The 72,089-nt window shown below is 38.6% G+C and overlaps 3 protein-coding genes across 6 annotated transcripts; 1 reads left to right on the forward strand and 2 right to left on the reverse strand.

Annotated features, from left to right (window-relative positions):
* The first annotated feature begins 20,280 nt into the window (after window positions 1-20,280).
* Window positions 20,281-32,421, forward strand: LOC104611919 (uncharacterized). 2 transcript variants are annotated; one of them, XM_088890739.1, is made up of 6 exons: window positions 20,281-21,367; window positions 21,446-21,903; window positions 24,662-24,702; window positions 24,864-24,981; window positions 25,680-25,760; window positions 32,163-32,421. In XM_088890739.1, the coding sequence occupies exons 2-6, from the start codon at window positions 21,718-21,720 to the stop codon at window positions 32,217-32,219; spliced, it is 483 nt and encodes a 160-aa protein (XP_088746865.1). In that variant the 5' UTR covers window positions 20,281-21,367; window positions 21,446-21,717; the 3' UTR covers window positions 32,220-32,421. The 2 variants fall into 2 exon arrangements, with proteins under 2 accessions (XP_088746865.1, XP_010277505.1); XM_010279203.3 differs by lacking the exon at window positions 20,281-21,367 and adding an exon at window positions 21,985-22,080.
* Window positions 32,422-33,060: 639 nt separating this feature from the next.
* LOC104611918 (kinesin-like protein KIN-4C) lies at window positions 33,061-55,381 on the reverse strand. Of its 3 annotated transcripts, XM_010279202.3 has the most exons (29): window positions 55,225-55,381; window positions 54,689-54,881; window positions 54,395-54,541; window positions 54,126-54,278; window positions 53,750-54,003; window positions 51,797-51,978; window positions 51,584-51,708; window positions 50,578-50,614; window positions 50,342-50,433; window positions 50,142-50,258; window positions 49,944-50,057; window positions 49,515-49,601; window positions 49,202-49,412; window positions 48,118-48,218; window positions 47,333-47,431; window positions 47,143-47,256; window positions 46,948-47,064; window positions 46,791-46,871; window positions 43,328-43,399; window positions 43,152-43,245; window positions 43,046-43,077; window positions 42,790-42,875; window positions 41,638-41,709; window positions 41,284-41,511; window positions 40,390-40,534; window positions 34,786-34,881; window positions 34,101-34,688; window positions 33,494-33,745; window positions 33,061-33,398 (listed from the first exon to the last, which is right to left on the reverse strand). In XM_010279202.3, the coding sequence occupies exons 2-29, from the start codon at window positions 54,848-54,850 to the stop codon at window positions 33,360-33,362; spliced, it is 3,897 nt and encodes a 1,298-aa protein (XP_010277504.1). In that variant the 5' UTR covers window positions 54,851-54,881; window positions 55,225-55,381; the 3' UTR covers window positions 33,061-33,359. The 3 variants fall into 3 exon arrangements, with proteins under 3 accessions (XP_010277504.1, XP_010277502.1, XP_088746857.1); XM_010279200.3 differs by having other exon boundaries at window positions 33,061-33,745; XM_088890731.1 differs by having other exon boundaries at window positions 33,061-33,745; window positions 55,151-55,307.
* A 13,429-nt stretch (window positions 55,382-68,810) lies between these two features.
* LOC104611969 (alpha-1,3-arabinosyltransferase XAT2-like) lies at window positions 68,811-69,609 on the reverse strand. Its single transcript, XM_010279276.1, has 2 exons — window positions 69,256-69,609; window positions 68,811-69,158 (listed from the first exon to the last, which is right to left on the reverse strand). Exons 1-2 carry the CDS (start codon window positions 69,607-69,609, stop codon window positions 68,811-68,813), a joined length of 702 nt encoding a protein of 233 aa, XP_010277578.1.
* Between the last annotated feature and the right edge of the window lie 2,480 nt (window positions 69,610-72,089).

Consider the following 72,089-nt stretch of genomic DNA (forward strand, 5'->3'; position numbering starts at 1 on the left):
ATGAGACTGATACATGGAATATGAACAACCTTTTTGAATTTAAATTGCAGTAGAGGGTTGGACATGGGTATGCAAATCTCACCTGTTTCACAATTAAACAAGACGGGGCCCACAATTTGCCACATAAGCAAATGATTGGGACCCACCCCAGAGAATTAACTAGGGTCAAAATACCAGCTTTCATCATGATGCAAGTGACCTTTTACGTGTACAATTGATGATTCTTCAACCCTTAGAAAGCTGCTGGGAGAACAATATGAAGGAAAAGCTGGCAAATTGTATCTTGGCATCACAACATCAAAGATTTCAAGCTCTTGGGTTTATTAACTATTTTTTAATCCAATTAAAAAAATATTATCTTAATCAAAAGGTGGGTCCCAATCACCACACATTAGCTGTCCCACCAAGACAACAAAATTGCACCCTCAAGATTCCGTGGTACAATTAACAGGGTTCATAATAGCACAGCTTATGGAAGAGCTAGGTGTCCCACCGTAAGAACTATTGTAATTGGATCAAGTTTTCTTGTAAAATAATTTAATCATAAAATGGGTTATTATATTGTTATTTGTGAGTGGGCAAGTTGAAAACAGGATTCAATCCCAGGCTGCCTTCAAATCTTTTATCAGAAGGTTCTGTTGGACCTTGTTCACCATTGCTTCTGCTGGCTAATTCCCACAAATTCAACATTTCAATTCTTTGGTTGGATGAAATTCGAATTTCATTTTTATTTTTAGTGCAATGGCATTTCCTCCTTAGAAATAAAATTTCATTTCAATTTATTTTAATTTCATTTCGATTCTTATCTGAACTAAACAAACTATAAAAACATTCTAATTTCCAATTCCAATTGCAAATCAAACGGATCCTAAAACACTTTGCTTGGATATCAAGTTTTCCGTTCTTTTCTCTTCTTCTCTGTTGTGCCAAAGCCCATCTTGGTCAAAATATGAGGTCGGCCGGAAAGTCTCGACAAGTCTCAACTCAACAAAGGCAGCTTAGGACCCAAGAAATGAACGTGTTTGACAAAATGCCAAAGTAGGAACCAAGATTAATTGAATCTTTTGACAAAATTAAACGTATAAATACCTGATTTATGCATTATTTGTAAAGCTGATTTCTCATCCCAGTTAGTCTCCAGCTGGGATCCAACCTCCCTACAAATCAAACTAGCTTAATGGGTCCTGTGAGCTGTTGCCCCAGGCTCCAGCTTTTTGACGAACAAAACAAGATGCCCTCTTTTGCAGACCAACCTCCCTACAAATCAAACTAGCTTTATTATTGGTTTCAACAGTTATATCATTCCCAGTGAAACAGTAATTCTATTCAACTGGCTCAAATTGGCCCAATGTGGGGATATATAGCTGATAGGGGCCTAAAAAGACAAGGCTGATAGTATACACTATTTGTTTATTCATATTGTATTACATCAAGAAAACAACTACTCAGCTCTACAATGATTTGAGGCCGACCAATTTTTTTTCATTTTTGTCTGATTCACCACTTGTCAAGGAGATTCTCGAGGTAAAAATAAGTGGTTGAATAAAAAATTGTAAATAGCTTTCACTAATTGGAGTTGAACATCTTGGATAGATCTAGATGTATTCAATGGGTAAAAGCAACTCCAAGCTAATCACTAATCAGCCATCTTTTCTGTACAGTGATTGATCTTCTCCCCAGTTTCTGTAATTCTGTATGGAGATTGGAGTCACTTTCCAAAATGAGAAGCATACCATGGTTTTCAAAACCGGACCGGACGGATGGTTAGACTGGAAAAATCGGGAATCAGTCATTTACCTATTCCGTTTTCCCTTAAAACTGCTTTTTTTCCTAAAACCATTGATTTTGGTCAATAAATCGTTGAATTGGCCGGTTATTCATTCAAACAGTTTTGACCGTTTTTTAATTTTTTAAATTTTTTTTTATTTTTTGTCAGAACGGATCGAACTGCCGGAGCGTTTAAACTGGTAACTGGACCCCTGACCGGTTCAGTCACCGGTTCAGTTTTAAAAACCATGAAACATACAATCACCGGCTATTTGATGTCCAAGCACCAATGAACGTATATAGCATTAAAATTAATTGTAAATGCATATTTAATTTTATGGGAAAAATACTCTACAGTTTACTAGCAAAAAAACACTAAGGCTGTGTTTAGTTCAAGGAAAAAGTAGGAAAAGATAGGAAAACCTTTACAAACTTTTTATAGGTTTTCTTACTTTTCCCTTCTTTTCCTATTTTTTCCTTCAAACCAAACATAGTTTAATTGATGTTTCTGAAAATTTGGGGTCTTTTTGCATGGCCCATTGTATTAAGTCATTCTAGGTATCAAGATTATCACAGGTGTCAACATTTCAACCGCTAGCTATCAAATCCGAGGAGCAGCACCACCATTAAATTAGCCACAGGATGGGCTCCCTACAGGCACATCAAATATCTCCGATGAGAGATGTTCCTAATGCACGGTTAAATGTAAATGTGAGGAATGCATGGGCACGCTCTGTGGGGAGCCCATGCAAATTCCAATTTGTCCAAGAGGCAAGATTGTTAGGTAGCCGCAGTTGTTTGTTGAATTCCATCTTTCAAAGTGTCGGCATGTGTAGACCCAATAGTGTTGAGCCACCTTGTCGTCAGTGGTAATTCCCTTGCCTCCGGCCAACCTGCAGGCAGAGAGAGAATCCCAAATAAAATAAGAAAACAAAGGAGGATCTGAGTTGGTGTAAGAACACAGATTTCTTTGTGATGTGGACATCAATGAGATCTTTTCTTTCGTTGTGCCAAACATGGGTTATAAGAAAGAAAAGATCAAATCAAACACCACTTCCCTTACCCATTTCCAGTCATCTAGAAAGATAAAGGAGGAAAATGTGCCAGAATTTCCATTTCTCAAATTCAAATAAGATATGCTAGTGCTAGTATTATTATAATATTAATTTACAGAGTTAACACGGTTTTCTAAAGTTAGTTTAATATCAGAACTAACTAAGTAACTAACAGACTTTTTCTTCTTTGGAGTTTGGACATTAAAATAACGAAATATCACTGCATTAACTGCACGCGCGTTCAGATATAATATAATATTTGATGGGATGACAGATTCACTATATATGTTGAGTATGAGATGACTACCCAGCTCAAAGCCTCTAACGTAACTGCCTAACGTAGAATTCAACGGCTACCACCTTTACAAGGAAGGGTATCTTTTATGTGGCAACTGCTTCTTGCCATATGTCAGCTTAACAATTCTGCTTCATGACCAGTTGTCATCTGACTCAGCCCCACTGGTTCAAACTTCAAACTTATTTCTCCTTAATTGGCAAAGAAATTTCAATGTTGTCAGATTTGGACCCCGGTCATGGTTTTACCAGTTTAACTACTGCCGGTCAGTTCAATCATCAACAAATGAGGTGGAAAACTCATTGGTCTGGTTATCGGTTCACCGGTTCAACCACCTGATCTGGTCCAAGTCTAGCTGAAATCGACATTGGATAATGACTTCTATCTGCACTGCAAAATTCCCAATAGAATAAAGAAGAAATGAACGTCAAAACAAAAACATTAAACAATGAACAAGATTATTCTTGTTGTTGTAGGCTTGTTCCGATTGCAAGTTCTCCTTCTTCCAGTAGAAAACGAAAGCATTATTTTGTTGTTCACGTTTGAAGGACGACTACCTACTTCCTTTAATGATCAAACAATGCATCCATACATATCTTTGGTTGATAAACAAACAGTTTTCTAGACGCAAGAGTACAATTTTTTTTCGCGTAACACCAAAAACAATCTTATTTTACCCCTCAATGGACCCACCTAGGATTGCCAATGTCATGCTATGTTGCCTCCGGCGTCCAGCAAGGGATTGCTATCTATACGCAACCCTTGCAAGTATACTTGTTGAGTTGGGCTTCGGGTTTGGTTTTACATTATTTTGGGCTCGGGCTTTGGTATGGGCGCATTTAAATTTTCACAAAAATTAAGTCCGAACTCGGCCCATGAATAGGACTACTTGCAAAGGGATAAACGAATGCAGAGTCAGGACCCTCTTGGCTCTCATAATCATGTAACCACTACCATAAGGTTTTCCCTCTCAAACCAAGCTCAAGACAGATCAAACAAAGAGAGACCAGAAGAGTAATTTTTGAGTTGGAGGAAAGGGATTCTAAAATCTAGAGTGAAACGTTTATCACCACTAGGGGTATTAATGGACACCGGTTTTGAATTGGACCCCTCCAAACCAAAAATAATTTAGATGAATTGAACAGACCAACAAAACATTGAATTGGACCAGTCCAAACTTAATGGTCCAAAATATTTATTAGATTGGATTGGACCTGGTCCATACATAATGAATTTATATTGGATTGGGTTGGATTGAGACAATATCTAATCCCTTTATAGAAAATGAGAGATTCACCTAGTATCATACTCGGACCATATAGTGTACTGTTTTTTGAAAGCAATTCTTAACAATTGTTCAATATACTATTTGGCTCAATTTTAATTTCCATAGCCCAAAGCTCAAAATGAAAATTGAAGAATTTCAACTACATCAAGCTCATAGGGATTCAGGCCCATTCAAAATTTAACAAATTTCCAACCAACGTGACCCAACCAAGTTGCACTCATATTAAAATGCTGATTTTGGAGAAAATATGTCAAATTTTGAATCATTCACAAGCCAAGCCAAAGCGGCAAAACCAATGTATCACCACCAAAGAGGGGGAAATAATTCAATCTGTATGTCTACGAAGTCTGATATATGTGGAGATCAGGGGTTGATGAGGATACCATGAAGTACATATATAACAGTGGATTTAATAGGCATGAGCAAATGGGTACGTTCTACTTGGAACTGATCCTACCTAACCTATTACCGAGTAGGGTCTTGTTTCAAATTCTTGGAACTAACTCCCACCCAGATGGTCCCAAGGTCTAGGGGTTTACCCTACCTAAAACGATCCAAAGAACCGGTCTTGGAATCAAATTTACCTTAAAATAAATCCTAAAACACTTTGAGGACAAGGATGTACAGATTTGAACCCAAGCACTCATGATTACAAAGGCCATGGTTTCGCTTGACCATTGATGGAGGGTGATTTGGCCCGACCTCATAGCACGGGTACACGTGGGCATGACCTTGCTCAAGCGATGACTCAGCATGACAGCACAGCAAGCACAACCGCAACTCGGTGGGAAGGGCTCACCGAGCTGAGTCTGGCAACTCGACGGGTTAGGCTACTCGCCAAGAGTCACCTGGCTTGCACCTCCTTCCCAAGGCTGAGGCACTCCGAGCCACCTCCGAGCTCGGGGCCCCCTGAAATTTTTTAATGCCCGAGCTCCTCCCAGTGGATTTTAGGCCACTCCCAAACAGGAACACCATGATCCGCCTCTAGATACCCTTGAGGTAGAGACACCTCGGGCCAGACAGCTCGGTGTAGTTTGCCACAGGCATCTCGCCACTTGCAGGGTAGCTCGGTACAGGGTAGCTCGCAGAAGAGCAGTTCGACACATCACAGGAATGCCTCCTGCCCGACCACCATACCCGACAAACCTGGAGACTGCACCCACGCCTCTCGTCAGACAGTGTCGTGCCCGCCACCTTTAGAAGGTGTCTTACACCTGACAGGTACGTACCCTGCAAGGACGGCCCCGCACGTGCCACCTCAACCCTGGCTGTAACAGCTGCGGCAGGACGAGAGTGGCAGTTATACCTGCCCTGTCAATCCCAAAGGACAGAGGTAACTTCCTGATACTCGCGCTATCTGCACTCTTAGCTTTTTTCCTCTCTTTGCATCTTTCACAGAACTCTAACTTAAGTGTCGGAGCATTCCCGCCGGGTAAGCCCCCGGAGATTCTTCATCTTCTCCATCTCAGGTACCTTTCAGGAGCCACACAAGTGCTAGCTAGGAGTGACCGGATTGCGCACCATCATTTGGCGCCGTCTGTGGGAAACGCTACAAAAAGCTTTCTCATCCTCTAAAAGGCAAAAGTCTTTCCAGCAGAGAACCTTGCAGAGGAAGAGGAATTTTGAAGAAGAGTGAAAGGTTCACGAGCAAGATAAATTGCAGAAAGGTTTACAATCAAGCAATTGACTCTTCGCATCTTCTCCATGCCAAGGGTTTCTGCTCGTTTCAAAAGAGAGTGAAGGAGCTAAGAGGGAGCCGCACGGTTGAGTGAAAGAGCCAAAGGTTTCTGCTCATTTCAAAAGAGAGGGTTTCTACTCATTTCAAAATCTCCGCTCAGGATGTTGAGGAGAATATCTGCACGTTTGTGAAGAAGGGTTTAGATTCAGATTCAGAGTTTGAGGAGAACATCAATGGTTTTGGGGAGAACATATGGAATTTCCCCAAAACCATCAATGGTTGGGGAGAACATCAATGGTTGAGGAGAAACAGTATTGTATTATTATTAGTAGTACTAGGCTACCAGCATGCTCCATGCCGAATGCAGATGCAGTACAATCCACTCCCAACTCCCAAGTCCCACCAGAAGGAAGCCACTAGTAAGAGGCAAATAAATAGAGTGGCCGAAGCTATGAACTGATCATAGACGGGAGTTCCTAGCCTTGGCCAATGGCGAAGCATTCACAAACAACTAGGTGGCACCCGGAACCACTCAAGCAACAACTTGCCAAATTGATGGTGTCCAACCTGGTAGCCTGGCCTAGGCGCCGACTTAGCACATGTGCCGACCTGGCGACCTGCGAGACGTGTTCGTCGACAAATTCGGCATGCATACCCCACGGTCCTTGGAGGTTGGCCTTCATTCCGGAAGATGGTCAACATGCATGGCAGTTACCTCCGAGGATCTTGGACCAGTTAGACACGACCTCCCGGAGATCTCGGGGGCGGTACATGAGCAAGGCATATATAAAGGCACCAACCCCAATGACAGAGGCGAGAAAGCAAGCAAGTAAGCAAGTTTTAGCTCTCAGACTTTGTGATCTTTAGCTCACAGTCTACTACGAGAGTACTGACTTAAGCATCAGAACGACCTCGTCGGGTTAGCCACCCCGGGTCCTCTGACATTTGGTTCCTTGCAGGTCCCTAAAGAGCAACGAATCTCATTAATCCAGCTCACCGCCAGGCTGCTCGGCACCTGGTCAGCCCAGCACCTCACAGGCAGCTCGGCACCTGGTCAGCTCAGCACCTCACAGGCAGCTTGGCACCTGGTCAGCCCGGCGCCTCACACGCAGTTCGGCCTGGTCAGCTCGGCATCCAGGTCCTCATCCAGTAAAAGTTCTCCACTTTGGCCTTTGAGTCATCGACCACTAGGAAGCAAACCAAATGACGAGGTACTTAGCCAAAAGATTGATACATGACCAAAAATCGATCCATCATTTGGCGCCATCTGTGGGAACGCTTCTAAAAGCCTTCCTCTAAGCTTTCACAGTTCCTTCTTTTCCAAAAACTCAGTATTCATGGCTTCTTCAAGCAATGTTAGACGTAGCATGGAGATGGACATCGCCAGGGAACAACTCCAGGTCCCCGTGGTCTGCATTGGGCAGTTCACCATTCCCCTTTCAGTGGACGGAGTCCCTAGCGGTGCAGTCCATGCGGGCCATGCAAGCCCAGATGTAGTAGTTTCAACAGTTCCAGCTCTACCAGCAGTAGGTGTTGCACCAAATCTCTCAATATCATTATCAGTAGCAGTTCTCTCAGCTACCTCAGCCTCAGCCTCAGCTCCCTCCTCGACACCCGACGTCGCGACAAGCTAGGTCTCGCCGCCAGGATGAACGCCCTTCTCGCCAAAAAGAGGCTTCTCAGGAACCCCCTAAGAGCCAAGCCTCCTCTCGCGGCAGAAAGGAAAGACCAGCCACTCCGGTCTCGCCGCGGGCAATCAGGTCGGGAGGACTCCAGCTCGCTAGGTCTACGTCACCTCAGCAATCAAAGTTCGAAGCCCCACTTCTGGAGAACCGGTTCGAGATCCTAGCTGCAGACTCTAAGCAGAACCCCTTTGTCCGTAGCCATCACCAGCAGCCCGAGTTGCTTCCTGTGCATACTATTCCTGACAGTACGGAGGTGAGCAGCACCAATGCGGAGCCTGCCAAAAGGCAAAGACGCCGCCGCCGAGCTCGCCGAACTACTACCCACAACTTGCCCGAACTTGGAGGTAGGGAAGAGGTAAGCTCGGGTGAAGTAAAAGCTCCCCTCCTTTTTGTTCCATCCCCCCTCTCTCCCGAGCTCCTGGTTGTTCCAATGCCTAAGGACTTCAAGCTCCCCCCTCTCGATAAGTATGACGGGTCGTTCGACCCAAATGATCATGTAGACGCTTTCTAGTCACAGATGCACCTGGCCAGGGCCAGTGAGTCTTACATGTGTGTGGCCTTCTCCACCACTTTCAGAGGAACGGCCCGCACGTGGTATTGGAACCTAGCACCCGGATCTATAAGAAGTTGGGCACAATTCGTGCAAGCCTTCACGTCCCACTTCGTCACTAGCAAGCGGTGCCCGCGGACTGAGGAAAGTCTTCTCAGCATAGTCCAAAGAGAGGGAGAGTCCATCTGGGGCTATATCAAGCGATTCAATGATGCATGCATGCAGATACCACCCTGGACCCCGCAGTGCGCCTTGCAGCAGTCAAGAAGGGCGTGACGCACAAGGAATTCAAGTGGCACATGGTTGTCAACCAACCGGCGACCATAACAGAATTCCTCAAGCTCACAGATAGGTTCATAGCCACGGAGGAAGAGATCAATCAGAAGGGCAAGAGCGCGCCCGAGAAGAGAAAGAGAGAAGGAGAGCTTTCCATCCAAGGAGACAGCCGAAAGAAGAAGGACGTAGCTCGGGGGGCAATGTCGGGTCAGCCGTTTCGACCCCCTGTAGCGGACCGAACTGATTACACCCCACTGAACGCGAAGCGGGCCGAAACCCTAACGGAAATCAAGGACGCCCCATACGTGAAGTGGCCACCCCGCCTGAGGGGAAATCCCAATGAAAGAAATAAAAATTTGTATTGTAGTTTTCACAGAGATCACGGTCATAGTACCGAGAACTGTAAGAATCTCCGCGACGAGATAAAGGAACTCACTCGTCGCGGATATCTAAGAAATTTTATAACAACAATAATAATAATAAAGCAGGTCGGCAAGGGGAGCACGGTAAGGATGCTCCCGAGTCCAGTAGCAGGCCGGTAGAGCAATCACAGAGGCAACCTCCGGAAGAGAGGCCAGTTCGGGGCACAATCCACATGATAGTTGGAGGCTCGAACGTTGCAGGTTGTACCTCGACGACAGCTCGGACATCAGTTCGTGAGGCTACCAGAGAAGAGCAGAATCCTCCTAAGCGGCCGAAGACAGAGGAACCGATCTTCTTTACAGAGGACGATGCGCGCGGGGTTCACTACCCCCATGATGACACGCTCGTCATAAAAGTAAGGATCAATGATTTTAAGGTCAGGCGCGTCCTCGTTGGCTCGGGTAGCTCGGCGGATATCCGCTTCAAAGCCGTGTTCGACCAGCTTCAGTTGCAAGGAAATGACTTGAGGCCCGCTAATACTCCATTGGTGGGCTTTAGCGGAGAAGAAGTCAGGCCCCTCGGGAAAATAACAGTACCTGTGGAAGTTGGCACATGGCCCAGCGTAGTCAGACTTAACCATGACTTCTTGGTGGTCGCGACCCCCTCCCCGTACAACGCCATAATAGGCCGGCCGATCACGCATGTCCTACGGGCGGTGGTCTCCACTTATCATTTGGCAATGAAGTTCCCTACAGACTTCGGAGTAGGGGTAGCGCGGGGTGACCAGCTTGAGTCTCGCAAGTGCTATGTCGCCGCCCTCAAGGGAAAGGCCAAGGTGGCCGACAACCTCGAACTGGAGCGACCTACGGAGCAAGACAAAGAACGATTTGCACCCACGGAAGAGATAGTTGTTATTCCAACTTCAGCAAAAGACCCAGCTCAGACACTTCAGATCGGTGGTTCAATCCAAGAACCCCTACGATCCGATCTAGTAAGTTTCCTACTTCAAAACTTAGATGTTTTAGCATGGTCCACGGCAGAGATGCCTGACATCGACCCTAGTCTTATAACTCACAAGCTCAATATTGATTCTGTAGTTAGGCCCATTAGACAAAAGAAACGCAACCTAGCCCCGGAGCGATGGAAAGCAGTCGTCGAGGAGGTCGCGAAGCTCTTCGCAGCCGACTTCATAAGAGAAGTCCATTACCCGAGCTAGGTACCCAACCCCGTTCTGGTAAAGAAGGCTAACGGCAAGTGGCACATGTGTGTTGACTACACCGACCTAAACCGAGCCTGCCCAAAAAACTGCTTCCCCCTCCCCAGAATCGACCGCTTAGTGGATGCGACCTCGGGGCACGAGTTGTTGAGTTTCTTAGACGCCTATTCGGGCTATAACCAGATCAGGATGGACTCGGCCGACGAAGAAAAGACTGCCTTCATCACAGAGTTCGGTCTATAATGTTACAAGGTTATGCCCTTCGGGTTGAAAAATGCTAGGGCAACCTTTCAAAGGCTTGTAAATAAATTATTTGAGCCATTAATTGGCAGAAAAATAGAGTATTATGTAGACAACATGGTCGTCAAAACTCAATTCTCACATGAATTAATACAAGACTTGCATTCTGTCTTTGAAATTTTGCGACAATTTAACATGAAGTTGAATCCAAACAAGTGTGTCTTCGATGTCACCTCGGGAAAATTCCTAGGATACATCGTTAATCAGCACGGCATTGAGGCCAACCCTGATAAGATTAAGGCCATCTTAGATATGATACCACCCCGGAAGTTGAAGGAGGTTCAGAGGTTGAACGGCCGCATAGCCGCCCTGAGCCGCTTTATGTCTAAGTCGACGGACCGCTGTCTGCCTTTCTTCAAGGCAATTAAAAGCAAAGGGTTCGAATGGACCCAAGACTGCCAGCTCACGTTTGACGAGCTCAAGAAATACCTCGCTAGTGTGCCAATCTTAACCCGACCCGAAGAGGGCGATATTTTAGAGTTGTACCTCTCGGTAAGTGACGAAGTGGTCAGCTCGGTACTGGTAAAGGAAATAGATTGGGTCCAACGACCCATCTATTATGTTAGTAAAGTATTGTAGGGAGCAGAGATGAGATATCCAGACATAGAGAAGCTAGCCTATGCACTGGTCTTCGCAGCTCGGAATCTCCATCCGTACTTCCAGGTTCATACTATTATCGTCATCACCGACAAACCTCTGAGGCAAGTCTTACTTAAGCCCGAGGTCTCTGGTCGACTGACGAAGTGGGCCGTTGAGCTCAGCGAGTACGATCTCCAATACAAGCCGCGAACTGCTATTAAGGCCCAAGCCTTAGTAGATTTCATTGCCGAGTGCACTTTCAGCTCCAAAGTCCCTAGGCTGGTTGAGCACGAGGCCCCCAGTCCAGGCGAGCCCAGAACTCCCAGGCCAATTGAGTCTAGGCCCCGTGAGGTAGCAGCCAGTATGACATCTCTCCTAGTTAGGCCAAGCACGAGCTGGGATGAGGAGCCCTGGATCCTTCACGTAGATGGCTCCTCAAACCAGCAGGGCAGTGGAGCCGAAATAGTTTTGCACGGCCCAAGTGGCATGAAATTGGAGTACGCACTACGCTTCGAGTTCGCAGCATCCAATAATGAAGCAGAATACGAAGCGTTGATAGCTGGACTAGCTTTAGCCAAAGAAGTAAAAGCCAAGCACATCGTCATCTGCAGCGATTCCCAGCTCGTAGTCAACCAAGTCACAGGAGATTACGAAGCTTGCGAACCAACCATGGTTGCTTACTTAGCCAAAGTAAGAGAAGCTCTACTCAACTTCCAGTCACACTTCATCAGACAAATCCCGAGGTCGGAGAACACTGAGGCCGATGCCCTGTCCCGGTTAGCCAGCACTAGCGATATCACCATGAGAACCGTGTACATAGAGGACCTGCCCCGGCCTAGCATTCTCGGGGGGGGGGGCAGAGGAGGTCGCTCCCGTCGTTCAAGCAGAGCCGAGCTGGATTGACCCACTCGCGAGCTTCTTGCTACACAGGACCCTCCCTACAGATCGCAATGCGACCAAAATGGTAGAGCACCAGACAGCCAAATACGTCATAATAGACGAACAGCTGTACCGGAGATCCTACACGCTCCCCTACCAACGTTGCTTGTGACCTACCGAAGCCGAGCTCGTACTCCGCGACACTCATGAAGGTCTATGCGGCGGACACTTGGGGGGCAGGGCCCTCACCCAAAAAGCACTACGATAGGGGTATTATTGGCCAACAATGAAGGCAGATGCCATCAAGCTCGTCAGAAAATGTGACAAATGCCAAAAGCATGCCAATATTCACCATCAGCCTGCTGCCGACCTCAAGTATCTCACCAGCCCGTGGCCTTTCGCACAATGGGGCATCGACATACTTGGATCGTTCCCGCCAGCAGCAGGCCAGAGGAAGTTCTTAGTAGTAGTAGTAGTAGTAGTGGATTACTTCACCAAGTGGGTAGAAGTTGAACCTCTTGTAACAATCACAGCCCGAAACGTCCAAAACTTCTTTTGGAAGAACATTGTGTGCCGCTTTGGGCTACCCCGGGTACTAATTTCTGACAACGGCAAGCAGTTCAAGGATATCAAATTCCAGAATTGGTGCCAAGACATGGGGATCTGACAAAATTTCACTTCAGTTGCACACCCACAAGCAAACAGTCAAGCAGAAGTCACAAACAGAGCCATCCTCCGCGGACTGAAGGCATGTTTGGACTGAGCTAAAGAATTATGGGTAGATGAGCTACCCAGTGTTCTATGGGCTTGCCGAACCACGAAGAAAACTGCCACAGGAGAAACTCCCTTCAACCTCACCTACAACACCGAAGCAGTTATCCCGACAGAAATCGAAGTACCTACATTGCGACTAGAAGCATACAATGATAAGATGAATGAGGATGGGCTGCATACCAACCTCGATCTACTCGACGAAGTAAGGGACCTCGCGTACATCAGGACTGCAGCTTACCAGCAAAGAGTAGCTTGGTACTATAACACCAAGGTCAAAAAGCGGAACATCCGCGTCGGTGACCTGGTCCTTCGTAAAGTTATGGTACCTGAGTCCGACGCTGGCAAGCTCGGGTCCAACTGGGAAGGACCTTACCGAGTGAAACGAGTACTCGGGAAAGGAACATACGAGCTCGAAACCCTCGAAGGGAGACAGGTACCTCGGGCATGGAATATTGTCAACTTAAGACAGTATTACATGTAACAACAGAGTAGACTACGAGTCGCTCCCAGAGCCTAAGGGCCAAAAATGCCGAGCTAACATGACCTCGGCGCTATAAGACCCTGTCGCCTCTTCGGCACGGGTGAACTCTAGGAGAGTGGACTATAAGCCGCTCCCCCAGCCTAAGGGCTAAAACGCTGAGCTAATGAAAGACCTCAGCACCATATAAGGCCTAACCGCTTCATCGGCATAGGCTAAGTACTTGTAATGCCTAAGGCGCAGGCAGCTCGGGTACGAACCTTGTGATGCATAGCCCGCCCCGACATACAATAGGTTGAACCCGTTAGGGACAACCAATGTCAACCTAACTCAGGTGCAGACAGGTCGGGCATATACCCTACTATGTTCCTCACCTCGGTGTACTTAGCTCGATAGCTTAACAGTTCGGGGTAAAATAAGCACTTCAACAAATAAAGTAAATTGCACAGCAATTAGCGAAGTGTATTTTCATTACAAATATCCCATTACAAAAGTTTGTTACAAAAATAAAAAAAAAAAAGAAGAAGATCAAGCTCGCAGGTACAGGGGCTGAACTACTTCGGAGGCTCATCGCCTTTACTAGGGACCTCCTCAGGAGCATTAACCGAGCCGATGGCCTCTGCATCATCATTGACGCCTTCATCCTCAGAGTCTGGATCATCCGCTGACTGATGCACTATGTCATCGGTGATCCGCGAAGTAGTGATGGCGCTTGTATCAAGACCGGGGTAGATGTGCCTAATTAACCACCGGCTGAGCTTGAAACCCTTGCAGTAGGCCTCGGTCATCACATCGTCGAACCTCGAAGAATTAACATAGTCAATGACAGATTGAACCTTGGTCTCCTTGAGGGCATCCTCGAAGATTTCGGTCTTCTCTTTGATGTCGCTTCAGAGGTACTCCACCTCGTGCTCCAACTTCTCTTTTGCTTCCTTGAGGCCCTGCACCTTGAGCTTCAGGGCATCCCGGTCTGCCTTGAGACTATCCGCCTCGAGCCTCAAGACCTCTTGGCCAACCTTGAACCCGTTCACCTCGGCCCTCAATCTGTCCTTGTCTCGGGCCAGCTCGCTCTTCTCCGCCAACAACACCTCGATGAAGCTCTTCTAAGCTGAGGCATCATTCTGCAGGCGATGGATCTGACCACGAGCTGCCCTCAGTTCGGTATGGGCTGCGCGGGATGACTTCTCAGCTTCCAAAGCCCGTCTCAGATGCCGATCAGATTGAAAGGTCAAGGCACGCACGACTGAGTTCACCTACAAAAAGGAGACCAGTCAAAAAAAAGAGAGAAAAAAGAGAATCTTTCACAGGGAACTCACCACCATGCTATGAGAAGCAGCTCGGGCACCGAGCTGACCAGGAGTGAGATCGGCCCATTCTGTGACCTCCTCCGGGTACGCAGACTCCTTACCCTTCTGAAGGCTGCAATGGGGGTTCAGAATGCTTTGACCCTCCTGACTCCCCGAGCTGGATACTGACATCTCTGCCGCATGGGTGGACTCCTCGAAAGCTTCAGTGGCGACACCCACAGGACAACCCCCGGCTATAGCCTCTGCAGGGCGAGCCTTAGCGGCAGGTTCAGTGGTGTCCCTCGAAACAATCCCGACAAGCTCGGTGGTGGGCTCTGCCGCCATCTCAGGCCCCTGAGGCACCATGTCTCCCTCCAAGTCGATGACAGGTTGAGCGCCGGGGAGCTCGAGCTCCGAAGTCGGAGCCTGTGGAGGCTGAACCTCGGCAGAGGCCTGCGGGGACTTGACGCGCGCCTTCTTGGCTACGCGCTTCTTCCTCTTCATCTGGCGGAAGAGCCTCTGACCGTCTATCTTTTTCGCCTCCATGGGACCTGCAGCGAAGCTCGGCGTTAGTAACCCTGAAGAAAGTATGCGAACAAAAAATCCGAAGTAAAGACAAGACCTACCCGGGCTCAAGCCGGCCTGGATGAGCTTCTCCTCGGCAGTGAAGTCCTTGTAATTCAACCTGAGCTAAGCCCACGACTAAAGTGACTTCTTAGTGTTCCCATCAAGGATAACACCGGGGTCTTGAACAGCCACCCTCCAGTCCGTGGGGAAGGGCCACCTCGTGCTGCTCCGAACCACGAAGTAGTCCCGCTTCCAGGCCGGAACTTTACTCGGGAGCTTATGCATTAATTTAAAACCCGGGCGGGGACACAGATAATAAGCCCGCCTGTGCCCGGGGAGAGCGCCCGAAGCGCTCTTCTTTATTGCCAAGATGGTACTGAGGATATCTAGGTCAATGGGGAAGGAGCGGTCGAAGCAAAGGGAAATGGTCCCAACCACATTTCATATGGAATTCGGGTGAAGCTGGTCCAAGGTAATGTTAAAGTGCATCAGCACCTCAACAATCAGAGGGTGAAGAGGAAGACGGAGTCCAGTGACCAGTTGCTCCCTGAAGACTACGATCTCATCAGGACCGTGCTCCCATGGAAAACTGTCGGTAGGAAGACTGTAAGAGTACTCCACAGGAAGGTGGAACCTCTGAATGAGGTCCTGGAGTCTCTTCAGAGTCATGGTGGAAGGGCCGAACTGATCTAGCACCTGACCTCGGTGGGAGGTGGATGCCAGATGACCCGAAGCCGCCCGTACGTCGGACGGCTGGGCGGCAGAAGAGCCACCCTGAGCCGAGGTACCCACCTCGGGCTCGTCGATAAGGCTATCTACACTAGACGACATGATAACACTGAAAGGAAAGAATGTTCAGAAAAGAAAAGGAAGCTCGGGGACTCACCACAGGAAATGCGAATCGAACCAAGGGAATAACCGAGCTAGAAAACCCGAACTAGGAACCTCAGACGCGAGCTCAATACTAACGCTGAAGACTTTGTGGAGAAGAAATGACCAAGGGTCCCCCACTATTTATAGCCACTGCATCCGGGCGTTAACGGTCAAGATTGAGATGATCCAACGGCTCTCAAAGAAACCGGCTACGGGCTCTTCGAGGCGAAATCAGTTTAGCGCATTTTTTGACGTCCGCGAAGTCCAAATCGCGTGAGGTCCGCGCGTAAACTGAACACGACCCAAGTTTCTCTTGATCGAGCCAGGCACTAGACCAGTCCAGCTAGACGAAGCGCACGAGGAAGTGGCATGAGTACCGAAGCCAAATCCACCCGGCGCGTCATGAACTCCCCGCACTGGGTCAACACCGCCAGCACAGGGTGTGGGGGCAACTGATGGAGGGTGATTTGGCCCGACCTCGTAGCACGGGTACACGTGGGCATGACCTTATTCAAGCAATGACTCAGCGTGACAGCACAGCAAGCACAACCGCAACTCGGTGGGAAGGGCTCACCGAGCTGAGTCTAGCAACTCGGCGGGTTAGGCTACTCGCCGAGAGCCGCCTAGCTTGCACCTCCTTCCCAAGGCCGAGGCACTCCAAACCACCTCCGAGCTTGGGGCCCCTTGACCTTTTTTAATGCCTGAGCTCCTCCTAGTGGATTTTAGGTTACTCCCAAATAGGACACCACGATCCGCCTCTAGATACCCCCGAGGTAGAGACACCTCGGGCCAGACAGCTCGATGTAGTTTTCCACAGGCAGCTCGCCACTTGCAGGGTAGCTCGGTATAGGGTAGCTCGCAGAAGAGCAGTTCGGCACATCACAGGAAAGCCTCCTACCCAACCACCGTACCCGACAAACCTGGAGACTGCACCCACGCCTCTCGTTAGACAGTGTCATGCCCGCCACTTTTAGAAGGTGTCTTACACCTGACAGGTATGTACCCTGCAAGGACAGCCCCGCACGTGCCACCTCAGCCCTGATTGTAACGGCTGCGGCAGGACGACAGTGGCGGTTATACCTGCCCTATCAGAGGTAGGTGGGCCTGATTCGACAGAGTTCTGTTATAAGTAGCCCAATCCCAAAGGACAAAGGTAACTTCCTGATACTCGCGCTATCTGCACTCTTAGCTTTCTTCCTCTCTTTGCATCTTTCACAGAACTCTAACTTAAGCGTCGAAGCGTTCCCGTCGGGTAAGCCCCCAGGGATTCTTCATCTTCTCCATCTCAGGTACCTTTCAGGAGTCACGCAAGTGTCAGATAAGAGTGATCAGATTGCGCACCATCAACCATCAAGTCATGTAAGTGATTTGATCATTTTTTTCATTTTAATATTTAAATGTGTATAATAAGTGATGTAAAAGATAATATTTATAAAATTTAAATTATAATGATAAGTTATTATTATTATTATTATTATTATTATTAAAAATCAAATTTTTAAAATATATGTTTCATTTTTACTGGAGGTAAAGAAAGAACATGTTTGTTGACCCTGGAACTGACTCCTATAGAATAAGTTCTAAGTTCTACTTTGAAATCAAACCGAATTGACCCATGCTCACTCCTAGAATTTACCATAGGGTTTGAACTTTTATTGTAGTGTTGTAAATTAAAAGTGTTTTACATCACTCCTAGGATTTACCGCTTTTTGTTTGGCATCATGGGGCTACAAAACCGAGGATAGAATATATCCCCCTCTACCCCCAAACCAGTTGAAGCAAGAATTGATCCTAATTAAAATCGGTCATGCTACAAACTGGTCTATGCAAAGATTCAGTCATATTCAACCCCCCGCCCCAATAGCAACCTTGCAGCACTTGCAAGTTGCAACCTTACATCAATTGTATGTTATCATTTAAGCATATCCACTCTCCCCATTCTATGTCCCCCCCCCCAATAAATAAATAAAAATTAAATAAATAAAGAAGAAGAAGAAGAAGTAGAAGGTCATGTTTGGGAGTTCTTAAGTTAAAATAAGTGTTTATTCGAATAAGTACTTATTTGCATTTGGCATCCAACTTTTTTAAATTAGGCGTTTGGTAGTCTTTTTCTCTAATAAGCACTTAAATAAGAGTGCTTTCACTTTTTCTCTAATTGTATAAAAGCACTTTTGTGAAAGTACTTTTACAAAATCACTTTTTTGAAAACACTTTTAAGAAAGTACTTTTGTAAAAGTGATTTCAAAAGTGCTTTTGTAAAAGTACTTTCTAAAAGTGCTTTTATAAAAGTACTTTCTAAAAGTGCTTTCATAAAAGTACTGCTTTTGTAAAAGTGCTTTTATAAAATTCAACTAAGGATAATACTAAAGTTCAACTAGAGATAATTTTGGAAGAAAAAAAATTGAATAAGTGCTTATTGTATAAGCACTTAAAAAAAGCTGCAAATTTGGGCTTAAAAAAAATAAGCCCTTATTTTTAAAATAAGCACCTATTTCAGGCTTATTTCCCAAATACTAATAAGTGCTTAATGGCCCAAATAAGCACTTATTTTTAAATACTCCCAAGCATGGTCGAAGAAGAAGAAGAAGGGCATACTACCTAGGCCTGGGCTGCACACAGGCCAAGCCTCAACATAATCTAGGCCCAAGAATAGAAATATGTGGACCAGCCTAGGCTAGAAATAATCACCCCCTTTATCTATGTGACTCTTAAGGTCCATTTGGTTTATAGTCGGAATCAAAATCCCTTGAAAATGGAATTGGAATGGTATATTTCCATAGTATGTTTGGTTCATATAGGAATTGAAATCATCTGGAATGGGGTTTCATTCCCAAGAAAGAGAGAGGGAATGGATACTGATGTGGCGTAATCCGGCTGCTCCCTGCTGGATGTGATCTGGCTGCCAGCAACAATGAAAACTGGGTTCCTAAAAGAGACGAGTCAGAGATCCCGGGGTGGCTCACCCGGCGATGATACTCCAATGGCTAAGTTAGAGCACAGTAGTAGTGGAGAGAGCTTGATGATGATAACAGTGAGAGAGCTAGAGAGCTAGAGATTACACACACAACAATAAGAATAGAACGTACCTCGCCCCAGGGGGGGCAGAGTCTTTATATAATGGGGTCCATGCGGGTTGGTGGAATAGTTACCGGATCCTAGCTGCGTGTTAGGTGGGCGAAACGCCGTCAAACGGTAATACTGTCACATGTCGTCAACGGTAATACTGTCATACGCCGTCAAACAGTAATATTGTCCCTTCCCGTCAGAACTGGGGAGTTGGTGAACTAATGTGACCGTGAGGTACAGCCTTGTAGGATACATAGTACTGTAGTGTGCTCCTCGAGGTTGCCATTCGGAGGTCTGAACGATAGGCGAGTTGCCTGTAGGATATCGAGTTGTTCGATGGCGAGCTGGCTGGTAGCGAGCTCCTCAAGCTTGTGCTCCTTAGGTCTGCCTTGACACGAATGCTGAAGTGCCCTTGGACCGAAGTGATCCATCGGTCCGGGCACGATTTGTAACGAACTTGGTTTCGCTTGTCGCGATCTAGTACCGAGACGATCTTAGGTCGAAGTGACTTTAGTTCAGGGTACCAACTTACCCGAGCTCGTTTTGTAGCGAACTGATTTATGCTAAGCTGTCACTCGTGTTGAGTCATGTCCACGTGTCTCCCTGTCACGAAGTCGGGCCAAATTCTCCTTCATCATATACTATTCCACCAGAAATAGAAATGAAATTCCACTTCCACCCAACCAAACAGTAAGAATTATAATGGCCCATTCTGATTCCGATTCCATATCTCTATTCCTGCAAACCAAACGGGCCATTAGATTGTCAAACTACTTTAATTTTATGAATATGATTATTGTTGTAGCCTGATCCCGTGAAATTTAACACCATTACTTTCAATTTCTACCTTACACAAGATCCAAGCCATGGTCACCACCATGAGGGGTACAAGATTTCCATGGTTTGGAAGGTGCAATTCTTTATAGCCATCACATATTCACGCAAATCATTTGAACAGGATCCTCCAGCCTCGATTATTGTTTTTCTCCTCATCTTATCTAATGTTTGTAAGATGAACTGGACCAACCCAGCCTGCAATTTTAGAATATTTGGATTTTTGGTCTTCAAGCTGAATCTGAAATCAGAAGTTCGGGCCTTTTAATTTTTTGAGCTGAGCTCTGGCCTAATCCTTGTCTTACCTGAGTCTCACTCAATTATATATATGTATATATTATATATTTATATATATATACATAATTTTTTTAATAAATTATATATGCATATACACATACATACTAATTTTTAGTTTGAATTAATTGACCAATCCAAAAATCTGAATGCATGAAATTTTAATACGAACGAAATAAGCTCAAATTGGATATTTTGGATTTGACATCGGGTTCAGACATTAGACCCAATAATTAGATTGAGCCTGGGTTGAGCTAAAACCGGCTCATCCTACCCGACATCGAGCCTCAATTCGACTAAACCTTGTAGGGAGTTGTCGTCAGATGTGCCATTGCGCACGGTCATCACTGGAATAATCCAAACCACAAACTTTGGCCGGCACTCTAATCGAATGAATCCTTCTCTACCTTCGATCACTTGACAGACAAAAATGGCCCCCTCTTACTGCATTCACTTCAGTTGAATAATAAGAGATATCTACAAGCCAAATTCATGTTCAGAACTCAGAAGAAAGAGCAGTAACAGATTCCGGAAGAGCGACTGGATGATCAAGTACTCTTCCACAGTTTAGGCCAGCAACAGATGATCGAGAAACCGGAAACAATTTCCTTCCTTACTATCCAACAGTAAATCAGTGGAATTATCTATTTATAATCATGCGGATTTGATAGCGATGCCGCGATAACACATACAAACAAGGGATCTTACCAAAATTTTCAAGTAAAAGGTGAAAACCAGAGGGAAATTTTGCCTGGAAGATAAGAGGTTCAAATCGAAACGTCCTCCTCGCTTCTGGATAACACGCAGAATCATCGACGATGAGGTCAATAAGAGAAGGCATCAAGTCATCAAATACTCGTCTCATCTATTTGTTTGCGTTTTGTAGAGCGTGCGATCTGATTCATCTCCGCCATGAGACACCTGTTCGTAGTGACTCCGTCGAGAATCCTCTCTGATCACTCCTCTGATGACTGGTTTTGCACCAATAAATAGAATGGGTCCCACTCCCACCCAATTAAACAGAGGGAATATAGCCGTCCGATGAGTATTTTATTTATTTATCATTTTAAATAAATCTCGAGCTTCGTCATCGTAACCGGTAAGAGCAACGTGGTCAAGGAGGCTCAAATAACTGTTAGTCAACGTTAGATATCCGTCAAATACGTGAGCAACGTGACCGAATTCATCTTGCAGGGCAAAACTGAGCCCCATACTTGGCTCCGAGAAAGGAGGAAACGACACTTGTCAAATGCTCCTATTTTACGTAAGAACAAATTATATCACCCGTTGGATTGGAATCCTTGGTGGGTGATTTATGCCAATTACCTGATTCATTTTGCAGGGCAAAACAGAGCCCCAGAAGGCCTAACGCTCCCGTCCGATTTGTCTGACACGTGTCATATGCCAACTATAACTTTGAATGGCCGGTGAAGAGAGAATCCATCCCGCGAAAATACGAAAGCAAAAGCTGCCATCAGAAAGAAGGAGCAATTTCGAATTGAACCGAAGTCCGAAGGTTTTCATTTTTAGGGTTTCAGCTTCGAATCGAACGTCAAGTTTTCATTTTCAGGGTTTTAGAAGTGAAAATCCGTACATGAACAATTTCTGTTTAAAATGTCGACAAACGGAGACGAGGAGAGCTCGCAAAGAGTTTCCATGCCGTCGGCCAGGCTTAGGTTAAGAGCGGATCCTTTCCTGCTGGCCTGTAGATGCTTCAGCGTCTTGACTTCTTTAACGGCAATTCTATGCATTTCCGTCAATGTTCTCTCCGCCGTCAGGTCTTTCAAGAATGAATCTGACGTAAGCAACAGTGTCGTTTCTGCATTAGCTCTCCTTTGTCTGCATGTATGAGATGTTTACATTACCATCATCCATTAACAGATTTTCGATGGGATCTTTCGGTGTTACGCAGTTGCCATCGCTTTTTTTGTGGTTATTGCAGAGACAGAGTGGGAATTTGTTCTCAAATTCTGGAAAGTGAGATTTTATTCATTTCGTTATTTCTCTAGCTTGTTTTCTTATGACGGCCTCTTATTTGCATTTTCGATTTAAAGTGTTTGAAGTTTTTCCTGGTACAATTATGTTACTCGTACTTTTCGTTCCTTTTCGACGTTCTGCTACGGATGTAAAATTCTTATATGGGGCCTGTCTTGAGGTTATTAACCTATCATAGCATGTGGCATGAACCATATACTGGTGATTAAGAATATTTAGGTAGTTTGAGGAGAAAACCACCTTCTACTCTGCTGCATATCTGAGTCTTAGGCCCAGATTTATGGATTGCTTGGCCAATGGCTTGTAGGAGTTGCTGTTGGCACTACGCCACTACTAGATTAGCTTTTGTTGGGGATATACCAGGTTAGCAAGGAGGCTTGCTTCTCCTTCTCTTGTTATTTTTACTTAGTATGTATAAAACTAATATAATCCAAATTGATTGTTTTACCAATTAGAAATAACAGTTGAGCAAGGAAAAGCTAGGACTTGTACTTTCAGGATTTTGGTTGGTTGGACAAACTCTTTCAGGATATATGGTTAGATGGTTAGACTAACTGGTTTGGTGTCTTAGGAATGAGATAGGACTGTTGTATAAAGGAAAGTAATGGACAATTACAGTGAGTAGGAGTAATCTTTAACAGGCTGCACAAATTGTTTTTAAGCACAGAAAAATTCAAATTCATAGAGATCAACTCCCTTTCTCAATTTAGCTTATACAGTCTCAATGTTCTTACAAGTTTACAACTAAGCTTCCTTTAGGAAATTACCTTCCTTGCTTCCTTGTGAAGCTTAGGGCGATGTATATCTTTATATGTTATGTCTGGCTTTCATTTTAATCATCCCAATGCTCCTAGTGTGGAATCAGATGCTTTTTTTCCTACTTTACACAATATAGGGTGATATATTTCATATGAGAATGAGCTATCATGTCATATTTGGAGAAACCCCTAGCATGATTTACAAATGTGGATCAGAATTTTTGATAAAAGATATGGAAAAAGTTTTATGCCGCATGCCTGCTTCATAGTTCACAGAGCCCTCCTCAGTTTGTCATAATTCGGAGTACTTGAAGGATATCCAAGAAAGAGAATGTAAAAATTTTTGAAAAAGAAAAAGGATGCCAAAAATTAAACTTAATGGATCATGGAAGAGAGATCAAAAACCAGTTCACATGCAATGTATTAAACTCATACTTGCCAAAATAAATAAGTACTCAAGCTTTTCATAATTAATGGTAGGTGAAGGATACAAAAGAATAGTGAATATTAAAAAACTAGCATGAGTTAATAAATCTTATGTCAAGCATAAGACAAAAATGTAAAAGAATCATGTTATGATAATAATGTGCATTGCCATAGCAACAGTCAAGGCGTTGGTGTCTATAGACAAAGTGACAAACTATAAAGGAAATCAGATGTCTTGCAAGGGAGGTCAAAACAACATTATGTGGGTGAAAAGAATGGCAAATGGTGTAGCTGATATGCTAGCCAAATTAGGAATCAATAGGGAACAACTTTTCTGGACTCTAATGTGATATAAATATAAAAGATTAGGTGGGTTTCCTGCCTATAACACAAGATGCAAGGCATCTTGTACATAATATTCTTTTATTGAAAGTAATAATGTTACATAATGACCTTATTCTTTTATATTTTATATTTCCATCATCAATGAAATATCACTTTTCAAAAAAAAAAATAATGTCACACATTACACAATTACCGATCAACAAAATAACAATGTGGATTTCCAATTAATGAAAAAGTATCACACGAAAAAAAAAATGCCACAAGATGTACAAATAAGATTTTTTTTGAGATTTCATCTTTTTTGTTGATTTGAGTAAATTTGTGCAAAGAAATATTTTTTTTGCACATGTATATATGCATGAATAATTGTATAATGTAAATTTATTTTTGTTCCATGCACTGACCTTCTACTTTTCAAACTCCTCCAAGACATGTAAAGTTACAAAAAGATGGTATAGAGGGGGATAGGTCTTTTGTTTAATGCTTTTATTGTGATTTCCAATGGTAAGTTTCAGTAAAACAAAAAGTTACTGCACATGCATAACTTTTGGTTTTGTTTCTTGCTATTACTAAATGCATAAATAGGACCCATGTAAATCAATAAAACAGCATTGGTTGAATTTTGGTTAAACCCTCCAAGCTAACAGTTTTTTGTGAAACTGACAACCGAAAGAACATTGATTAGGGAATTGAACCCATTCCAATCCAAAGCCTAGGCGACAGCTGAGCAGTTCAATGGTATTTCTATTTTCTAGTCCAATTCTAATATGTTGCTGTCATTGTTATGTTTGCATGCCAAATTATGGGCTGTTACCAATTTTGTCAAAAAAAACAAACAAACAAACAAAAAATTTATTCAAGGTAGATCCATTATCCATCCTATTAATTTATTATTTGTATTTTCATTGTAGTAATCTATGATTGACAATGCATCTAACATTTTAGGGTTTTAATTCTTCAAACAGATCTATTCTTTTTACATTTCATTCTTATAGTCGTGTTGTCTAATATCAATGTCAATTGTCATGCTGCAGGTACTGGAGTATTGGGTTGGCAGGGGCATGCTGCAGATTTTGTATGTCTCCTGTTACCATAAAGATTTTTTTTTTTTTGTTCTTATTTTTAAAAGTTGCTTACATTGTTAAAAAGGATATTTCGTCACCTAAGATGTTAAGAACCAATAAATCTTATTATATTTTATTGTTTAAGTTGTAAGTGATGAGTTTTCTTTTCCAGTGTTGCTGTGATGACAAGAGCTTTTCCTGATGAGAGTGGAGAAAGGAAAGATCTTGTGCTCCTTCAGAATATAGCTAGCTATCTGCTTCTTGCTTGTGGCCTGGTCTATGTTATTTCGGTATGATTATGTTTTCACCAAAAAGCTATAAAATAAAAAGGATCATGCTAGATGCAGCATTATGGTATTTTTGATCAATATTTGTTCTTTTTCTTTTAACTGTATTAATATCCCAAACAAAGAAACTGGTTGATTGAGCATAGAAAGTCTAGTTGACTCAGTGAGAAGTTTTTAATCCGTTGAGTTTATAAACTATATGTGTCAAGCATAAAAACATCATGCTAGATGCAAAATCATGGTATTTTTTATCAATATTTGTTCCTTTTCTTTTTACTGTATTAATATCCCAAACAAAAGAAACTGGTTGATTGAGCATGGAAAATCTAATCGACTCAGTAAGAACTTTTTAATCCATTGAGTTTATAAATTATATGTGTCAAGCATGTTGACTCTATTGAGTCAACGAAATTCAAATAAGCTGCATGCTCAAAATTATTTTTCCCTTGAACTTTTGATGACTTCGAAAAGTTTTCCACAATTTTCTGAAGCCTGGCAGGGCTCTAAAATATATTATCTATGTATATCTGTGCAGCATGTAGAAATTCTCTTTATTTTTGTAACCATTTATTTTAAGCTAGTTTTCATATGCAATACTTCCTAAGGCAACTTCAACCTGTGTCTCTGCACCAACTAGTTAGATTGAGCTTCTGTATTTAAAAGTATTGATACTTGGTACATGTTTGGAATATCAAATTCAGGGTATATTATGCATTGGTTTTCTTAAACGTGCTCGGGAACAAAAAGAAATCACAAGGGAGCAAGCAGTAAAGGATTTGGAGGTAAGCCATTATGCAGTTATGGAGAGTTCACTGTATACTAGAATTCTTATTCCTTTTTGGTGGGATCTGATTTGGTTTCCTGTTGCTTGTATTTTTCATGTTTTGGAGCTTTATAATTCTCATAAGTAAGAAGTTTATTTGATTGAATATTGTCCATTATTTAAATTTCAAGCCCATATTGTAGGGGGGCCATAATGCATTTGTTTCAATTACTCCAGTGTGTTATAGAAACAGAATGAAAATGAACCAGAACACCCTTAACATCATTACAATACATCTACTGAAAAGGTCAATGTTATGTTAAATTTCTCTACTTAATGCCATTTCTGCTCATTCAGGATGACCTTTCCAAATACAAGTTGGTCTCATTCAGGATGCCCTTCCCAAACAGTTATTTCATAAGTGTTGAAGTGTATGCCTATAAGGGGCATTTTTGTTCTTTGAGTATGGCATTGTATTTCCCCTGGTAAGAATCTCTTAATAGGGGCACTTATATAATTTTGCATATTCAAAAGAAAAGGTAAACAGTTCAGGTCGACAAGGGAGAAGAGTTCAGTTTGTCTCTTCTTCCTTTAGACCCTTTTTTCTCTCACATCTTCTTTTCTTCTTGTTCTCTACTGTTCAAGACATATTTCCACACCTTTTTCCTTTCTTTTTCTCCCCTTTTCTCTCTTTATTTTTATGTTATAATATGGTGTCAGGGCAATGAACTCGACTGTCACTGTTCACACTCCTTTTTTGTGCCCTAGGAGTTGAGAATTCCTTCTTTTCAAAACAAACAGCTAAAGTGACTTAAAAGGACTGGTCGTCCCTTACAAAAAAAAAGGCTTTAATGCTATAAGTTGGTTGGTTTGAAGTAATTTTGATGGTGTACTAAGCTCTACCTTGCTGCAGCCCTAGACGTGAGTACATGTATGTGTACTGAGTGCAACTGGTTTTTGGCAGTTTATGGTGTTTAGTTTGGTGTATTTTTGTGTGGGAATTTACTTCATCTGGTATGTGGAGGATTTTTGGTACCCTACAAGTGCTTGTGTGATCTTTTTTTTTTTTTGGGGGGGGGGAGAGCTGCAAACTACTGAGCAATGGATTATAATAATCTTTTTGAGCTTAAATTTTTGTAGTGTTTGATCTCGTGGTTGGTGCTTGTAGCTATTTTTCTTCACTGTTTGGTGCCTTTTCCTACCTGTGGCTGCCTGCAGTAGTAGCTCCAAGTCTACTGTAGTTGTGCAATCAGACTTTACTACTTTAGAACACCTAGTTAATTACTGTTAAGCTCAATGATAACAATTATGTACCATGGGCTAAGTTTGTGGAAGTCTCCTTAATTGCGAGGGAAGTTGAATGGGTGCAAGAAAATTCTAAGATTATGGCTTCCTTATGGAACAGTATGGGAAACAGCATCAATGTTAATCTCATGTTTCTAGACACTGCTAAGGAAATTTGGGAACATGCCTGACAATTGTATTCAGGGCAAGACAATGTGGCAAGGATCTACCAACTATATCAAGATTATTTCTCTCCTCAACAGTATGATACGAGTGTATAAGAGTATTATGCTACCTTGAAAAATCTACAAAATGAGTTGAATGTTTACCAGCCACTCTCTCCTGATTTAAAGGGAGCACTTAGATGTTGCCAGGTTCCTTTCAAGATAGAAGTCTGAGTTTGAGCCGACGAGAGCTCAAATTTGGGGAAGTAATGATCTTCCTTCCCTTTCTCAAGTGTTCTCTCACATCTGGAGGACATGCCAACCCTAGAATGATCATTTTATTACTTCAAATTTTGGTTATGTTAGTACTTGTTATTACTCCTCCTAGTAAATGGGGTGGTAAGGGATTATTTTTTCCAGCCTGTAGGGGGTATTAGACAATGGGATCCCTTTCACCTTTCCTTTTTACTCTGGTAGATGATGTGTTCAATCAAATTATCACTAGGGATAATAGGGAAGATATTATAAGGGGATGGAGAATAAACCGAGTTCTAGCTACCCATCTTCAGTTTGCAGATGATTTGATGATTTTCTATGATGGAGGCTATAGTGAGAAGGTGAGAAACTTGAAGGAGTTGATTAAAGCCTTTGAAGAATTTTCCAATTTGAAAATCAATCTAGAAAAGAGTTGCATAGCAAGAATCAACTTGAAGATTGAGGAGATTGAGGCTGTTGCAATTTGTCTTGAGTGTTCTATATCCTCTTGGCCTATGTCCTATTTAGGGCATCAGTTAGGGGTGAATCCTAGGGAGAGTAGGTTCTGGATTCCAATCATAGAGAAATTTGAGAAGAGGTTAGCTTTGTGGAAGAAGAATTATATCTCTTTGGGTGGGAGGATCACTTTGATAAGAGATACCCTCACAAATCTACCTACTTACTACCCCTCTATCTTTAGGATGCCGCCTAGGGAAGCAAAGAAGTTAGAAAAAATTATGAGAGACTTTCGTTGGGAACCAGAAGAGGGTAAAAGAGATCATTTAATCAGATGGGAGGTTGTGGTAGAAGCAAAGAGGGAGATTAGGTTTAGGAAATGTGGTTAAAAAGAATTTGGCATTGCTATGGAAGTGGTTGTGATGGTGGCCTTTGGAGAGAGAGAGAGAGGCTTTAACATGTTGTGGTGAAGAGTACTCGTGGATGCCCAGAGAATGGATGGGATGATGGTGCATCAAGGAGGGCTAACTTGGCAACACCATGGAAGGCAATTCACAGACTTCTCTCACAATTTCTCAATTGTGTCAGGTATGATGTTTGTTCCAGTAATTCTATTCGATTTTGGGAGGACACTAGGGTTGGAGATCTTCTTCTAAAAGACCTTTTTTCCATCTTTGTTCTTTGTTTCTTTGTATAAAAAAGAGGTGATCTTAAAATTCCTTCTTTGTTAAATCTGTTGGCCTTGACTTGGGACTTTGGTTTCTGTAAAGGGTTAAGGGATGAGGAAGTTGAGTGTTTGTCTAATTTGCTTTGCCTCCTTAATAAGGTTTGGTTGGACCCCTTGAAGCTACATAAGAGGATTCGGGCCCCTCATCCCAAAGGGATTTTTTCTCGTGGTTCCTTTTTAATTTCCTTTGCCAAACTTCCTATCAACAGGTTTTCCCTTTCAAAGAATTCTAGTGTAGGCCAATTCCCCCCAAGGTTATGGCTTTGTATTGGGAAGAGTGCCATGGGAAAGTAAACACTATGGATACCTACAAAACAGAAGTGCCTTCCTTTGTATTCACCCAACTAGTGTACTCTTTGCAGATCTCATGGTGAGGATTGTTTCCACTTATTTTTATCTTGTAATGCCACTGCAGAGATTTGGGCTTGGCTTTTCTCCTTGTTTGGGTTGGCTGTAGGTGGGATATGCCAGCAAAAGTAAGCATGATGTTTAACCCGTCTACTTTCTCTTGGCCCCATAAAAGTGGAAGAAGCATGTGGAGGTGTGCAAGAGCATCTTTGATTTGGACAGTTTGGGAAGAAAGGAATGCTAGAATCTTCCAAGCTATCAGGCGTTGAAGGACTGCATTATGTATAAGGCAATGCACTGGTTAAAGACTATGGAACTGGTTAGCAGTAGCAAGCTGTTCCTCCTCAAAGGTAAGTATTTTTACAAACTGCCCCCCCCCCCCCCCCCCCCCTCTCAAGGCTTAATGAAGCTGAATTTTGATGGGAGCAGCCAGGGCCCTCTAGGTTGGGAGTGTTTTGAGAAATGAGGCTGGAGAGGTTATTCTTCTCTTTGGCCCATTGGGCATTTGGAATTCTGTTAGGGCAGAATTGCTAGCTGTCATACAAGGAGTACTTCCTGCAAAAGAATTGGGCATGGAGCAGTTGCTTATTGAAGGGGAGTCTAAGGTAGTGATAGAATGGTTAAATAATCTGGAGGATGTCACATGGGGTTACAAGAATAAGCTAAAGAATCCAAATGGCTGATGAGGAATATGTCTGTTACAATACAGTGGATGGGGATTTCAGCTAATGCCTTTGCTAATATCTTGGAAAAACAAGGGATAAATAGGGAAACTTTGTTCTAGGCTCAACTGCATTTTTGTATTAGCACTCATGTACTTTTTGCTTTAGCTTATGTGTATTCTGTTTGGAGAGGTGGCATCTCACACCTTCCCAAGGGACTGTTCATGTAATCTCTCTCTTTGATATAATGGAAATATGATATTTTATCTATCAAAAGGGACATTTTTGTCCTTTGAGTATGGCATTGTATTTTCCTGTTAAAAATCTCTTAACAGGGGAATTTCTGTAATTTTGCATATGAAAAAAGAAACGGTTAACAGCTCAGGTCAACAAGGGAGAAGAGTTCAGTCTGTATCTTCTTCCTTTAGACCCTTTTTCTCTCGCATCTTCTTTTCTTCTTGTTCTCTACTGTTCAAGACATCTTTCCACTCCTTTTTCCCTTATTTTTCTTCCTTTTTTACTCTCTTTATTTTTATGTCAGTTATAACAATAAGTACAAATAAACCACTTTACTTTTGACTTTTGAGCACCAATGATTTAAAGCTCAGACAAAAAAATCCCCAGTTTCAATCTGATACAAACCAAGGGATGCATGCCAGTTAGAACAATTTTCCAAACCATCACTCAGCAAGTTGACTTGATGATTAAGCAATTAAGTTAATGGGCTTGTAAAAATCATGTTCTGTAAATTATATTTTGTATCTTCTGTTTTATTTTTTAGGCAATATGAAATTTCTAGGTTACAAAATAAGCTTGTCATCCACTAGGTGGACCGACTACTCCACTAACAGGATTGATTTCAGTTGGAGTCATAGTTGTTAAGATCTTACAGTTTATGATACTATTTACAATTCAAGTTCTGAACCTCAAGGTATTTTGTTCAAATCTTAGCCTGAATCCTTATATGTATCTAGTTTACCACTCAAATCTTAAAATTCATTTTCTAAACTTTAATTTTATAAAATTCATGCAATTCAAGTCAATTCAATTGAAAATGTGTTCTCTCTTTTGTCATTACCTTGTTTCTTTTATAATTTTTCAAGAGGCTCTTGTTTTAAAATCTTCAATAGAATAAATTTAGGGAAATTATCTAAAACCTCTTATTATTTTATTGACAATGTCTACTACAACTTCCTGTGATTTACCTCCAAGGAATCCCCTGTCAGAAGTTTCTATGAATCATATTCTTCCCTTATGCCATTCTTTCTTTAGTATCATAAAAATAAATTTAAAATTCACTTTTCATTTCATCTATTTTTTGGTTTAACAAAAAAATACCCCTAACACATACCATCTCTCTCCTTCATCTAAAAAAGATGTTCTACAACTAATATCAGACCTTCAATTTGTAGGGTCTTTAACTGGTACAATTTGATCTATTTTTGTTGATCAGTTTATTTATCCAAAGCCACTCATCTGTGCTACATAAAAAGTAGGAATGAACCTTGAATATTTATGGACTTCTCCTTGATTGAAATACCCCTATTTCTGAATTTGGCTGAAAACATAATTTGAACTACTACATTTTGGTTCATCCTATTCTCTCTCACCATTAAGTTCCACTAATTAACTCTATTCCCCATATTGGTATAAGACAAAACCAGTTTTCCATCTAGGCAGCATGTCAATGGTTCAACCTATGATGTCATAATTAAATAATAAAATTTTAAAAGTAGATAGAAAAACAAAAAATTACAAAAACATAAAGGAAATTTATTAAAAAAAAAATTGGGGACATCTATAAAATAATGCATTCATCATATTAACCTAGAACCCAAAAAAACATGTTAACCAAAAATAAGTGTGATAAATAAGAATTTTTTATTAACGATGGTAATGGAATACAATAAAAAAGAATTAATATCTAATGGTTTAATGGCTCAACCAGTAGTCACTAGGTTGTTATTTGAGTCAAGAAATTTTTTTACAGGAAAGCAATTTAGTGGTTATATGGACTTGAAATCTCTGCTCCTGTGTTGGGTTGACTGGTCTGACCAGTTGATACAACTGCAGGTTAAAAAGAACTGATAAAAAACCAATTAAAACCACATTTCCCTATGAGTGACGGGCCAGTAATTCAACCGTCCAGACCAAACAAATCAGCCTATGAGTAGCGGTTCAAGTTCGAGAGCAGCCACTTCGTGCAAAAAACATGCCAAAGGTTTGGGCTGTATCAAAAGAGGCTTTAGATAGATTCTCTAGAATTTGTTTAGGGTTTTTTAAAACCTTTGAAAGCTTGTTGACCTTGTTTTCCATTAGCATGAGTTTGCATTAATAAAATGATTTTTTTTGTGGGACACATTAGTAAAATAATTTGGCATATATTAATTCTTACTTTTGTATTTTATAAATTTGTTCTTGTTAATGATTTATTATGCTTAATTTCAAACTTGGTCAATTGAGCATATCTGATTTTCACTTGAAACAAATGTTTTTGAACAATACACTCCAATGAACAAATTCAGGAATTGGAGCGACGGAGAGAGGAACTTGAAACATTCCTAGTCTCGGAAAGGACATGAGTCAGACTTGGAGGGCCGTTTTCATGGAACATTCAGCTTTCCAAGCTTGAACCTAGGGATAATTAAAAATTTCATGTCTTGCAAAACCCTGTTGTATGGTTCCCATGTATGTACAGTAATCTATTTTTCTTTTCTTTTTTTTTCCTTTTTTGTTTCATTTCAGTTATGGTGATTGTTTATGAAAATTTGATGCTTCTTTCCACTCGGGGCCAATCCTTCATATGTTTTGGAAGCTTTGTTCACATCAGCTACTACATTCTGTTCTAGGCCGGACAGAGCTTTCAGTAATCACCTTGACATGATTCCCTAGGGTTTTCTGAGCTCAATTTCACACCTTAAACTGAAATCCGGGCCATGCAAGGGAGAAACTTGGTCTGAGTTGATGCTTTAGGCTCAAGCATATTCGGATACCCTAACATGCAAAGATATAATTAATATGTGATACGAAGCGCTATGCTCTTTTACGTTCAACGAATTGTTCGTCCAAAAAATAGAGCTTGAAATGGGAGTTTGAATTCTAATAGGAAAACGTATTGACTCGTGGACATAAAACACATGCATCGTGCTAGCAGCATATGCTCTCTAGAACTGTGCAACACTGCAACTAATAGCCTTTCAACAATTTGAAGCCTTGAGCTATTCAGGATTTCAATCAGATGGACATAAGATTTAAATCGGTTTGGTTTTATTTAACAGACTCATCTTAGATTTCGGATCTGAACTCTGAAGTGATCACTCCTGAAGCTGGAATCACCCTGATGGCCTAATGGATGAAGATTATTTGCAAGGCTGCCTATCAATTGTGAAAATGAGAAATGGCAACAACTTAGAATCATAGATCTGAAGAATAGTAAAAAAACGAATTTAAACAAGAGAAAGAATTGGAACAAACAGTCCCAAACATAATCATCCGTTCAAATTACAAATTACATTACAATTGAGATCTACCATCTCCTTTCTGCATGAAATGACCCATATCTTGGGAGAAGATTGATCAACCCTTGCTCGTTGCCAAGAGAGTTATAATTCCATATTGGTTACATGAATTTGATCAATTCTGGTAGGCTTACAACAACTTGCAGTTTGTAAGGTCCAAACTTCTGTTTCAGGTACCTGTCATTCAAGGTGGCATCATGACTTTCAATGGGTTGTTAGACTTGTAGTCATGGGTTTCACCAACTGAAACAAACAAATGTGAATTAGATCATGTGGTTCTCTTTCTCATCTAACATTCTTGCCTGCCGAACAGGACTTTTTGGAGCAGCAGTTCCCACCTCTTTGTTGACAATTGATTCATCTATATGGTCACAATTCTTCTCTTTCAAGGTGTTAGAATTGTTCATGGTTGCAGATCTCATTGCCCGTGGCAACTTCAAGGGAACATCCGACTCAACCATATTGCTCTCTGCATTAATTGGGGCTTCACTGTTTTCTGGTTGGTCCAAGGGTGGAGCAACTGGAACAAGTTGAAGGGATGTTTTCCGCCATTTCTTTCTTTGGATTGGCTTTGGTGCATTTGACTTGGGCTGCATGAATTTAGACTTGCGTTAGCATAGGAATGTAGAATTACGAACAAAGTGTTTGATAAGTAGACCCATGAAAGGAGTTTAGTTAGAACTGCCATAGCCTGCCATGCGATTAGGAATCCAGCATTAACACAAAGATGAAAATCTCTAGAAAAGATAACAAAAGAAGAGAAATATTACACCTAGAGATTGGCATGACCTGAATTTAACAGAAAAATCAGAGACATGAAAAACTTTCAAAAGTATCAAACCCTTGATAAAAGGTCAAATTAAATATAATATGCAATAAGAAGCATACCAATAATTTCAGAAATGAAAAAACTACTAAATCTTTATAACTAGAAGTCAAACATACCATTGTGTTCCCAATGTCAGATAGGGGCTTCCTCTGTGTCCCACCATCTTCATTCGCTTCAGTTAGTGCACCTTGAAGCAACATTGTACCATGGGAGACAAGGGTCCTATTCTTCTCTATTTCATCATTGCCACTACAGTTTCCACTGCCTTCAGTCACATCTGATGAAAGTGGTTCATCCATCTTTATTTTAACAGTTCCTCTATTTGCACACTTAGCTTCTTTACAGCCACAAGCTACACCACAAGTGGCCCCCGCAGCACGGCATTCACATTTTGCAGTCTTGCATGAGGAAGCTCTACTACAGCTACATGCACTTGATACTGGTCCAAGTTTAGAGATTGTTTCCTCACATGTGGTCTCTAAGTTAATGCCATCTGGAGCACTGACATCCAAGGGATGGGTTGTAACTGTTGTTCGCACTCTAGTTTTAGAACTCTTCTTGACACGGCGTTTGCCAGATTCCACCCACTCATCATCGATTGACTCAGATTCTTCCCCACTAGAACAATCTGATTCAGATATGTCCATGTCCAACAACTCTGGGTTCACTCCACCATAACTGAAGATAATGGAGCTTCGAGGACCCTTATGTCAATCAGAGCAAGCATAAGCAGAAGATCATGGTCTGTCTCAATGACAAATCTTACCCTAAGGAATATAAAGGGATAGAAAAGGGGAGTACCTTGCGCAGGTCATAGATGTGTCCTTCCCCAATGTTTGGGATGTGATCCTGAGAGTTTGTCGCATTATCAATAGGGCAGCTCTTCAGTGTTAGTTTCTAACAAGCCCCAAGACAAAGCAATAGTAAGATTAGCACAAGAGAACTTTGGTAACAACCAATATAATATTGAACAATAAACATACGATTTATGGGCAATTGAACCATATATGGGCGAGTAGATTAATAAAATTTACTTCTATCAATGTGCAGTAGAGCAGATTGAAGAGAAAAGATTGATTGTAGGAAGGAATAGTTTGCATGGAGGAAATCAGAATGAAGAACAAAAATAAAAGTTTATGACATGCAACCTGATAACATTTAGAATTTCTGTACAGCATAATAGGATACAATGAAGCAAAATAGGTTAACCAATTTTCATAGGAAACAAGAAAAAGTAGAAATTTACCAAGTATACAAGACAATAAGACAGTTAAGCATTCTTTCCAAAGTGCAGTTATAAGAAACTATTTTAAATGTTATCATATTGCTTGATCCAAGAGTTGGCAGGCATAGTTCACATTTCATACCCAATGCTAGCAGCTCAACTGAGATGGACACCAAGGGAAATTCTAACAGCTGTGCACATGCTAACAGCAAAGGTGTTTCAAATCTGATAGCACCACTGAAGTTTGATTACACTAGAAGGACACATTAGCCTTAATCTCTGATGGTTGTAACCGTCTAACAAACTGCAACGGTTGAGTATATAAGACTACCTCTCCATCAGCTGGAGGTAGACCTGAATTTTCCCAAATTCCCTCTTCTCTCTTTCCCTCTTTCCCCTTCCCCAAGCAACCATTCAGGAAGTTGAGCTCCCGCAACACAGCTCATATCTATCAAACTACTTCCAAGCAGTGCCTTTATTTAAATTAAAATAGGTTTCAAGTTATAATTTTGTTGAATGAAGTTATTCATTGAATAGGAGCAGCAAATTTGTACACACTATGATGCAACCCAATTAATTTTATTTCCAATACCATTGAATTAGGGGTGATCAGTTTCAGCCTGGCCTAGAAATTCTGCACTTGGGCAATGGGTCATCATGGGCTTGGTTGCGCTTAGTACCTATGATATGGGTTATAGTCAAAGGCCCAAACCCGACCCAGCCCATACCCCAGGGCCTGAAATATAAGCCCAGGATCAGGTTTGTACAGGCCTGGACCAGGCTTTGGGCCTATGAAATAAATTAATAAAAATTTATTTATTTATAATATTTTATATCATATGATGTACAACACAAAAAAAAATATTGCACGAGCCTGGGCTGGGTCAGACTTGGCTTGGCTTTGTGCCTATGCCATTAAGAAATATGGGCTTCAACACTCATGTCTGTCTATCCTTATATAGATCAAAGCAAGGCTTTCACTCAATACTGAGTATTGTCCCACATTGCCTAATTATTAGAATGAAGGCCTATAAGGACAGAATAGAGAACAAGCTATTCTCTCATACATGAGTTGACTCATGTGTATGAGAGAACAACATTTGTATATGTATTATATATAAAATATAATATATACATATAATTTTATAGATATATATATATATTATAATAATATAATATTTTATAATATAAATATAGTATGTAAAATATATAATATATGTTGTGGGTTGGACTGAGATTGAAGCATTGGGCCTAGAGGCTCAACCCTGAAATTTCTGGGCCTGAAGTGGGTCCAGGCCAAGCCCAGATGCAAGACCTAGGCTCAAGCATGGAAATTTCCTGGCTTCTAGTCTAGGCTGGAAATGATCACCCCCAGCTTGGACCTAGGTTGCATTCAGGCCCAAGCCAGCAAATTTATGGGACGGGCTTAGGCCTAGTATGAGCCACAGTTATTTATATATTAAAAATAATATGCATACATTTATGTCTCATTTTATTTTATATTAATATTATATATAAATAGATACACTATAACACATAATACATATTATATAAAATATTTTATATTACATAAAGTATAACATAAGATTTATGCATATATTATTTGTTACATATTATACATAGTCGTCAAGGTGATGCCTAGCCAACAAGGTAGCCATGAAGGGTCATGTACTCACCTCGCTTAACTGTCCATCTATTTTGCACATAGTACATACTGCTATGGAGTATGGAACACTTTTATATTCTTTACTTTTAGAGGTTATAATAATAAAATAGACATTATTAAACTAAAATATTCATTTCATGGGCTTATAATCAAAATAATGGTTTCCAGTATAATCAAAAACAATGATTCCCAGTATCATGATTAGGGGGGTGTCACCTTTATGAAAAATGGAGATGCACTAAAAAAGAAATAAAGAATTTGTAAACTAGAAAATTAAGCACCATCCTATAGGAATTACAAAATACGTTTCACATGAGTATTGGCATTTGTATTTGTTATAATTGCAAAAGCTTTTCTTTGATATGAAGAGGATGAACACTGAGAGCATGAGATATAAACATTAAAGAGTGACAACAGAAGAAACCTAGCAAGTTCTCATAGTTGCCAAAAGAACCATCATCCACAACAGAATGTAAAACACACCAAGAGTGCCAAGACAGGAATAGGCTCAAGAGTATTGGGATGTCAAGTTGGGAGTTCTTTTAATATACTACTAAGCATGCACATGCTTTGCACATGCTTTATTTTTTGTTTTTTAATATTAATCAGATGAAGATTGCAAAATCCAAATCTGGTTACATAAACGCCTCATCCAAATATGTGATAATAGGACCTTTTTGTAATGTTTTATCTTTTTTGTGTATCTTTGTTGTTTTGTTCATTTATCAAAGAAATGTAAGATTTAAATATAGCAAATTGAATGAGGTGAAAGTAGTAATTCAATTTACAAGTTAACCCTCCCAATTAAATAAGGACTAAATTCAAAAATAAGTATTTTAGTCAAAAGAAAGTTCCACAATCTTATTCACATTTTTAATAGTAGTGTAAATGTAGAATTATAGATGTGCTCAATTTTTTCTATAATTTTTGTGTATTTATGTGTGTAAAAATAATTCTCAATTTCTAATGTCACACTTACTTTTTGTTTAATATGATATTATACATGTGCCTGAATGTTTCCTTTTCAAAATTTGTGTTTTTATATTTTATTAATTTTTAATATTTATTTATGACATTAAATGTTAACACGTTTGACCCAAAAGTTGAACAATTGGTCTTAGCAAACAGTAAAATAATGTAATTTTTTGTTGGTTCTAAATTATGTAGTTCATTTTCATTATCAACAAAAATAATTCTTGTTTATTACACTTATTTTTAATTTGATTGATAAAAATATCTGAAATGTGTCTATTCGTTTATATATTTCTGTAATTCTCTATATTTATTTCTATTTTAAATTTTTCATTACCTAAATGTGACTCCATAGGTTGATCAATTTGATTCGGATGGTTGAATACCCACCACTTGGATAAAGAATGGTCTTATTTTTGAGTCAGTTTTAAAATATATGAGTTTATAGTTTAAAAAGGTTGACATAGATCTAATCAGTATCATTTATTAGTGAAAACTATCTTAAATATAGGATTTAATAAGAGAATGGAAAATAGATTGGCGACTTAGAAATGTAAAAAAATTTTGTTGGTTGATAGGACTACTGTTATTAAGAATGGTTTTTCCAATTTCTCTATTCTTTTCCTATTTGTTTTAAATTTTCTAGCAAAATAGCAGATCAGACTTATCAGTTAGGAAAAAAAATCAACAGGATTTTTAGTAGAATGGTGGTAGAAGGAAGAAAATACATTTTGTGAAGTGGGATAAAGCATGCAGGACCATGAAGTATGATGTTTGAGGATTAGAAGAATTAAATAACTAGATGATGTATTATTATAAAAATGGTTATAGAGGTTTCGAAAAGAGAGCCATGTTTTATGAAGAAGGAATTTGTAAGATTTGCGTGAGACTAAAACAATTTATGCAAGGAATGATGAGATTCTATGCAGAAATTGCAAGGTGAAATTTTGGCTCAATGTTTTGAAGAGAGGGGAGAGCACATTGTTTGGTGCCTGGTTTTTGGAAGGCCATTATTGAAAATTAACCCTAAAATGCCAATTGCAAGATAGTGAAAAAAATGTTTTGACAGAAAATTTTCCAATCATCTTCTATGAAATGATAATTAAAAAACAGAGAGTAACATTGATGATTGAAGGAATTTGTAGTAACCTAATTCCACCTAGAGTTGGAGCATTTGGTTGGATGTTAGCATTTGACAGCATCCAATGTTGACCATTTGAAATCAAGAGATTTTCAATTCCAAGCATTTAGGCAAAGTTTATTGGACCCATTGTTCCAATAGAGATCTTTTTTATAGCCAAGATTCTCAGCTAATGATGCATTTTTTAATAGAATATTATTTGAGAAGGAAATTGGTTGCCGAAATATGTTTGCTAATTGTGGAATAGTCATTAGCTCATCATGAATGTAGAGATTTGAGAAGAGAATATTCTGAGGCAAGCTTATGCTCAACTTTAGACTTTATGGAGATTTTAAAGATGTAATTGATGCTTATGTTAAGTCAGATGTATGCTTGGTTACTTGCAAGCTGAAATCATTTCACCTATCAAATGTAATCTTTCATATTTCACTGAAATTTCCACTTCATTAATATCAAAAAAAAAAGCATACATAAATATAGATAACATATTTATATTGCAAGAGCCATGCCCTTGTTGTACCTTTGATGTATGCATGGGCTTGCATATTTAAACTTATCTAGTGATGCAGATCCATTCAATACCAACTTTTAGTTGTGTCCTAGTCCCCTACCAAACAATACCTTAGAGGCATCCATGGGCCTTAAATCTTGCATGTATAAAAGCTTAATACTACTAATAATAAAGACTTATAACATATTATAGCCCCAATAATTGCAAATAGGAGCAGCTTTTAGTGTAGTGTCAAATATGTTCCATAAACCTAGGGAGAGAACTTTGCATATAACGAAAGACAAATTCTAGTTTTAACTATCAAAAAAAAAATACAATTTCTAGTTTTTTTATCAATAAGGACAAATTCTAGTTCGTCTACCACTTTTCAAAAAACTAATGATATTCATGTGACGATGAGTACGAGGGAACAGTATAGATCAATTCCTTGCAACTTGTTAGAAAATTGATGGTGTTTGCAAATCTCTAATGGTTATCAACCATTTGTTTTCAGATATCATGTAGAACTAGTAGCCATAATAATACCACCTGGCCGTATGCTGCAACTAAAAGCAACCAAGGACAATTTCCATGTATTAATAGTCAAATAAGCAGCTAGACCAAGCACCCAATATCTGAACAGAACATATGAAACAAAACAAGCAGCTTTTGTAGCTAAATGTTATTTAACGAGAAATACAATATTTATAATATCATTTACAAGTAAAAATAGGCCAATGGATTACATTCATATCTATGAAAAGAAGAAAGCATGCAGTTTGAAAGTGACAATAAATGGCCAGTCTTCTGATATGGGTATAATATGGATAACATTAGCATAGATCACATCATATCCAATAGCTAATTGAGAAACATCTGAAAAGTCAAAGAAGCAGGCAAAGTCCACAAACCTGTAACTTTTGCTGACGAAGAATTTCTGTCTTTTCTACTTCCATTTGTTTAACCAAACTAGTTAATTTCACTACCTTTTCCTTTAGCTCTTGTATTACAGAATCCTTCTCCCTGCAATCTACCTCTTTATCTCGTAACTGACATCTGACAAAGCCAACAATGGAAAGGTAGAATGTATAAAGAACAGGCATTAAGTGGAAATGGAACAACTAAATCAGTAAGAAAACTTCTTATTTTTCCACCTAAACATGATCCCCAATTCTAACAAATTTTAAATCAATCTTAATGCCATGATAAAAGGAAGACTTTACATGGCATCACTTAAAATAGAAAACCTAGAAGCCTGAGGGAAAATGAGAACAAAGCAAACATATAGAATTATCTCCTTTTAACCAAGACCACGCTAGTTCCCTAATTGAACACTTTTTTTTTTCAATTAAGCAATGTGCTGTAATGACAATATCAAATTGATTAGGAGTAATGAAGTTAATGCTCAAACCTCAGGCAAATATGAAGAATTGGAGTTGGATCTTTTAACAAACTAACCTCTAAACAAACAAAGAAAGATGTGCTAAAACAATTATTAGTAAATAGACAAGTTAAATTTAGATAATCAAAGAAAATAAAATGAAAAGGAACCATTCTCTAGAAATGAAAACAATATATGTGAAACCACCTTGTCCAAGTCATAGTTTCTACATCCCACCAACCAAAAGATCAGTCATCAAAATAAAAACAAAATAAACCACAATACCCAAATATGGAGTGATATAGTGGGTAAAACAAAATGCAACTGAATCAAAATCAGTGCAGCAGAACAAACTCAATACATGCACTGGTATATAAATATACACATATTACACATACATGTATAGAAAATGAGAGAGAGGTACCTTGAAGAAGATGCCAAATTGAACAAATAATTCATAACATTTTTGGCTTCTCCAATGGATCGTATTTGATTCCACCGGCCCCTCCCACTGAAGACACGTTCACGCTCCTCTGCCTCTGACAACTGTGAGGCCATGGACACCAGGGTGCTAGATGAAGTGGCCAACATATTTTCAAGTGCAAAAATCCTTGAATTTCTTGCACCAGGAGACATTGTCTGAGGGCAGTCACTGTAATGGTTGCCATTTTTGCATACCAAGGTTTTTATGCATGAGAGTCAAGAGACCAAATAATGTAGCAACAGACAACAGCATAACCGGTCACTAGAAAGAAGGCATAGCAGCAAGAGAATTTACCTCATATTTTTCTGTTTTAGCAATTCTGCTTCTTCCTTTAGGCTTGCTACCTCCTTTGCCATGGCAGCCCTCCTAATAACAAGGTAGACAACTTATCATCACATACATGAATTTATACATATATCATCAACATCTACACTTTGACCCAACCATATAGAGTTTGCTAGATGAATCCTCTTCCACCATTCCATTCTATTCAGTATCATATACTCGTATTCATTGTTAAATCATCGGTCATATCAATATAGGGGTCATTGCTTGATGTAATGCTAAAATCTTGGACTGACAAGAACAAAATGCAGGTTCTTATCTGAGACCGGTCACTTTGTGCCAAAGATTGGAGTCCATTCATCCATCCCAAGATCCCACCCCCCCTCCCAGATAGCTGGGACCAACATTGGGTAATAGCCTTGTGTGTTTGTAAAGATAGATAGAAAGATAAATAGGTGGATACTTAAGTCAAATTGAAAAAAAAAACAAGCAAAGCAGACCAGAAAAGCGGTAAACCCACCCAAAGAAAAATGATAAATCGAAATTAAACAGAAACAAATATTCCACAATTTGTTCTACAAGTCTATAAGCAGAACGTCTAGCCAAATTACTGAAAGAAAAGAGTTGTATAATTACAATTTTTTCTTAGCATCCTATTTCAATAATTTTGCGAGCTACTAGGATTCATGTAGCCGACCCCATATAGCTGGGACAAGGCAGGGATGACAATGACTAGGGAACCATGGCAGAGAAAGTGGATTAGTAGTTATATGACTAGTCTAACTTGACACAAATGAATTAGAATCACACGGAAAGAAGTGCATGTGAAACCATGAAATAGTAATAATTGTATTATTTAACTTCAGATGAGGGACAGATCTTTTCAACTATCTGCACTACTAAGGTAAAGGCCATCTATCAGTAACTTATGTTTCTCTTATGCATGTCCAGTGAAGAGCTTTTAATCAGTTTTCTTTTCTATAATAATTACTGAGAATAGTTTCCCATTCTGAACCATGTGAATCTCTTGTAGACAGGATCCATAAAGAAACTAAACTCTTTGATGTAGAAAGTAAGAACAGTTCACAAGCAAACCAGAAAAATACAATTGGCGGCTTTGAGTGAAGAATTGAAAGAGCTAAAAACCAAATTAGGGCTTACGCTTCCATTTGCCGCTCATACTCTGAACGAACTTCATGCACTCGTACAGCGACTTCAAGCTCATGTTCAATTGCCTGCATCAGTGCCTTGAAAAAAAATACATTTTAGCAAATACACCTTGTCCACATGTAGCTCAGGCATATGGCTTATGCAAGTTACAAGCATATTATATCTTTCTTAGTTCTTACTCCTAGCAAAATAAAAAAGGAACTCAATAACATTTTTACTAAATAATATCCATGGTTCACTACAATACCTTAATTCCAGGACCATTTGCATTTCCAGCACCTGTGAAATCATAAAATCCAAAATTATAATTATGTTAAGAAAAAAATACTGAATAAAGCAATAATTCTTCTTACCAGATACTTCACGTGATGAAGCTTTCCTAGCTTCCAATAGCTCTTTTAGTCGTTTTGTAGCCATAGAAGCTTCTTCAGTCTTCCGTTGTAAAACCTGACATGAACAAGCAAATTTGAATATACAACCGGTATACTTGCGGAATGTCTTTAACTTCTTAGAATAATAATGCATTTACCATCTTTTGTCTCTGATTCAAGGCCAATAGCTTATGCATTTCATACTCATTCCTTCTCCCCTCCTTTTTGAGCTATTAATTGAAAAGATAAATTCCTATTAGACCATCAAGAATGACAGATAAATCACAACAAAACAGAGAATATATTTTTCGCATGAAGATGGTTGAACTGATTATTGCTGTAACTTAGGCTGTGTTTGGAAACAACGTAAATGCCGATTTGGTGCATTATTGCACCCCAGTCCTAATTTGCACACATTTGGAAACGATATGAAAATACCCTTAAGGTCGAAGTAAACTTGCAAACTTATCAGAGTTTACTTCAATCTTGGGGCGAAAAACTACTTTGATTTTAACAAAGTAAATATTTTTTATCAGTAAAAGTAAATTTATTAAAGAAAAGGATATGAGAATTAGTACAGAGATTGGGTAGCCTCGACTACCCCAAATGCCCAATAACATTCCACCCAATATTTGCCTTACAATCTTATAATAGAGCCCAGAAACATTGTTCCCTGTTAACCCCTTGCTTTTCTAGCTAATCCGCAAGCCCATTTGCTACTCTTGGAGTCCACTGAACTATTAACTGGATATCTTTTGTGATGTGCTTAATTTTCTTGATCTCATTTCTTAATATCCATGGAGTCTTTCCATCCGCAAGTAAATATTCACGCCGTTCTTCCATTTATGGGAAGCATGTTTTGCATTGTTAGTTTCCAAACAAGAAGAGTGTAAAATAAAGTCAAAACCCGGTCCCACTTTGCATGCACCTGAACTGGAGGTGTCATGATTTATAGCATATTATTGCATTTACACTGTTTCCAAACCAGCCTTTTAAGTGTAAAGCCCATCCACATTATAAAAGCATATTACCAGAACACTGAAACAAACATTCATTCTAATACTATAAACAGTCTCAAATCTTTGAAAAAAAAAAGCAGTGATTAGGTCAACCAAAACAATGGAGTATGGATTTAGCATAAATGTAACATATGCCCCTTTGATGCCTTAGAGACAACACTAGCCAAGTGTTGATCACAAAAATCCATGAAACTAGATGCTGATCATATTAGTAGTTGCACATAGGCTGCTTTCTTAGGCAGGCTAGTGTAGGTCAGAGAAGACCTAAGGAGCTAGGTCAAGCCAACCAGAAATTATTGAAAGTCAAAAGCATTCAATGCCCAAAAGGGGCACAAGGATTGTTATTTTAGAATTTAAATATTGCAGGGTTGTTGCATTTGATTAGACATCAACTTTTTCATTTTGTTGATATTCAGGTCCTAACCCTTTCAATTAATTCAACAAACCCCAAAATGAAACCCAACAGCTTCAGTGACAAAGAAGGAAAAAATAGTAGCCAAAAACATACATGGTTAAATGATGGCATGTATTTATAGTGTTCATGGCGAAGTCAATTTATAAATCACATGATGGAATTAGGGAACTAGAACAAGCATGAGATTGATCTGTCTATTGATCTATACTTGGAGAGACAAGAACAAGGAAAACGAAAGAATCTGGATTGGTTTGGAGTAATATCAAAGCTTGGATAGTAGTAGCTCAAAATTATTAACATAAATCTATAGCAGCTAATATTAAATGATACAAGCAGATCAGAGCAGGTAATGTCATGTGATACATTAGCTATAAAGCAACAAAGAAACTGAAAAAATAAAACTGTATCCCCAAAAGAAAAAAAAAAAAAAAGACAAATAGACAGGTGAAACAAATGAGTAAGCTATCTAAAAGAAAACTAGATACAGGTATACAGCCCATGGACAGTGATGTCATAGAAAAAAATTGAAAGGTCAACATAAATAAGATTGTTATAGATAAAACCTAATCAGTGACCTCACCTAACAGCTTAAGCTTTTAAGTTGAACGATTCTTTCACATGGGTGGGTTTGTGCTTGTCCATGCTTCAAGCCTAATAGGCTTTCACATGAGGGGCGTGTTAGAGAATAAAAACCTATTCAGGGACCTCACCTAACAGCTTAAGCTTTTAGGCTAAACGGTTCTTTAACAAAGAAAAACATTTGAAGCATATAATTTCCTAGCAAATGGCTTTGAGAAAAAGAAATGAGTGAAGACATTGGCATTTACAAAGATACTCCCATTCTAACAAGTAGGTCTATTGTCAAATTACAGGTTAAAACTACAGCTGTCAATTACAATCAGGTCTTATCAGGTCAGACGACTCAGACCTGATAGTCCCAAACTCCCAATTACAAACACTAAAGGGTCTGGTTCTGCATATTTACTCACTGAGTTGGGACTGGGTCTGCCATAAACTGTGGCAGACCACACTCATTGACAGCACTGATGCAAATCCATGTAACATAGGAATTGGTCAACTTAAGTTTTAAGAGTAAAAGGCCAATTTCTAGTGTTGGTCCCAGCTATCTAGGGTCTTGGTCTTGGGAGAGGTAGACTGGATACAAACATGAACATTAGGCATTTTGCACACAGTGACCGCTTTCATACTCAAACTTGTTTCCTCACTCCTGTCAGCCCAAGATTTTACCATTAGACCAGCAATGGGCCCTGATTGAAGTCTTTGAGTAAAGGAATTCATTGTTTGTAATAGAGTAAATTATCTTAAAGAATTCTTTGAATTTTGAGAAATTAAAGTTGTAATCACATGACTTTTCTTCAAGCCTATTTTTCAAGGACCAAACGATCTGTTGGTTATTGATTCATCCATCAAATTAGAATTATGTCTTGTAAATCTAAAGTCTTTTGATAGAATAGGGATTGTTTTACTAATAGGGTGTTAGTCTATGATGAAATTTCAGTCTACATTTTTTCTTCACCTCTTGTGTTAGTTTTGGTTTGTTTAGCTAGGACTAGTAATGGTTTGTTAGAGTTGTTTTAGGAGCTAGAGTCATTATTTGAGTGTCCCTATCGGTTAATTACAAGTTTACCAGCTCCTGAGTAATTATAAGTTATCTTGGCTTAATTTCCTAGTTGAGTTTGCGATCTATATGAGGATATAAGAGCCCTCAGGTAGACACTAAAAATGGTCATTGTAATTGCATTATTGCACATTAGAGGAATTCTTTTGATGAATAAAAGTTCAACTTAGTGGATTCTGATGGTTGAAATGTATTTTCTCCTTTTTTTCATTACTTATTTCTTCTTCTGAGTGACCTGTCTCTTTGCTGTCTTATCAACTAGCAAGAGTTCTTCTCTTTCTTGCTAATCTCCTGCCCATTCTTAAGTGGACAGCAAGCTGTTTACTTGCTTCTCCATATTTGTTCTTCATCATGAACTCATGATCATCCAAATAGTCTTTGTTCACACTACAAAGCCCATGATGAGATCTGAAAGTGGTAGGATCTACTTGTTCTACACTAGAATCGCTATAATAAATTAACCAGGTTCAGCCCAAGAAGATCTGGATCTGTACTAAAAATATCACTAGATTATGCTTGGACCTAACAGATCAGCAACATGCATATACCTGAAGGACTTCCTTTTCACGTGATGCTTTCCATGACCTAAACTGTTCAGACTCTTGTTTGATCTTATGTTGCAAGTGGACCTGAAAATGAAAATGATTAAGGGCTTGGTAGGTATCTCACCAACTAGATAAATTATATCTTGCAATAAATGTGCACCTTTTGAGTTTTTATTCTCTGAATCTCTTCTTGTAATCTTTTTGCTGCTTCGTCACTCTTCTGCTTTTGTCTCAAAAGTTGAGATTGAGCATCTTGCTTCTTCTTCAACTCTGACACCTGCAACATCAAAAAAAAGTGGTAATGAGCTTCAAAAATGTGATGGAAGTTAACGAAGGTAAAGAAAAAAGGACCAACCTGTGCTTCAAGAGTATTCAATTTTTGAAGATATTCCTCCTTTAACTTTTGAGCACCACCATCTGAAGCAGATGAAATATTTGCAAGATTGCACTTTAGTTCATCTATCTCTTTCTGCAAAATAACAACAAACACCATTAAGAAATAATCATCAAGAGTCTTCACTTCAAAGCTTCACAAACAAATTTACCATCAAAGCTTTCTTTTCTTGCTCCAACTCATGAACTTTCTTCTCATAGTGTTGTTTCAGGACTGAAGTATCGACTTTTGTAAATCGCTTCATTTCAGCCTTCATTAAACAGAAAAATTGGCAGAATGAATAATGGAACAGTACGAACAAGAACTAAGAATGTTTAGAGATGTATCTGCTACCAGTTCTTCCAATATTTACTTTTTATTTCTTCTTCTAATAATGATCAAGTCAAAGCTTATCCATCAAAACCCAAACTGGAAAGCAAAGTTCCCACTGATAGTATAGTTATTGTAATGTAAGCAAGCTCTAAGATCACATCTTTGGAATAAAATCCAGTTGGAAAAGCAAATCCAATTAGAGACTTCACCAGTGTGCATGAAAAAAGAAGGCCAAAGAAAAGCAATATTTAATGCAAGCTTTTTACCACATTGTTTCAAGTTTCAGGAAACTAGTATATCTCAACCAACCAAGAAATACCCACTAAATTATGTAGTGAATTCAGAACATCATAAATAAATTTAGAGTAAAAACAGTTTGCATTCTACAGAATCATACCCCATAAACTCATATTGTATCTAAGATCATGGAAGTTTCTTTATATCTCATCCCTAATTAAATACAAAGCTCAAGGTGATCAAGTTATGCTAAAATTCCAAAACATTTGCCATAGATCAAAACCAAAGACCAAGTTGAGCTATATAATGTGAGTGAAGTCATCCTCTGCAATTAAATGTGAAGATTGAATGGTGCTATTGATGGTTTAGAAAAGAAAGCATTATAACCTCCTTTTGTTCAAGACGCTTGTCCAATTCTTGGAGCTCACGGTCCAGTTGATCTTGAATGGAAGTATGTTCCAACTCTTTTTCAACTTCATCCATTTCATCTGCATGTGAATTGTGAACCCAATCATATATCACTAAGATTTCACTGAGAAATTCAAACTTGAAAACTGGACAATGACAATTGAGCAAAAACACTTCCATTAAAACACTAAAACAAACTTAGAAATTCTACCATATGTAGTCAATCACAGGCACACACATTTACAGAGAGAGAGAGAGAAAGAGAGGAAAGAATAGATATCAAGTGATGTCTTCTGTGCACATCCCCTGGGCCAACCATGTGTAGTTCCATCCAAAACAATGTTGTCAAAATCTTACGATTCACAATTGAATCATGAAACCCAAGGGTTTCGATTTGAATCTTATTGTCCGAATCCTTTTCTGCAAAAATCTTACGATTTATACGATTCAAATAAATTCAATTAAGAATTAATTCTCTACTTTGTGATGTTTTTGTTTATATTTAGTTTTGTCAAGGGAGATTTTCTTTTAAGCCCTTACTAGAAAATTATTTATTTATGTTATTTAAGACTACAAATTGAGTTTATTTTCCACCATATGTAGGTTAAAGAGCCATTGTATGTGCATTTGTTTGACTTTCAAGTCAAACTTGATTATATCATCTCAGGCTTCTATTGCATAAGTGGTTAATTCTATTATTTTAGGTACATATATGGTATATAGATTAAAAATAGGGTAAAGTCATTTTCCTATATATATTTAGCCCTTTAATATATCTATATTTATTTTTTTGACAAGTTTATAAAAAAAAGAAATAATCTTACAATTTACAATACGATTCACAATTCGACTCAACTTTCTCTACGATTACGATTTTCAAAACATTGATCCAAAATATAATGAGATTAGATTTGATATGATATGATATTATTAAAGAATAGCAATAACATAGGAAGACTGGTGAATATGAAGCAGCAGAGAATTTCAGATCACTCAAACGAATCAAGCACAAAAAGATAAACTTCAATAAAATGGTGTAACACAATGAGAACAAGAGGCTCACCAGAAACCTCAGTGGCTTTTCTATCACAAACAGATGGAAGGTCATGGAGACATTCTGCAAGATAGGCATGTTTTGACCGCAGACCATCATCTTCCAAATTGAGAGAATCCATAAAACGAGTGCTACTAGAGTTATTCAGGCTCTGTAGCCGTAGCAGTTCTCCTTCAAGTTCTTGAATTTTTGAGACATAGGCCTTCATTAGGTCAAATTCCTGAAGAAGGAAAGATGTTAGAACACAAGTAAAGCCATGAATCTCTGATCATAGAGGTTACACAAGAAAAATAGATCCAAATAAAAAAAAGTTTCAACAAACCTGTTTCATATTACCACAATCAATCTCATCCCAACATTTTGCATTTCGAGCTGATTCAATTTTCATAATCAATTTATCTTTCTCAACCTGAGAAATTAAAATGAGATACATGAAAGATTTTAATTGGATTTGAACGTGTTTAAAATAAGCATAACTTGCATGAGGAGAATTGCTCAATGTAGAATGATAATAAGGCAAAGATACTATCAAATTATATGAAAACAGTAACATCTTAAACAAGAACTTATTCTTTGCATTGCTTAAAAAAGAACATTCTCGTCAAACTCAGCAATCTCTAAGGGGTACAGGTAAAATCCAAAGAACAAAGTTGGTCTGTTGGATATTTCATTTGTGGGTGTAGCATTAAAATGCAGCCTTGCAGTAGCCTTAAGAAACATTTAGTCAAGTATTCAAACAAATTAGACAAACCTGAGCATCAAGAGCCCGTTGTGATAGATGATCACAAGCAATTTGGCGTTCCTGAAGCTCCCGGTGTAGCTCTGCATTGCTTGCTTCAAGTACTGAGATTTTGTGCTTAAGAATCTAGAACCAGAAAGATTTTTTTCTCATAAGTTTGATTCCCATGAAAACAATATCATTCATCAACATATCTTGTAGATTTTATACCTCGAGCTCATCAAAAGATATACCACCTTCACCACGAAAATAAAGAAGCTCAGCCTGTAACTGTTCAATTTGGCTCCGCATTCTTTGCATCTGAGCTGCCACTGGGTCACGATTGACCTGCAACAGTACCAGTTAAATACTTAAGTTTCATAGTTTGATGGGAAAAAAACCAAGGGAGGGTATCTAAAATTTTGACTTACAATAGCCTTGTTCTGAATGTTGCGAGCTCGATTGGCATACTTCAAGGTGTTTAATGTTTCCTCGGCATTTGTATCAGCAGGACTCACACAAGCTATAACAAGAATATAGTAAAATAAAATAAAGGCAGAATGGGCAATGAACTCTAGAAAGTGCAAAATAGAAATAATAGTCTCTATAATTTTATTCTTACCCAATTAAATGGGAAAAAAGCAAGAACAAATGAGAAGCAACTCACCAATCATAACCGTTTTGCTATTTCCTCCAAGAGAATCCTGCAAAAGGTAAAACATCAATAAGCAGTAAGAACTTTATCATTTACTTTCATTTAGCACAACTTCCAAATTTCAATATAACACTTTTTATAATATTTTCAGCACTGGAAACACTCAAAATAGCAATATTACAGCTAATGATAGTTGCAGACCCTATCAAAGGAAAGTATCTGAACTTAACGCCATCAGCTAAAACATACAAGTCCATGTTTTACCACCTCAAAGGTTCCAATATTGACAAGATAGAACAGGAGTGCATCCCTCTTTATTGTAGCGTGTTTTTTGAGGGGCAATTCTCTACTTTGTATTCTGTTTTGTGCTCTGCAGCTCTGTTTTTGAGTAATTGGAGTTTCTTTATTTAATATATATTCAGTTGTTTATCAAAAAAATATCATTTTATGGCTTTCTGATAATAAATTTTTTGATACTTGTCAAGAGAAATCGGAAAGGGAAAAAATGAATTGATTTTTATATTACAATCATATATTATTTAAAGGTAGCATCAAAAGCCATTAAATTCTCTTCAAAACTTCATATTTACTTGGTATAATTGGATTTCAAATATTATTCTAGTCGTGGATTCATTATGATAAAACAAATTCTTAAAGAATACTCAATAGTGATTAATGAACAATACTAACTTCACTTGTCTCCTTCGATGTATTTAACTCCATCAATAAAAATGATGAAAAGTTTACTCATTTTAAATTGCACATTTTATTTGATAAAAAAGTATATAATAGAAGAAAGTTTTATATCACAAGTCTTTACAAAATTTGCACTGGCATTTTATGAAATCTTTACAACTTAACATAACCAGTCATTGACTAAATAATGACCAGGGTGAAATAATATCAAACATAGAATGTATTAGTTTTGTTAAAACCATGAAAAGGGTAAATTTTTCAATTAAACTACAACTAGGACAACTTGACCCCGTCAGTGATTATAACAGAAGGGGGAATTTACCTGCAATAACCGTGTTAGCTTGCTATCACGATATGGAACGTGCCCTCCTTCCTTTCTCTTTTTGTCATCGCCAAGAGCACTTATCACATTTCCAAGAGCCAATAATCCCTTGTTGATATGAATTCCTAGGTTCAATATGAAGTGTACTCCATAAGCCAACAGCTTATCAAAAGAGAAACTGATAAACCTTTGAATGATTTAACTTATAGCCACCTTCTTTGAAACGCAAGCCATCTGCTCCTGTCCGTTTTGCACGCTCAGAACCAGCAAGATCCACTAAGTGAAGCTTTGCACATAGAATATCATCACCAGCGTCGTCATCGGTTCCTAACGTGTTAACACAGCGAGAATTTTTCTTTTGCTCCATAGATATTGTGAAGATAGCATGGGAACGACTATAAGACAGAATGACAGAAACCAAAGAGAAGGGATTAAAATGTAAGCCAAGACATGATACTACTACTACAGCAGTATTGCAAGGACTCTCCTAAATGGGTGACATGTGCACACTGGACATCCATTGGAATCTGACACTATGAATTCTTCAAGATACTTCTACGTAACAATTCCCTCTTATCCCCTAGTTTATTTGAATTTGACATAAATGAATAGATAATATAGAAAAATTACCATTTTTCATGTTAAATGCTAATTAGATACAAAGACAACATTTTTTACAGGTATTTAATGTCATAGTTCAAAAAATATGAACAATTTTAATAGTATATACTTTTTCATAGACATGTCTATGAATCCATGTTTTCTCATCTTGCCAAGTCAGACTACTAAGTATCTTGTTTCCAATATTCATGTCTGTGTTCATGCAACACTGTACTACAAACACTTGCACATGCATGTGTTTGTTACATGCATGTCAGCATAGACAAAATAAGTGATCCTATTTATTAACCTCTTGAGCCAATTTAGCGTTCAAATCAAAAAGATAAACTATGTCATTCATTTGTTACTTTGTAATGTATACCAATGTGCAGTACCAAGACTTACCATACTGAGGTTCCTTTTGCTCATTAGGTCATATGCATTACACATCTCTCTTTTTGTTAAATGTAACTACAGTATTTGAAGACTGGTTCATTTGGAACTACTCAACTTTCAAAAGAATCTTGTATGTAATGCAAGTATAGCTGAAACTCAATAGAGGCAAATAACTATGAATTGAGATAAATGTAACGAAATATACTGAAAGTAGAAATAAAAAATTCCACATATGCATAATGCTAAAATGAACCACGTAACCTGGACCATCCTAAAAGAAAAGGTGGGTCGAGTAGAGAATCTCCCTAAAATGACCACACCAATTTCTTCCACATGGAGGAATCCAGCAGCCAACCCAGATAGTTCTAAAGTAGAAAACTCTCTGGATCATTCATATGCACATCTCCATGGTCCACTCAGCCCTATGCCCCCACCTTATATTTGTTAACCTTGCTTTTTTTAAGTTCAAAATGCCCTCAAAATGGGCTTATGTTGTGGCAAGGTTTTTTGGGCCAAAACATTCCACAAATGCAGAGTCAAGAGTGGAAAAAGAAGCATTGGGAAAATTCTTTTAGTTTCCTACATCCAAATTAATGTACCACAGGGAAGGTTCCAAGTTCCTTTGTACCTTTTTAGTATCTTTGCATTTATATATAAATATAACCTTCAGTTGTTAGGAAATTTGAACTCGTTCAAATATTAAGTTGCAAGTAAAGCAATAAAGTTTAAGGAGAATGTAATGATGCATGCTTGTTGGAGCATGAAGCAAGGCCAAGATGAAATGAGATCAGCAAAGAGAAGCACAAACAAGACCATATGGTGATTTTCAAGAACATGATTAGGATAGAATGAAGTATAAGTTAACTTTGGGATGTAAAACATGCAATCAATAATCATCAGATCAGCTGAGAGGAAACATAATCATGACATTTGTGCAAGAACAAGGTGAAATCAGATGGACTAAGAATGCAAAATAGAATCAACATGACCATAAGGAACTCTATAGGAAAAGGCACAGAAGCACGTAAGTTAAAAGGCAATCCCATTCTAGATAAGTACATAGTGCAAACTATTCAGAAACAAACACAAATGACGGGACAACATGTAGATTAAAGAACAAGTCAAGAAAGACTATCATAGATATCCATATGGTCAATAAAGGATACCAACCTTGATTGACTATTCATATTGGTACTTCCAGTAGCACGAGACAAGGAACCCTTCGACAAAAATGCTGCCATCTCTTCTTTTGTTCTCACCTCTGGCTCAGTAACGCCAGCAAGTGTTATGCCCCCACTTGCTGTTTCTCTAATCTGAATAGGAACTCTTGCAGGCACAGCAGATTTGGCAAGAGAAGCCCCTTCAGCCTTTGTAGACACATTTGGGTTTGGATCAAGCAGATCAAAAACTTCCTCTTTGAAAATCTGTCAGCCAACAATATAAAAAAAAAAAAAAAAAAAAGTCTATGAACCAAAAAACAATAAAACAAATTAAGCACATAAACAGAAAGCCTAAAATCTAAAAGGGAAGTAACGAAGTATCTAACCTCAATAAATGATACCCTAATAAGAAATTCCGTTTTTTCATTCTTTGCCTCTACCCTTGAAAATATAGTTTCCATGACTTTTGGTATAATCCCACAACTATTTTCTTCCCCGGTGTAGTTGGTTCCCATTGTATAAGTCTTCCCCGAACCAGTCTGCCCAGAAGGCAAATACAGCATTTAAGTTAATGATAGAACAATAAACATGATAAATGTTACTAAGGTAGAAAATAAATGAAATCAAGAACATAAACAACAATCAAATGTATCACCTGGCCATAAGCAAGAACTGTAGCATTATAGCCATGAAAAAGTGCATCAACCAACGGGGCAACGCAATCCTCAAATATTGAAGAAGAAGGTGAAGCAGTACTCCCATACACATAGTCAAACGTAAATGCATGCGAACCAATTTGCACCTTTATCATTATCAACCAGTCGAGCAACAACGAGAAGTCAAGGTTACAATCTCAAACCACACTTCACCCTCCAATAATTATGAGAAGGGGAAAGCCAAAAAGGAAAGTAAACAAATTAGGTCAAAAATAGTAAGATCGATATGGTACTTGTGGTTCCCCGGGAACAACAGTGATACAATCCGTACATCCCACCAGAAGCTCTGTAGTAATGAGTGGCCTAATATTGACGGCCACTCTAACGCACTGAGACGAATCCTTCTCGTGCGAGGCTCCACTTCCACCTGAAGATTTCACTTCCGAATTCTCCATCTTAAGTTTAATGGAGCTCGTAAACCCCGATCTGAGCAAATAAGTAGCATTACAGCAGTAAATCAATAGACAGATGTACCAAAAATTACATTAATAACAAAAATAAATAAAATGCAAAAGATGATATCTTTAATCAAAGACCAGTGGAAATGCACCGGAATAACATCTGAAATTTAATAAAAGATAACAAAATCCTGTGAGATTTGACGAATGAGCTAAGAAGAAAATCTGAGCAAGAAGAAAAGGAAGTTCGAAACATTTTTTCAGTTAAAACATGAGAAGAGTTAGACCCGAGATTACCTATCAATGACGAATAGTTGAATGAATAAATGTAAGGAAGTTGCAGAAAAAAAATCGTCAGAAAGAGAACTCACGGCGAAGAGGATGAAAAACGAGGGCTTTTCCGGTCCTACAAGCTAGAAGGGGGTGGTGCTTGCGTTAGCGATGTCTGATGAAATGATGAAAGAGAACGATGAGAGAAATTAATTGAAACGGAGAAAAGGCGCCCGCGTCCGAATTCAAAATACGAAACCTGCACGTGCAGATCAACGGGGCGAATGGCGAATCGAGAGATTGGGTATCTGCTTACACGTGAGAATGTGGAGGAGGTTTCTTGACCTTTGACTAGGGTTTAATAGATTTCAGATCAGCTACTAACAAACAGTGCAAACAATGCATTGCAGCCAACAACATACATCGGGAACATCTCCGCATGAACGATAAGGAAGATGCTGTCAATGTCGGCTGCTACATGTTTGGAACAGTGTTGGTAGCGTTCCTTTGTAGCAGATCACTACCCTGTTTAATATAGTTGAAAATCAAGAGCCATTGCCCGCCGAGTTTAGATCTGCTACCAATAACTGTCTGTATTTGGTTGCAATTCTATCCCAAGAAGCTACAATTGCACGTAAGGCTGTATTTGGTTGCAATGCAAATAAATTTGTACTGATTAAAATTATAATAGTGCAAATAATTTGAATGTAAATTCTGATATATTTTTGTTTCAAATTTTAGCTTATTTTGTTTGATTGTGGTACAAATGAAGTAAATTAAGACATGAAGCAAAATAGCGTAAAATCCAAAACAAAATCAAAAGAGAATTTGTATTTTTTTCATTTGTACTCCCATGCATTTGTACTAATGCAAATAAAATTGCATGCAACCAAACACAGCCTAAAGAACATCTTCCCCATGAATGACAAGGACAATGTTTCCAATGTGTGACTGCAGTTAGCTTATTGTAATTCAGATTAGGCTGTTCAACGGGTTGAATAAAATACATGGGACCCATAAGCAACCAACACATTCAGTTAATTCTTTCTCGACTTACTAGGACAACTAGATCTCCTACCTACAAGAACTCTACCCACAAAACACTACATCTGTCCATTGGGAATATCTCCCCATGCATAATAACATGTAAGAGCATGAGATGTTCCCATGTATGGTTGGATGTCATGTGGATAGGTGTGGGTAGAGTCGTCATGGGTAGGAAATCCAAACTCTATAGAAACACTGTTGGAAGCATTTATTGGTAGCAGATCCCTCCCTACCACTCGTCCATTTGATAGTTTGAAAAAAAAAACAAATTTCTTAAACTACCCCTATTGTTTAACTAATTGATAAATTGTATCTTTATTGTTTAACTATTGCCTTAAACCACCCCTACTATTTTTTGACAATTAACTAGCTCTACCCATATCTTAGCGTCCCTTAATATTCCTTTAAAATTTGCACACACATGACACCACGTGTCATATACTCATATAAATATTTTAATACCCAATATTATCCTCTATCAAACAAAATAAGTATTTCTTTTTATATTATTTATTTTTTCTTAAAACTCCCAAAAAACAAAACTTTGAAAATTTCCCTAACCGCATAGTATTTGCTTCAAGTTAACGGCATAGATGGGGCAGAAAATAACTCAATTAGGTTCAAGTAAATACCACTCCGCCACCGCCTAGTATTTACTTTAAGCGTCAGCCCTGAAACGGAGAGATATTCAAGACGTCGATGGCAATGGAGCAGGATAGAGGACCAGAGAGATTTTCACCCTATATTCAAGACCTTGTACATAAAACACCACCGCCTGGTATTACCGGAATGGGCAAAAATCTCTTATCTAAAGATATATTACACTCTATTCGAAGAGAAGAATAAATAGATAGGGCAACTAAAAAGGGAAACAAAAAATAAAAAGACATCATAATCAGATTCGAGACGATCTATTGCTTCAAGAGTAGCCCTATTTTAGATTTCAGGGGGAAATGAATACTAACTTGCCCATTATTCTCTTCTCTGTCAACCGTTCTTATATGAGCATCATTTTTTGTGGTTCGTGGAAGTAAGTGCACGCCTATCATTGGCCCATGGGTTGTTTTATCTTGGCGACCGATTTACAATCACCCGGCTACACTGTAGGGGGCAAATGCAGTTTTAAGGAGAGTGACCAAGTGGCACAACTTAGCCCTTCTTCTCTCCGCAAGTTATCGGTTTCACAATTCTACAATGCTACAGATTCGCAAGTTCTCGATTTGGAAAGCAATTACCGATAAGTTTCATTATGTCTTCTTTACTATTTTCCAACAGTCAGAGTTGTACAAAGAGTACACGGAGTTCATAGTGTTTGAGTCAGTGCTCTAGTGGTTGGAGTAAAATAAATCAGCAATAGTAGGAAAAAAAATGGAGGTCTTTTTTACCTTTATCAATGTTGCCTTTACCTTCCAACCCTATGAATACCGAAAGAAACTAGCGAAGTTTCCAAAGCATGATTTCAATACTGTGAAAAACAGAGAGAGGTAGAAGACGGTGTCTCAACGCACACACACCCTCCTCCTCTCTCTCTCTCTCTCTCTCTCTTGGCTTGTGTTCTCTTTCCTCTCCCTTTTCCCTGTTTTATTTTAAATATTCGAAGAAGAATAAAGGGTAAAATAGTCATTTTATCTTTCCATTAGTGGACATTAATAGCAATGGAGTTTTAGACAATTGCCAGAAAACTTAGGGGTACTCTAAGACAATATGTAAACAGAAAGGGTAGAGTTGGTCAATTAGCTAAACCATAAGGGTAGTTTAAGAAAGTTGCCATTGAAAATTCTTGTCAATGGGAGACATCGTAAGTGGAAATTAGGAAGAGGGAAAAAATATTTTTGTAGGCGATAATGATAAATACACTCTGATTGTTGGATTCAAAAATTGTGTTCCCCTTTCTCGATCAAATTATATGTTTTGTAGGTTATGTTTCAAATGATGTGGATTTGGAGAGATCACATATGTGCCCCACAAACACCCCATATGCACATCTTAGCGTGCATTGGAAACATCTCCCAAAGTTGTTAGTGGGAGATGTTCTCACTACACGATTGGGATATTATGTGGGGCACCCTTTGTGAGGAGAGATGTGAATTTGGGATTCAGTTAGTCCCCTTTCTTCACTTTAATTTGTTAAAATGTGTTTTTTTTTTCATACTTAGGTTGTGTTTGGTTTATAGGCAAATGCAAACATGTACATTACATAGGTATTTTTTTTGAATGATTCAATTGTGTGGATTTCAAGACTCAAGTGCAATCATTTTGTTTGGACAAGAACAATGCAAATTTGAATGCAAAACGTGAGTGTTTAGGCTGCATTTGGAAGAGGTGTAAAACATCATCAGTGTAAAAATACACTAATGACGTTTTACACTGAACCTTAAATATATATGACCGTTGTATTTTGAAATCGATGTACAAAATTGTTTAAGTTTTACATCGATAAAAACTTTAAATGTGATGAGGTTTTACATCTATCATCGACGTAAAACTACACTCTATCCAAACACATGCAAAACTGAACCGGAGTGTAGTTTTACATCGATAATGATTACACTTTTTTACCAAATGCGTACAAAAGTTTACATCAATTCTTGATTTACATTGCATCCAAATACAGCCTTAGTTGTTTAAATCGGAGTAAATGCAATTTGCACATGTACCGAGGATATTCTAACCATTTCCCTCATTTAAAACTAGAATAAGATCCAATTCCATTAAAACCCACTTCTTCATTAAAACCAGAAGAAGATTAAACTCCATTAAAAACAAAACTAGAAGAAAATCGAACTCTTATTGAGTTAATTTTGCTTCCCCTTTTAAGAAATGCATTAACGAAAAAACTCACTTGAAATCTACTAAATTCTATAAAGGTTTTACTAGGCCAGGAGTACAAATACCAATATGTATGGTGCAAAATCTTATATTTGTATTATTTTATATACATTTGTACTGTACATATTTACATTTGTACTCTTTCCAAATTGAGTCTAATGTTGTGTTTGGTTACAATGCAATTTTATTTGTACTAGTACAAATGTATGGGAGTGCAAATGAAAAAAAAAATGCAAATTTTGGTTTAATTTTGTTTTGAAATTTACTTTATTCTGCTTTAGGTCTTATTTTACTTCATTTTAAATGCAATCAAACAAAGTAAGGTAAAATTTGAAACAATAATAAATAAAAAATTGTAGCCAAATCATTTGTATTACCATAGTTTTGCATCAGTGCAAATTCATTTGCACTGCAACTAAACACAGCCTAAGTTATTAACAACACAAATCTATTATATTTCACAATAGGACACAGTAGAATTTCTAGGTTTAGGATTCCCTTACGACATCTCCAGTGTCAAAGGTGATGCCGTCGAAAAGTGCTTAAGTCCCTGGGACAGCTTGGATGTATCCTTTAAGGAGGAAAACGAGGTTAGAGGGCTCAGGGTGATATTCCGGGCTTATAGCTCCAACGGTCATGTTAGTATGTCGAGTTGTCCAGAGGGTGGTTAAGGATTCAGTGAGTCATAAAGTATGAATTAAATGCTAATTTGCCCCTTATATAGGACTTGGGATGCCTATTAGAGTATATACATGTTTGCCAAATGTAGAACACTTGTCGTAGCTTGAGACACCTAGAGCTTGCTTTGCCTTGGTGGAGATCGGGTAGGAGTGTAGGACACCTGGGACTCTGTCAAGACACCTATTACTCGAGCTTGGCCACACAGTGCTCGGCCTGGACATCTGTGGCTTGATTCAGGTTGGCTGGTATCTGGTCAAGACACCTAAAACCTGGTTCGGGCACCTGGAGACTAATCAGGCTACTCGTTAAGCCACCTGTAGCATGCATTGGCCACTTGGTGCATAGTTGTGACATGTTGTGGTGATCTATCCTCCATGTCTCTAATATATGATGTGGGCCCGCGACCAGTTACCTAGCATGTTTACTTTATGTGTTGATGATCTTTTTGCATGTGCCGCTATGTGGTCACTTGATGGACAAGTGTTGGAGTGTGGAGCTCTCCTTGGTGGGAGCTCGTATTGACAGAGAGTTCTCCTCAGAGATCGATAATGCATGTCTGTACGAGTTGAGTTGAGAAGCCCAAGGTGGTCTTATATGTTGCTAAAGTGACTTGTATCCTTTGAGATGACAACAATATGACGATCTCCAAACTGAAGGCAAGGTTGTAAGTTCACCCAAACGTGCCACGTGTTTGATTGTTCGGAGATCGGGTTTATTCTCATAAAAAGGTATCTACTACCTTAGACTGTCGACCAATATGATATCCTCCTCCATCAAGCTACTCGCGTCGCAAATGACAAAGACTAAGACGGTGGTGTAAGTCGGGTTGGCTCGAGCTAACAATTTACAATGCTTTGAGTTCGGTCTTCAAATTGGGTCTATTGAAATTTTGACAAATTCTCAATCCTAACCCGCAAAAATTGCACCCACTTGCCTTTGAATGCTTCATCTAGCTTCCTATTTTCAAGTGAATGTGCAAGGAACTCTCCCACCCAAGTCTCCTTTACTAAAGTGGAACCCCCATCTCTGAACCAGAATTAGCCAAAAAAGGAGTGTTGGAACCCAACTCTTACATATATGGTTGTTCTAATAGATGTTAGTTCTAAATATATGTTAGATATTACTATTATAGGAATAGCAATTGGTACCCAAAAATTGATTTGGAGTACAGTAAGCCAAACATTGCTCGATTTAGTGTTTCTCCATAGGTGATTCACGAAAAACTAGAGAACAATGTTTTCCATTTGCTAGTAAACGTAAATGGCTGAGATGAAGAAGGGTAGTGCACATTCCTTTTTTTTATTCGAAGAGATATGAGAGCAAAGTTTACTTCAATTTTTTCAAAGAAAACTTTTTATCTATTGTCAATGGAAACATCAACATAGTTGCAAATTTTATGGATTTGCAATACATATTTCCATCTCAAACAAATGTTTGAAAAGTTGAATCAGGATATATTTTTATCATGATTTTGCATTTGTATTGGAAATAAACGAAGCCTTAGGCTCAGTTTGGAAAGAGTACAAATACAAATATGCATTGTGTAAATACAGGTTTAAAAAAACAAAATTCAAGGTTTTACCATGTACATATTTGTATGTGCACTTCTTTGAGAAGAGTATAAATGCAAATATGTATAGTGCAAATACAAAATTTAGAAATACTAAATACAGTGGGTGTTTGGTTTTGTTTATGTTTATTGAGTAAACATTTTGTAATTGTGTGGTTGTAAAACCAAGAAAAATAATTAATTAGGACGTTTATGACACATAGACGCCATTAGGCACTACATCAACAAAGTGCCAATAAACGCCCACCCATTTCAGAAAGCTCCAAAATGAAGCTTCCTAAAATGAGAAAGGTGCACAGAAATCGATGTTTGTGCAAACATCAATATATATGGATGTAATTAATGAGACATTTGTTGGTGAGGTGCCTATGTGACAATGTTTACTCAATAAACATAAACACGGAACCAAACACATATACAAAGCTTCTCATTGTACATATTTATATTTGCACTCTTTCCAAGGGGAGTCTTGGTAGCACTTTAACTTTGCATTATAAATTTTTTTCCTTCAAATTTAAAATTGTTGATTTCTTCATAAAAATAAGTGTTGATAACGTACATACGTATATACATGTGTGGGATACATATTTATATACACAAAATTTCTTTTGATATTAATATTATAAGTTACATGAGGGAGGGTGGGCCAAAGCATATTTATATAATATTTATACAAACTTTTTTAAATATTATACGTTATAGGGGGATTAAGAGGGTGGGGACAAAGCTTCTAAGTCAAGTTCCAAGGCCTAAACCTTAACTCAACCCAAAGTTAGGCTTTTTTCGCCTCTCTTTTTCACACAAGTATAAATTGAACAAATAAAAAAAATCTTTTCTAAAAAAGCGAACAAGAGCATCATAAAAATGCTATAGCATGATCAAGAAGCTACTTAACTACCTACTTAGGACCACAACTTGGGTCGGGTTAGCTTGAACCCGAAAAAAGATTGGGTTGGATTGATAATCAATTCAGGGTTAGGGTTAAATTTTCCACCCATTGGACAACTCGAATTCAGCTCTAATATTGCTACCGTATATATGTGTTATATAGTCATTCTACATACAACCATATGAATTTGTCTCAGCTCTTTAAGTGCTAACTAGTCAGGCCCCATGCAATGTAAAGGTTTTGTTAAGAGAAATTGTGGCATGAGCCTTAGTTAAATTCGTGTTATTTTTTTAATGTTTATCTTAATTTTACTGTTTTTCTATTACATTTTATTATTTTTATTACTCTTAAATGTGGTGCAGGCTTGTTAAGTTGACACTTAGGCAGTTAGGCAAGAGTCTTAAGACATTAGCATTATTCTTGTGTTATGTAAAGTCTAATAAATTAAAAAACAAAAATCTATAAGGCTACATTTGTTTGGGGTGAAAATTAAATCGGGGTAAACTTTATACCACAGTTCGATTTTACTGGTGTTTGGTAAATATGTAATTTTACACCGAAAATTGATGTAAAATTACACTTTGAATTTTATTTATATTAATAATTGATGTAATAAATACATCAAAATTATCGATGTAATAGGTAGCCGCTCTTTATTCCCCTATCTTCTTCTTCTTCTTCTTCTTCTTCTTCTTCTTCTCCTTTCTCTCTCTCTCTCTCTCTCTCTCTCTCTCTCCTCCTCCTCCTCCTCCTCTTCTCTTCTTCTTCCCCCCTTTTTTTTCTCTTTCCGTCACCGCCACTGCAACTGATTGTAGCGATAGATCTGAACCCACCTCCAAAGGGAGAGCCGGAGAGGACCCAGAATAGAGATCGTCTTCAAATAGTACCCCAACCTCGTCTTTTGAAGGGAGAGCCAGAGAGGGCCCAGATCTGAACCATTGCAACCAGTTGAAAGTTGGTTCAGGACTAAAAAACAAACACCATGTGTGTGTGTGTGTGTGATAAATCTCTCACTGCAACAAACCAGAAAACTGGGTAACCTTCATTTACGTTGATGTAACCAAACAGGACAAGTGTAAATGGGCACAATGGTCGGTCCGTATTTTACACTCTCACCGAACCATCGTGTCTCAACTCCATCGGTGTAAAAGTGCATTTACACCGGAAACAAATGCAGCCTAAGGAATTATGGAGAGGGAGAGTTACTTTTTTATTAAGTTAAATTAAAAAACAAGATTTTATTGATTTTAATTAAATTATGTTTTTTATTAGTTTGTATCAATTTTAACTAATAAAATAAATTTTGCTAAGCTTGTTAACAAATCTTATTGTTTTTAATTATGTTAATTTGTTATTAGTTATTTAATTTGTTTTAATTAATAAGTTAATCGTGTAAAGTAAGCTTCTAATTTTTAATATTTTCTTGATAGATATCACTTTTAATATATTAAAAAAATATATTATTTTAAGTGAAAATTTCTCTTATTTTATTCAAAAAATTTCCATTAATTTTGTTGGTTTTTCAGTTAACCAACAAGTTTGTTAATATTTTTTGTTAGCTTCCCTTATTTGTATGATATTTTTCTAATTTGTAAAATTATTTTTTAGTAAAATACACATGGTTTTAAAAAAGACTTGAAAACGAAACCATTTTTGCCATGGGTTCCTAGGTTGAACGATCCATATCTAATCCAAAGCTCAATCGAACAATTTTGGGGTCCAAAACTGGACCTGGAGCCATATCTGGTTCCTAGGTCAACCGATCTGATTGTCTAGTCCAAGCCAAATCTCAAAACAATGGAAAAACTCTCTTGTTTAGTTATTCATTCTTTTATTTTCAAAATTACACAACCGAGTCGAATCAATCAAACCAAATTAGCTCCATTCTATATAAACCGATAATTGAAACTAGGGGTTGGGTGGTTTTTAGGTATTCAAAAAACCCAACCATGAACTTCGTCTTCTTGATGTGTATCAATTTTGAGCCATTGGTTTATTTCTTCTTCTTGTTTTTTTTTCCCTCATGGGAAATTGGCAAAGCTAGGGAAGCAACCTAATCCATTTGATATACCACTCGATGCTTCTAAAACTTAAGTTTGTCACAAAGAAGCTATAAGACAAAGGAGTCAATTCATGTTCACGTAAAGTATTTTTAGAAAATTATCAATACAAGTTTTTACATAATTTATATAATTTTTATTGAATTTTTAACATTTTTTGAAAAATATAATAGAAAATATTTATCCAACATTTTCTAATATTTATTTTTAAGACATGTTTTTATAAAAAAAAAATTATATAGCAAATATGGTAGACAAAACCATATCAATCAATATTTGTTCAAAATGGTAACTAAAAATTTATATTTTCTTGACCCATCTTTTTGGTGTAGTGTTCACCAAATTTCAGCATCAATATAAATAGTGATGTATGGGGCCTAAAACGTCCCATAGAGAGAGGTAGATTTTATATTGACAATATTAAATTATTATTTATATTTATAATAATTTAATTAATTATTAAATTTTATTACATTATTTTTATTACTTGTCTTGTTGCATTATCTATTTTTCTCTTGTTAGTATTTTAGATATTTTTACCCATATTATTTCAATATTTAAGTTTTAACTTAAAAGGTTTTCTAAAAAAATTTAACTTAAACATTAATACTTTAATATATTAATGAAAAATTAAATGCATGTATTGGGAATGTGGAGAGAGATGGAGATAGGAATAAAGAAAGAGGGGGTGGGGGAGATGTTAAAATTAGATGGTTTATTTGGCATGTGAAATAGAATAGGAAATGTTTTAAGATGAACTTTTAGGTGGGGAAGATACTTTATGAAAAATTTCCAAGAGGAGATGATTTACTTCAAAGGAAGGATGATGTGGCTTAATAAGATAGGTTAAAGCTCTCGTGACTTAGTTTAATGGGAGGGTGGAAGGGTAATGAAGGAAGGAGAGTTGATGAAGTAAGAAAGGACAGAGGAAGAAAGGAGAGCAAGGGTGACACAAAAAACCTTGTTTAATATATATATATATATATCCTGATTTTAGATTTTCAATTGAAGATCTATGATAATTCACAATAGACTTTGGTCATTTGAAACATTCCTTTTTTCAATATTTTGTAAAAAAAAAGAACAATAAAATCATAAAACAAGCAAATCTCCGTATGGGAGATGTTCCCAATGCACGGCGGATTGACTGTGGGGCACGCTCTATGGGGAGTACTTCCGAAGTCCAACCTAAGCCTAATCCAACCCAAAATCAACCTTGGAATGGTTGGGATCGAGAGATTTTAGGTTGGATAGGGTTAATATTTAGTAATTCAGGTTTTGTTAGAGTTAAGGTTAGGGTTGGGCTTGGATTGACAGAGATACAGAGAGAAGAGGGGCAATAAAATCTGAAAAAAAAAGTGTCATTTATATAAAAACAAGTTGTTGCCTGTTGGGATGGAGCCGCGAAGACTTGATCGAGTCCCACCTTTATCGAGGTTTGGGAGGAATGGGGATAAGTATCTAGGGGCTTGTGCACTTGGGGCAAGGCTACCATTGTTCTGTGGTAATTGGATTTGCTCTTTAAGAGTGCCTCACAGTACATCACATCCATGCATTAAGAACATCTCCCATACATATATTATCATTCGTGATAAGATGTTCAAAATGCATGGCTCAGATGCACTGTAAGGATGATGTGAGATGCGCTCTGTGAGGAATAGATCCAAATTCGTTGTATAAACCATTAAATAAAAATAATAATTTTTTTACAACATTGAAAAGCAAATGTTCACCAAATGCAGTTTTTATGATATCGGTTGACTAGTTATAAATTTTTCCCAACATCATATCGATCCTTTTAATTACATCAGGCTTATATTAGGACTGAGGCCAATTGAAAATTTAGCAAATCCCGAACTCAACCCCACCCAGGTTGCACTTCACCACTAAAGTTTATCACTATAGCAGCGCTATAACTGGTCTTTTCATTAGGGGCGTGGCTGAATTTATCAATATCAAGAAACCAAACTAGTCAAATTGAAAGGATCCAATAGCAAGATGCCGATTAATCACGTCCACCCACGGAAAAAATAATAAATAAATTGTAGGGTAGATGCAAATAAACATTTTTTATTCTATCTTCGTCTGGCCAGCGAAACGATCCAAAGTCGTCTATTATAGTATTATCATGCTGTTTTATTTGAATATATATATATGGGAAATTCCTGATTACTACCTTGTATTTTGGCTTGAGTGATAATTTGGTCTCCGAACTTTAAAATGCGACAATTAAGTACTCAAACTTTAAAAATGTGGCAATCTAGTACTTGTCATTAACCAGTTTGTTAATTAGTCGTTAAGTGACATTTGAAAAGTCAAAAATGTCCATTCGAATGCCATATAATTCTCTTTAACAACCATCCAAATGTTGACAAAAAATTGAACAATCCCAAATCCTAGCATCTTCTATTCAAAAAAAGTTGGTGACTATTTAGAAGAATCTAGAATTTGGGACTATTCAGTTTATTGTCAATGTTTGAATGGTTGATAAAGAGAATTAGATGGCATTCAAAGGGCATTTTTGATTTTTTAAATGTCACTTAACGGCTGATTAATGAACTGGTTAACAACAATACAGCATGTACTGGATTGTCACATTTTGAAAGTTCGGATACTTGATTGTCACATTTTGAAAGTTTGGGTACTGAATTGTTGCATTTTAAAGTCTGGGGACCAAATTGTCACTCGAGCCAAAATACAAGATACTGATCGAGAATTTCCCCTATATTTTAGGCAGAAGCGAATGACCATTCAACAATGGCCCACATCGTCTATAAATTGTTGAAATGCATTTATTAGCCTCTCTCATTTTATTTATTTATATGTTTATTTATTCGTTTTTCTGTTTGTTATATTTAATTTCAGCTCATCCGGTGGGTCCAATAATGATGTTAAATTTTAATTAAACCAACATTTCAAAGCTAGATCAGCTATACATTTTCTTTTCTAGCCATTGGTGAGAGCAAATGAGGATGTTTGCTCAAAACAATGGGCCCTTTTCTTTCAAAAGAAGGGAATATTGCTTTTTAACTTTGGTTTTGAGATAAGGCTGGATTATATTTATTTATTTATTAAAAAGGCTGCATTTGTTTCAATTTGAGATGGGAGATTTTCCAGGCTGAAATATTAGAACAATGTTTCACTCTGATCTCCTCACATTGATCCTGTAGATCTTTCTATACATCAAATGAGAGGGTGACATATTAACACCGTAATATGGGCAAAACTTGCATGTGGAAGTGATAATAACGAACATTTTAAATCAAATAAAAACACGAGATCAAGGTTTAAAGGCTTTCTTCTTGAGAATATTTAATGCCATCGACGGGAAAGACCAGCTAAATTACATCAGAAATATTATTGCAAGGCTTTGACTTTTGACTGAGGATCTTTGTACATTTTTTATTCTGCTCCCTTTATTCGTGTTCAAGATGTGGAAATTATGAAAAGGAGAGGAGTAGTTTAGGTTTTGTAATATATTTGAATCAACTCAAAAAATTGGGAGTTTTAGTGAGTATAAATCAATTATTGTTGAACACTTTTCCATTGTCAATTATTGTTCAAGGTTTGAAATTTGTTTATGATGTCAAAAGTTAAATTTGGGAAGAAAAATGTAGGGATCCTGGTAATAAGATACTTAAGGTGCAAAGCAGGGCCCTTTATCTCTACAAAAATTCTTCAAAGGGTATAATTTCAAACTCTGATGATAGACCCAAATCTACTGGAAAAATCTATGTCTTTGACATAAAGCCAAAACCTAGGTTCCTCAAGGAAGACTTGTCTTGCAAGAACAAGGACTCGTTGCAGAAGGACAAGAAGTCTCCATCTTGAAAGCTTTATCATACATTTGGAATTGTAGATTCAGCTTCTCTCTGAAAGTGCATTCAATCAAAGGATTGCTACTAAATTTCAATAACATCAGTTTATGCGTTCACTAGAAGACAAGGGAGGCTGGGTTGTAGACACACACGGCTAGGGTTTTCAAGGGACCATTGATTTTGAAGGTACATTGACACATAAGGTTTGGTCTATGGTAGCTGTAATGGGCCTCACCATTTGAACAAATATTAAGCACAACATTTTTTGCTTCATGATTCCATCGGTGGTACACATTGCTCAGGCATGCAGATTTCCGTTGGTTCGTTTCAGATATGTTTAGTTCCTTGCAAAAAGCATTGAATGAAAGAATAAGAAGAAACCCTTATCTCCTATTTTTTATTGGTGTATATTTTGTCTCAAGCATTCCGTTCTAGATCAATGGCATGCAATGTTCAGGCATGTGGTTTTCTATTGGTTTGTCTCATGCCCATTCGTTGGAGTCCGCATTTTGTGCACCCGTGGGTGCACTGGACGCATGAACCTGCCAACCAAACAAAGACACGTTGATGGGGCTGGAAGATCCAGATGTTAACGGTATTTTGGCCGTTATCTGGACGTGTCCGGTCGAACTAGACGAAAAAGACAAAGAACCCAAGTTTATAGACTGTCTTCCTCATTTCGAAACTCATTTCTCACTCCCTCCCATTTTCTGAGATTCTCCTCTACTGAACCCAAACCCAGAACTCGCCCCTTCCGGGAAGGATAAATGATTTCCTCTAGGAGGAGAGGTGGTTAGAGGACGAGAACTCCACCATAGTAAGCTTCGGAAGCCCATTCCAGACTCCATTCCACCACTTGCACCACCACAACTCCTTCTGGCAAGAACACATTATTTGTCAGTCCTACCCTGCGAGCCCCCACTAGAACACTACATCTGTTCAACACCCCAGGAAGCTCTCGTAAATTTGCCATTTGATCAGGCGAAGCTCTAATCACATGGTACCCCAATCCTTTTGCCACCCTCACCAGATCGTCTTCATTCACGAGCATTCTCATCCTTCTGCATGAAACAATGACCATATTCAGCTCTTGTATCTCAGACTCATGCTTTACTCTCAAGTTGAACGATTCTCGAAGGAGCTGCTTGAAGTATAGCATAGAGTATCCACCAGGAATTCTGCTAGTGTTGCTTGTAATGGTACTTGAGCCCAACAACAACTACAGGAAAGAGGTGCACCTTGCCGTTGTTGGCCGGATAGCTCGATAAGCCTAAGAGAAGTGGGTTGAATTTAGTGACCCACCGGGCTTTGAAATTAGTCACAATGAACCTTATGCGCAATTGAAAATGGCGACATGTGAGGAAAAGGGGGATGGCAATATCGTTGAATTCATGGTAGATGTTGCCGGTGTAAATGGTGGCGAATATAACGGTAGGGACGTCTTGGGTAACATCACAAGAGGGCGGGTTATATGTGATATTTGGGATCTTTATCTCCACCGGAGTAACAATTCTCATGTTGTTCTCGTCTTCCTTCTTGGGGTAGGGCCGAACCGTGAGCGGCGCATCCGATGGGATTTGTTTGGACGACATCTTGTTCTTCACTTGTTGGTCGGCAACAAACATGTGGTCGAGCCTGGCCATGAAGAGGTCTACTGTCAATATAAAGCAATGCACACTCAAAACTAGAGCATTTGAAGAAGAAGAAGAAGAAGAAGAAGAAGAAGAAGAGGAAGAGGAAGAGAGAAATGTACCATTGGAGCTCTCGCCATCGCCATCGCCGTCGCCGTCGACGACCACTGGTTTGAGTCATAGTGTGGATGGTTCAGTCTCCAAGAGAAAAACATGGAGGGAAAAGTCAAAAATGAGGTTTGTTAGGGGTTTTTATCTCCTTTTTTGTCATTTTGCCGCTAGTTGAACCGCCAAACCCAACTAACGGCACTTGGAATGTTAACGGTATGCGTTCCTTCTCAGCATTTGAAGAAGAAGAAGAAGAAGAAGAGGAAGAGGGAGAGAGAAATGTATTATTGGAGCTCTCGCCGTTGCCGTCGGCGTCAACGACCACTGGTTTGAGTTATAGTGTGGATGGTTCAGTCTCCAAGAGAAAAACATGGAGGGAAAAGTCAAAAATGAGGTTTGTCAGGGGTTTTGATCTCCTTTTTTGCCATTTTGCTGCTAGTTGAACCGCCAAACCCAACTAACGACACTTGGAATGTTAACGGTATGCGTTCCTTCTCCTGGTTGACGTGGAGGACTCTAATTTGTAGGTTCACTCATCCAGTGCACCCATGGGTGCACAAAACACGAACTCCAATCGTTGAGAAAAGCTTTTAGCAAAAGAGGAAGAGCAAATTTTAATGTAAATTTTAACAAGGAAAAAAATAGAATGGAAGGATGTTTGGAACCGTTAATTCCACTCACATATACAAGTTGAGAAAACTACCGTCTAGCGACAGTTTTAGGGACCTTTTAGCGGTACCACTAGCAACAATGAGTTGTTTTCTGAGAAAATATTGAATTTGGTGTTGCTTCAAACCACCCTTTCCCAATTTCCAAGGCATGGTCTGAAGCAACTTTTTTTTTTCCTAAAAAAATGGTACCAAATAAGAGGTTGTTTTCTGAAGCACTGCTTTTTTTGATGTGGTGTCGTTTTCTCAGAAAACAACATCGGTGCCAAACAGCCACTAAGAAAATGTTTTTTCCTGTTTGGGACCATTACTGCTGTTGCCACATAAGGGTTTTTCAATGCCATGTTTGCATAAGGGTTTTTTCAATGCCATGTTTGCATAAGGGTTTTTCAAAGGTGTGTTTTCTCAAACCACATCTTTCCTAATTCCCAAGGTGTGGTATGAGAAAACGTTTTTCAAAAAATGCATAATCAAACATCAGGCCTTGTCTGAAAAGAACAAATTTCAAACATAGCGCTGATGTGGCATCATTTTTCAAGAAAACACCATTGGTTCCAAACACTGGTGCTGATTTTGAAGAATTTCAACTACATTGTGCTCAGGTTTATTGAAGCTTTCACAAATGATATAGGTGATAATATCCAAGTTGCACCTCTTCTCAAGAGTGTGACCCCATCACGAAAAATATAAAAAAGGTACTGTTCCCATATCCCCTTCTCTTTCACTCAAAATCTAGGATACCTCATTCCATTTGCTTAATTCGCCATGTCATCCATTTCCACCATCAAGAGCCACTAGGGTTGCAAATGGCCTGAGTTTTTCTTTGATCCAGTTAAATTGAATTTGAGCACCCATCAATTTATTATAATTAGATCAGGAATTTGAATCTTGTGATCTCACACACACACACACATAGATAGATATAGATACAGATAAGTGAAACACGCTATGTAATAAAAAAATGGATAAAATACAAAAACCTCCTCTGAAGTTTCTGATTATAATAAAAACCTCCCATTTAGTTTCATTTTAACAAATACCTCACCTGAAATAAAAAAAAAAATCAACAAACACCTCCCTTCCATCACTAATTTAGACAGAAAATGTTAAGTTGATGCATCAATTTTTTTTTCAAATACCCATTCTAACCTGGGTATTGGCAACATCTCTACCAAGGCCAAGAACAACAATGAAAGCTGGGGTTTGGGATTCTTTGGCCACTCTGCAAGGAATGAAAACTCTGTTTAGGAGAGGAACCAGAGCAATGAGTGACCTTGTTGTCGCTCATATCACGGAGGATGTTACAAATGACAAGCTTCACTTGTTTATCAGAAGTATACATCAATCTGGTCTCATTGTGCGATTTGATGTAACACTTATCTTCTCTTCTTCCTCTTTAGCTTCTCCACTTGGCATTTCTTCGATCTATTCTTCTATAATTCGGGAAGAAAATGATGCTTTCTTGAAGCTCATATGTCATTATAGAGACAAAGCGCATAATCGTGGTACCTGAGGTTCCCGGAATGTTGGACATTGGGGTAAGTGTGTAAATCTGCTAGGACGAGGCGGGTCCGATGTCTCTGAAGATGGAGGTGAACTGGGCAAAGGTGTTGCCGTCACTTTGTGGCTCGTGGACACCGCCATGGAGACGGACGATAGTGGGAA

This window comes from Nelumbo nucifera, chromosome 1 (assembly GCF_055504915.1).
Source record: "Nelumbo nucifera cultivar China Antique chromosome 1, China Antique-T2T, whole genome shotgun sequence".
Lineage (NCBI taxonomy): Eukaryota > Viridiplantae > Streptophyta > Magnoliopsida > Proteales > Nelumbonaceae > Nelumbo > Nelumbo nucifera.

What these genes read in the sequence shown, in the direction of transcription:
- LOC104611919 (XM_010279203.3), top strand. Translation starts at nt 21,718, where the DNA reads ATGTCGACAAACGGAGACGAGGAGAGCTCGCAAAGAGTTTCCATGCCG. An exon ending in TTGTTCTCAAATTCTGGAAA is followed by an intron (nt 22,081 to 24,661) that starts GTGAGATTTTAT and finishes GTCATGCTGCAG; the next exon opens with GTACTGGAGTATTGGGTTGG. An exon ending in GCCTGGTCTATGTTATTTCG is followed by an intron (nt 24,982 to 25,679) that starts GTATGATTATGT and finishes TATCAAATTCAG; the next exon opens with GGTATATTATGCATTGGTTT.
- LOC104611918 (XM_010279200.3), bottom strand. Translation starts at nt 54,850, where the DNA reads ATGGAGAATTCGGAAGTGAAATCTTCAGGTGGAAGTGGAGCCTCGCAC. An exon ending in TTGTTCCCGGGGAACCACAA is followed by an intron (nt 54,542 to 54,688) that starts GTACCATATCGA and finishes ATAATGATAAAG; the next exon opens with GTGCAAATTGGTTCGCATGC. An exon ending in GTGAAAAGGAAGTCCTTCAG is followed by an intron (nt 43,400 to 46,790) that starts GTATATGCATGT and finishes TTCAATTAATAG; the next exon opens with CTCAAAAAGGAGGGGAGAAG.
- LOC104611969 (XM_010279276.1), bottom strand. Translation starts at nt 69,609, where the DNA reads ATGTCGTCCAAACAAATCCCATCGGATGCGCCGCTCACGGTTCGGCCC. An exon ending in ATCCGGCCAACAACGGCAAG is followed by an intron (nt 69,159 to 69,255) that starts GTGCACCTCTTT and finishes TACTTCAAGCAG; the next exon opens with CTCCTTCGAGAATCGTTCAA.